Source organism: Protopterus annectens, chromosome 12.part0 (genome assembly GCF_019279795.1).
Source record: "Protopterus annectens isolate FY-2018-M chromosome 12.part0, PAN1.0, whole genome shotgun sequence".
In the NCBI taxonomy this organism is placed as follows: domain Eukaryota; kingdom Metazoa; phylum Chordata; order Ceratodontiformes; family Protopteridae; genus Protopterus; species Protopterus annectens.
In genome coordinates this window covers 471,626,744-471,698,832 of record NC_056746.1, presented here as the reverse complement: position 1 = coordinate 471,698,832, position 72,089 = coordinate 471,626,744, and positions in this window count along the sequence as shown.

Here is a 72,089-nt window from a genome sequence, read left to right as displayed (position 1 = left end):
ACCCAAAATTCTGTTGAAGCATGGCACAGGAGACTAAAATGTCTCCTGGGTGGCAGAGGTACAGAAGTGTGCTAATGGCAGCATTGGTACGGGAACAGGACCATGTGGATGAATTGAGGGTTAGGATGGCTACAGGATTTCCACCATCCCCAAAGAAAAGGAAACTGATTTTGTGCCACCAACAGTTTGAGTCAGTATTGTCCAATAAGGAGACATACTCATTACCCCAGTTCATTGCAGCCATAGCTAAGTTACTGAAAATGTAATAGAATGGGTATTCAACTCAGAGGATATTACCATGCAGGTGGGATCATATGTGTCACTGCCATTACATGTTATGGATGGGACTTCATAATATTTATTCACGCATCACAGGAATCTGCATATGGGATGCACATTTAGCAATCAGAAGATGTCATCATAGTATGACAGCTGTTGGTTTGGTAAATGTATTATTAACAGATCGTGAGGTGATACACTCTATGTATTTTATATTTATTGTGTTATATGGACAGCTGTCTGGAAAGTAGCAGTTGGTAAATGCGCAGGTAGTTGCTGTCTGGTGCACGTCAACACCTCTGTATTATCTTATGTAGTTTCTAAAGTGCAGTGCCAACAGTTGGCGTTTGAAGGTATGACAGTTTACTTTCTGGACTCTATTTGCTTTTACCCTGCCACTTGTGCTTTTGCTAACAGGACATTGTACTGCCGATAGTGTGGTATTCGGTGTTTTGCACTTCAGGATTGTGATTGTCGGTGTAGTGGGAGTCAGCATTGTAATTGTTGGTGTAGTGGAAGTCGGGCTTGTCATTGTAGATGTTGTGGGAGTCAGAATTGTAATTGCCGATGTTCTGAAAGTCAGTCTTATGGGTGTCGGTGTTCTGAACAGTCAGGCTTTTGGGGAGACAGCGTTTCAGGCTTGTATTTTGAATGTCGGTGTTTTGGGATTTCGGGTAAGTGAAGTAGACCTATATATATATATATATATATATATATATATATATATATATATATATAGATACACACACACACACACACACACACACACACACACAGACACGTACACACGCACACAGGCACACACACACGCACACACACACACACACACACACACACACACACACACACACAGACATATTGACATTAGTGGGCACACTTAATCTTATACAAAGATCGAGACTAGTGAAACTGGTATATAGTCTATATGCTTAATATCAGAGCTTTGGCCAACTAACATCTACCTGGAATCATCTGGACATATAAGTGAATTTAAGCGCACCTTTAACTGCTCTTTTGCCTATAGTATTGTATTTAATGTATTTATTTGTGTTTTTCACTGAATATTAACTCAACTGAAGTTATGGCTGTCTCTCTACAGAGTACTTTTTTAGAAATTCTGTGTAGCCATTGATAGCAGTGGGGGGTAGTTTCAGCTCATCACTAACATCCTGCCTTGCCTTATATAAGTGGTACATTTTGAGTTATCTCTGCTTAATATCAGAGCTTTGGCCTGCTAACATCTACCTGAAATCAGCTGGACATATAAGTGAATTTAAGTACACTTTTATCTGCTCTTTTGCATATAGTATTGTAGTTAATTTATTTATTTGTGGTTTTCACTGAATATTAATGCAACTGAAGATGTGACTGTCTCTCTACAGAGTACTTTTTAAAATTTCTGTGTAACCATTGATAGCAGTGGGGGGTAGTTTCAGCTCATCACTAACATCCTGTCTTGCCTTATATAAGTGGTACACTTTGAGTTATCTCTGCTTAATATCAGAGCTTTGGCCAGCTAAAATCTACCTGAAATCAGCTGGACATATAAGTGAATTTAAGTACACTTTTATCTGCTCTTTTGCATATAGTATTGCATTTAATTTATTTATTTGTGTTTTTCACTGAATATTAACTCAACTGAAGTTGTGGCTGTCTCTCTACAGAATACTTTTTAAAATTTCTGTGTAGCCATTGATAGCAGTGGGGGTAGTTCCAGCTCATCACTAACATCCTGTCTTGCCTTATATAAGTGGTACATTTTGAGTTATCTCTGCTTAATATCAGAGCTTTGGCCGGCTAACATCTACCTGAAATCAGCTGGATGTATAAGTGAATTTAAGTACACTTTTATCTGTTCTTTTGCATATAGTATTGTATTTAATTTATTTATTTGTGTTTTTCACTGAATATTAACTCAACTGAATGTGTGGCTGTCTCTCTACAGTTAGTTCCCCACCCACCGTCCTTGTTCTTGTTTTGGTATTAATGTTGGTGCTTTGAAATTGCCCACCCCTATTGTAGATTTGTATTTGGATTCTCCTTCTGGGCCCATCTCATTTGCTCATTCAGCTGAGTGCAGTGAGATCGTATTCTTATTTCAGGCACTCATACTGTTTACAAAGAGAGCAGTTGGGAAGGACAACCCCTGTAGCCTCCTAATCCTGTTCTGTTCCTTTCCTCAAAAAAAAAAAAAATAATAATAATATATATATATATATATATATATATATATATATATATATATATATATATATATATATCTTAGTCATCTGCTCTTACTGTAAGTGTCTTAGTTGCTCTTCTGTGTGCTGTTATCTGTTCAGTCGCTCTTACTCTGCACTTATTACTGCTTGTTTGTAGCCTTTTAATTTACTGCCTTCTGCACTTGGTTTTTAGTCATTTGTTAATTTAATTGCATTTATTTGAACTGTATTTGCCGTAGTGTTGCTACACGCTCAGGTGTGCTGGCCTGCATTACAATTTGAATTGTATTTACTGCTGTTTTAGCTACTTTTCTGTAACAAAAAAAAAATCTAAGCTTGTTTCCTGCCTTTCCTGTAACTAGTCAAGTCCAGATACAGACTTGCTGTATCCAGGACTGTTGGTAAGCTTCTGAGCCCCACAAGCCTTTCTGTGTTGGAGGAAAGCCTTCTAGCTTATTAGTGGGAGTGGTAAGCACTAGGTAGCCTGTCTACCATGAGAGGAGAGGTTCTTGACCCAGAAATTGTAGTTTATTGACCATTTGGACAGTTTGTCCATCTCTTTCAACTTTCTGGTTTAAAAGATCACATCTGCGCTTGTTTCCCATCATTCCTATAACTAACCTACTGGTAGCACTAGAAAGCCTTAAACTGATACAAGCCTTCTAGCTTAGGAGAGAAACTTTGGAGTGATTATCAGTTTTCTGTACTTTTTTGCTGTACTTAACTGTTTTCCACGTAAACACAGATTTTCCAGCATTTATTGTGATTTAAAAGCTTGTTTTTTTCACATATTGTACTTATTTGACTGCTTGCACCTTTAAAAAGTTGTTTTTTGTTTAAATAATTTGTTTTACTGTTGTAGGCTACACACTAAAGTGCGATAGCCTTTTCTGATCATTTGTAGTTGTTTAAAGCTGTTTTAAGTGTATTTTTTACTGTTTTTGCCTTATCTTAAAAAAAAAACAAAAAAAAAAATCCTTGTTTCCCACCATTCTAAGCTAGTATAGTCCACTTTTTAGGCTAGTGCTGAATTCAGGATTGTGATACTAGTTTCTGACTTGCCCATACCTTACTTGGATAGAAGGAAGTTTCTCTGTTCACCTGTGAGAGAGAGGGAAGCTTTGAGCAACCTATCTGTCCCTGGAGGAGTGGTTCCAGCCCAGAAGTTAGTAGTTTATTGGCCATTTTGGGCTAATTTATATTTCTTTCATTTCCCTACTATAAAAACCGCGTTTGCACAGTTTTGTGCGCCGGGCAGTGCTGGTTAGCTATGGTTAAATTATTCCTGGCTCCACTAAGTCTCCTTTTCAGTTTTTCCCTTAAAACTAGTCTAACTCTCAACCTAAGCACTCAAAAAGCATCTTACAGTCCAGCACTTGCTCAGACCTAATAGCAAGCACTAATATACCCTGACACTGATTGCCCAGCAGGGCAATGCTCCTTATTCACACCTCACCAACCAAGCGACTAAGCAGCTCACCCTACTATTCAGGCATGACCAAAGGGCAACTTCAGGTGCACTCTCCAGTCCAGCTGGTGAATCTGGGTGTCCTGAGGCAATGTTACAACTGCCTCTTGTACACAGACAGCCCTCTCCTCCTACCACAAAACACTAACATATGTGAGAGATGCAATTATACAGCCAAACTGGAAGCTAAGCTGTCTCCACCCAAGACTGGAACAGACAGTCAAGAGGAGAAGGTTAATACTTGCACCACAACTCCAGCCGCACACAGACGTACTAAAACAGCACTAGCAAAAAATACACATAAATACACAAAATCATACTCGGAGGCTCTAAATAAAAACCTGTAAAAGCATCAGAAATCTCCAAAGCAGACACCCAAACAACCTGCACTTCCCATCACAAACTGACAACACATAAAACACAAAATCAGTGTGGCGCACAAATCACAGCCCTTAAGGCGAAATAACATACCTAACGCACTAGTAATAGGTGACACTATAGTCAGGCACACTGATGTCCCACTCACTAGGCTGGACAAGGAGGTTACTGTTAACTGCCTTCGGGAGCCAGAATCCGCCACATAACACAAGCACTCAGGTCACTCCAGAACAAGTACAAATATGACTCTGTCATTGTTCATGTTGGTGTGAATGACCTGAGACGTACCTCCCTGGACTACATGAAAAGAGACATGGAAGAGCTCTCTGATCATGTAGCCCAGGCGGGTATGACCCTGACCCTGAGTAGCATCCTGCCCTCATCAAGAATGATACCGCAGTATAAAGAAAAAATGATCAATTTCAACAATTGGCTAAACTTCTGGTGTCATTCAAAGAGGATCCAGTGTCTGTCAGCCTGGGACGACATGCCCAACAAGCCTCATAGCTTCACAAGAGACAGCTTGCACCTGCCACCCCTAGGCTTTCGAATACTGGCCAAGGCTCTTGCTGCCCCTTAGTGCCTTTTTTAGGCAAGGCTCAAAAGTCACATCCACCTCTGTGAACAGCACAATTAACAAAAAACTGAGGGTTATGCTACTTAACACCAGGAGTTTAAATCTCAAAATGCATGCGCTTGAAGCACTCCTCAGTATGGAGAACGTCAACATCTGTGCAGTAAATGAAACCTGTTCAAGGCTCCAGAGAGCACCCCAGCACTACCGGGCTACAACTCATGCCACACGTTTCGGCCACAGAACTCAGACTGAAACACAAAATGAGGGGGTGTATCCATATTCATCAAGGATACCTACACCTCCAGGTTAGTGGTGCAGCATGATACCTCTGAGATCATCCATGTGCAACTAATATCGGGAAAATCTGCAATGCAAATTGTGGCCTGCTACACCCTCACCCTCCATGACCCAGGACCACCACTCCACCTTTCTGGAGACACTGAAAAACATGAAGGTCCTACCAAACACCCTGATATTGGGTAATTTCAATTACCCTACCATTCACTGGGGAAACTACTTGAGTACAAATTCCCAGGCCCAGCGCTTCCTGGAATTCATCAACTCAAATGCCCTGGATCAGCTGGTAAACTCCCCTACCAGAGGTGAAAACATATTGGACCTGGTCATCACCAACATGTGCAACAGGTGTTCCACACTGGAGGTTAACCCGTCACTGGTTAGATCAGACCATAAACTAATCACTCTGGATGTCCACACCCCACCACCACCCCCAACTAAGGAAACTACAGTAAAAAAACTTTTCTAAAGCAAACTTCACCTTATTTAAGACAGAGGTGGTAAGTTTCACAGCCCCCACGCTAAAGGATAATGCTGCCCAAGATGCAGAAACCTTTACAAATGCACCCTATGAGCACCTACAAGGAAGCATGGCTCATGCCATCTTTAGCAAAACCAAGACTCACTCCCCTAAGAGAAGGAAACCAGTTTGGTGGACCCCTGCAATAAACAGGTTATACAATAAAAGGAGGAAACTAGTTCAGAAAAAAAAGCAAATCCCAAGAAGGAAAGACATCCCTGATCAGTATCAGTAAGAAACTGAAGTCCCTCATAAAATCATCCAAGGTTAACTTCAAAATAAAAATAGGCAAGAATTCAAAAGATAACCACAAAGCCTTCTTTAGCTATGTTAAGAATCTAAGTGGAAACTCACAGATATGTACTGAACAAGTGCAAAATAGCACAAAATATACTGAACCTACTGATATTGCCAACATACTGGCAGATAGATTCAGTGCAAACTTCACCCTCCTCTCACCTCCAAAAGGGCCCACAACAATACCAGAAAAGTGTAGTGTCCCAAAAATCACAGACGCAAATGTGAAAACAACCCTTTCAAAAGCCAAAAACACAGCATCAATGGGACCAGATGGTGTCCCAGGCTGCGTCTTGCACGAACTACAGAACAAACTAACCCCCCCCCACCTAAACACACTGTTCAACCTCAGCCTCTCCACAGGCTACGTGCCCATAGAATGGGGCACAGCAACGGTTATTCCTCTCCACAAAGGAGGGGCCACAACTGACCCTGGTAACTATCTTCCCATAAGCCTGACTAGCCTAGTCTGCAAGGCTATGGAGCACATCATCATGGAAATCATTAACAAAGACATTGGGAACCTCCAAACACTTGACCTGACCCAGTTTGGCTTTGTTAAGGGCAGATCATGCCTACTAAACCTGGTTGTCTTCTTCGAGACAGTCACCAAGGAAATAGACGAGGGAAAGGTGGTTCACACAGCCTACCTTGACCTCGGCAAGGCTTTCGACACCATTCCCCACTCAGGTATTACAGAAAAACTCACCAGCCTGAACATAAACCCCTACATCATCATAACCTGCTACTAACCAAACTCTCAAGACTTAACCTATCTCCGTCCTCATTGAACTGGTTCTCCAACTACTTATCTAACAGATATCAAGCAGTAATATGGAAAAAGGCCACTTCCTCATTTCTAAATACCCCTACTGGGGTACCCCAAGGGTCCATACTGGGTCCCCTTCTCTTTAATATATTTATAAATGATTTACACAACTCTATTCCTTTCTCAGACATCATCCAATACGCAGATGATTCCACTATTATATGCTCTGCCTCTTCTATCCCCTCACTCTTAAAATTGACCCAAGAATCTTTCACAACCACTGAGCAGTGGATGAAAAGAAATCACCTTGCTCTCAATGCCTCCAAAACCAAATTAATGCTATTCTCCCCCTCTAAAGCTGTCTCCTTCAACACAAACACATTCTTCATCACTAGTCAAAATAATTTACCTCTGGAACTAGTGTCAGAGACCAAGCTACTTGGGGTCCAAATTGATAACCAACTCAAATTTAACTCTCACCTACAGCTAAATATCAAAAAAACCCACCAAAAACTTGGTATGCTGTACCGGCAAAATAAATACCTCACACCTGCTGCCAAAATCACTCTCTCTACTTCATTTCTTATCCCCTCCCTTCTCTACGGAGCCCCACTCCAAACTAATCTACAGTCCTCCCTAAAAACCCAACTTTCCTCTTGCTATAACAAAATCGCCAAGTTTGCTACCAACCACAAGTCCTCCTCACACCACTGTTCCTCTCTCCATATACTAAAATGGCTAGAGCTTCCTAACTATCTCACATACACTCAACTAACTCTTGCTCACAAACTCATTTTCAACTCCTCTCTGTCCCTCCCTTTCATCAGCTTTTAAAATGCACCTTCCTGATAGAATATTGAGGTCCAACAATCAAAATCTATTAGAAATCTATAAACCCACTCATCCCCCAGGGAAAAATCTTCTATCTTTTGTCCTTGCCAGCCTTTGGAACTCTCTACCATCATCCATCCGCACCACCCCCAACCACTTTATTTTTAAAAGATCTCTTCATTCCCACCTAGTATCCAAGTGGGAATGCTCTTGCTCCCACCCCACATAGCTAATTTACTTGCAATTGCCATCTTCCTTCTTTGCCTTGATTCCTCTTGCATTTTTCCTGATTATTTACTCATAACTAATATACATTATCACTTCATTTTATAGGGAAAACTGCACTAGGTCTCACCTCCTAAGTGCTTCCTTCATAAATTTCTCAGAAACTTGATTCAGTATTTTGAATATGATACAAACTCAAAATTTTTCATGCATTATTCTTTACTATCTATAATCTATTAATTTTATCTAATGTTCTTTCATAGTTATTTCTTCTGTGTTTACTTGAAATTGTTTTCTGGTGTCAAAATACTTTGTATTATTATATAATTTGTAATTTGTTATAGTTTTGTATAACTAGTATGAATCACTTTTTGTAACATACTTAGTTCTGGAGCTTTTCTCCCCAGGACTCCATTGAAAATGGGTTATTTGGCCCAATGGACTATCCTGGTAAACCAACTGCAAATAAATAATAAAAAATAAAAAAATGTGCTGCCAATTGGCTTACAGACAGAACTCGCACGGTAAGAATAGCTGGCTCCAGGTCCGAGTGTAAACCAGTCACAAGTGGTGTCCCGCAAGGCTCGGTCCTGGAACCCCTACTGTTTGGCATATACTTCTAGAAGTACAGGCAAACACAGGAGGACTATGGCTAAACAAGTTCACTGATGACTGCAAACTGGGAGCCATAATTGACTCTCTGGCTGACACAGACATCCTCCAAAAGGGCCTTACTGAGATGGACACCTGGTGTCAAAATCATGGCCTCAAGCTAAATGCCAAAAAATGCATAGTCATCCCATTTGGGAAAAACAAAACACCCACGAATTACCACATAGGTGGCAGCCCCCTTAATACAGAAGAGGTAATAAGAGATCTGGGGACCCAGGTAGATAGTAATCTCTCCTTTGACAATCATATTGCCAAAGTAGTTAGGAAATCCTTCTTTGTGGCCCATCTAACTACTAAAGGGTTCACATCTAGAAATAAAGAGATTATAGTGCCCCTCTACTCATCACTCATTAGACCCATCATAGAGTACAATGCTCCATTTAGGATGTACATCATAAGACACTTCCAACAGCTGGAAAGACCACAAAAGTACCTCACCAAGAGGATTACTGGTCTCAAACATATGTCCTATGCAGCCTGATTGAAAAAACTCCAGCTGTACTCAGTGGCATATCGCTTACTCAGAGGTGATCTCTGCCTGACTTACAAAGCCATGTCCAACTCAGAATTGATGGACATGCTCCACCTAAAGAAATCCAAGTCACTGCTAGCCACATGCTCTAGTGAGCTAAACCTCACCACAACAATAAATAGAACATGCTGGAGGGATAGATTCCTGTCACAGAGAGTCCCCATGCTTTGGAACAAAATTCCAAATTACATCAGGCAGAGCCCCTCACTAACACTCTTCAAGAGAAACCTTGACGAGTAGATGGGTAACAGAAAATACACCCCTGGGATCACTTCATTGGCTTTGCTTGACAGAGGATCAGTTAATCAATGGGGCGGCGAAAGCCGACACACTCGGGCTAAGCTTATAAATGCCCTCAGGCAGATAGCCTAGTACCTACCTATGAACCTATGAACCTATGTAACACGTGTGGGGACCAATGATTTAAAACACACATCCCCGAAGCATATGATGAACTCAATGTTGAGTATAATAGAATATTTAGAAAAGATTAATGTCCATAATATCCTTAGTGAGATTTTGGTTAAGAGAAACTTCACTGACGTTTAATGTACAATTACTAAAATATTGGGATGAGAGTCTTCATTATTATTGACTATTTGCTCAAGACAATTTCACCTAAGTACCTGTGCAGCAAGCTTCATGGCTAGTGAAATTGTTGACTAGTCGCATCTTTTTTTAGTATTAGTATTAGAACAAAAAGGGAATGTAAAGTTACGCAGGAGACAGTAAAATGTATTTTAAGTAATCCTAGAAGCTTAGGAAATAAGTTCAGTCAATTAAGTTGTTTAATAGCTGCAGAACAATATAAAATCATATCTGTAACAAAAGCTTGGGATTCTTCTTCAATTAAAAGATTTTGTTAAATATGAATACTTTTCAAGAAGTGGTGGATAATTGTATGGGTGCATAGCTCTATCAGATCATCCCTATTTAAGAAAATGCCTATGTATGAGACTGTTTTGATTCACATAGCCATAACAAGGCAATTATATATAGTACTGTCATGTTGTACACCAAATATGCTTTGCACAGGGAGTGTTTATGTAATTTAGGTGACTGCCTGAATTGTAAAGGTGACATACTATTATTGGGTGACTTTAATTAACCTGGAATATGTTGGTAGTCAATACGTACTAGCTCTTACTTTGCTAAAAAAATTGTTAATCATGTCTCATACTATGGATTGACTCAATCAGTAAAATTCAATACCAGAGGAAAAAAAATATCTGGGATATTAGACTGATTAATGTACTGGCTAAAGTTCAACCCAAAAAGAGTACCCCACCATTAGAATCATCAAAACATAACTGCCTCACATTTGTCATTGATAATTCATTGAGTGGAACTACACAACTGAAAAAATATGAATATGGAAAGTTAGATTTAAAAAATTCTGCTGAGCGTTCTGTGAGATTTGACTGGATGACTATAGTTGATAGAGGAGATAGTTGCTATGGGTATAACTACTAATATAAAACAAAAGAGAAATAATCCCACTTTCCCAGTTTGGTGGGACAAAGACATTTTGAGATTGTAAAGGAGTTAAAAGCAGAGCTTAAAAAACATTGTAAGGTTCCTTTCAAATATGACCAGAAAGAAATTCAATGTATCATGTAAGAACTTGAAAACGGGAATTACTAACTGTAAAATACCTTTTGGGAATAAGTTAATTGGTAATACCTAAAATAAAAAGGCTTTTTATAATAAATTAATTAAATTAATAGTAATACTTTCTCATTACTGATGCTGTTAATTAATGGTGAGGCAAATATTGAGCCTAGTAAATTTCCCAATGAATTTAATTTATTCTTCTCAAGCATTTGGTAAGATAGCATAGATTAGTATGATATCTACAGCTGTTTTGTAACAGGGACATGCCCATTGATAACAAGAATGAATATTAAGAGAGAACTTGGCAAGTTAAAATATACTACTTCTATGGACCCTGAACTGATCCCAAATTAGTTGTTGAATTCTCTAAAACATACTATTTTACCTACCTTAATTTTGATATATAATAAACTGTTGGAATCAGGAATTGTTCCAGAAGCCCAGAAACTGTCCTGTGTAACAGCAGTTCATCAAGGTAGCTGAAAAGATCATATGTTTAACATTAGACCCACCCTTATTGGGAAAATGTTTTGAGAGATGTCTATAACATCTTATTGAAAAATCAGAAGGAAACATAGAAGTCCTTGATATTAATCAACATTGTTTCGTAAAAGTGTGACCTACTCTTAGTAACTTGATCAGCTTTTATGAAAAGATAACTATAGCCTTGGATCTGTGCTTATATCCCAAAGTTACAAGAACATGCAGCCAATACATATATAATCTAAGGTGGATTGTGGTCTCTCCAGTTGCTGCAGGTGCACAGAAAGTTGTTACTAGCATATAAAATCTTCCAAGACCCTATATTGCAGATTATGTGTAGCACTGAGGTTAAGAGATGTATTAAAACATGCAAACATATGAATATTATGTTTGTACTTAAAAGGGAAATCTCAGAATCAGAGAGCAGTTTATTGCTGCTAAACTTATGAGACTTTGGAACACTCTCCCTGTAAACTCACATAATTGAAATAGTTTTGCTAGTTTTAAAAGGAACCTGAATATTTGGGCATATGATAAGATTTGTGTGCCATATATTGTGGAATCAGTGTTCTTGGATGGCAGAATTGCCTAGACACTGTATCTGAACATATGAACATATGAAAATTTACCAATAAAAAGTTGAACTTGTAGAATGATACAATAAAAGAACTAATAACAAGAGAAGTAGATATTAGATATCTAGTATGAAATGGAAAGTGCATACGGGGTGTGGTGGGTATGAGTTTCTATGCTGGAAAGGTTAGGATATTAAGCTGCTAAGGTTTTCTGAGACAGGTATGATAGTACAAAGGAGAAATAACTATCCCAGCAGAGTGTAGCCTCCCTAACATCTCAGATGCCCAGGTGAGAGCTGCCCTCTCTAAAGCTAAAAACACAGCATCAATGGGACCGGATAGTGTCCCGGGCTGTGTGCTATATGAACTCCAAGAGGAACTAAACCCACACATAAGGCTGCTGTTTAATCTTAGCCTTACTACAGGATACGTACCCAAAGAGTGGCCTATGGCAACAGTGGTCCCACTTCACAAAGGCGGTGCTTCTACGGACCCTGGAAATTACCGCCCCATAAGCTTGACAAGCCTGGTCTGCAAAGCTATGGCGAGGATCATTACGGAACTCATAAACAAAGACATTAGAGACCTACAGACATTGGATCCTACCCAATTTGGCTTTGTCAAGGGCAGATCCTGCCTTTTGAACTTGGTCGACATTTTTGAAACATTCACTAAGACCATTGATGAGGGTAAGGCAGTTCACACAGCCTACCTTGACCTTGCAAAAGCCTTTGACACAATACCCCACTCGGGCATCATAGACAAACTCACCAGCTTAAATGTAAACCGATATGTCACAAGATGGGTTGCAAACTGGCTCAAGGACAGAACCCACAGGGTCAGAGTTGCTGGAGCTATGTCAGACTCTAAGCCAGTCACAAGCGGTGTCCCACAGGGCTCAGTCCTGGGACCCCTCTTGTTCGGCATTTATTTTTCCGAGGTACAGGCAAACATAGGAGGATTGTGGCTGACAAAGTTCGCAGATGACTGCAAACTGGGCGCCATAATTGATACTCCAGCGGACACAAACATCCTTCAGAGAGGCCTCATAGAAACGGATAATTGGTGCCAGAGCCATGGCCATAAGCTGAACGCCAAAAAATGTATAGTCATACCCTTTGGGAAAAACAAGGTACCGACAAATTACCACATAGGCGGTAATCCATTAAGTACGGAAGAGGTAATCAGGGACCTAGGGATCCAGGTTGACAGTAACCTCTCATTTGACACTCACATTGCCAAAGTGGTTAGGAAGACCTTCTATATTGCCCACCTTATCATGAAGGGTTTCACATCTAGATCAAGAGAGGTCATTGTGCCCCTGTACTCTTCTCTTATCAGGCCAATGATTGAGTACAATGCCCCATTTGGGATGTATCTCACCCGACACCTGCAGCAGTTAGAAAGACCCCAAAAGTTCCTCACCAAGAGGATAAAGGGTCTTAAACATATGTCATATGCTGCCCGACTGAAAAAACTCCAGCTCTATTCAGTCGCATACCGCCTACTCAGAGGTGATCTGTGCCTGACGTACAAGGCCATGTCCAATCCTGAATTAATGGACATGCTCCACCTCAGAAAATCCAAATCCATCAGAGCCACGAGAACAAGTGACTTAAACCTCAACACAGAAATAAATAGGACGTGCTGGAGGGACAGATTCATAACCCAGAGGCTCCCTACACTCTGGAACAGAATCCCAGTCCATGTTAGGCAGAGCCCCTCACTGACTCTATTCAAGAGAAATCTTGACGAGTGGATGGGAGATCGTAGGTTTATCCCGGGGGTCATCTCTGTGTCACTACTAGACAGAGGCATAGTAAACTAAACCCTAAAAGGGCATAGTATTCTCATCCTAAGGGGTGGTGTAAGCCACATACACTCTGGCTAGGCTTATAAATGCCTTAGGGCAGATAGCCTAGTACGGACCTATGAACCTATGAACAACCAGAGGTTCTCGGAGAACCAGCAGGTTTTCTGTAGCACATGCCTTCCTGATATCAAAATAGCTCTATCAAAATTTGACTATGGATCCAACCATCAATTAACAACCCCTTTTTCCCATTTTTGCCCATCAAGTTGGGGTATCACTTCAGCAGTGACAATTATCTAAAGCCAATGTCCATACTACTGGGTAGCAAACATCTTTAAAAATGTAAGTAAGAAACATGCAATGGCTTATAACATTAAAGCCAAATTTCCTTAAAAGTCACCAGCTTCGTACCATACTACTACATTTGTAAAGCTGGGCTGGGTGAATCTTAATAACAGCATAATATACCATCAGCTGTCCTTTACTAATGTACTATTACACAGGCACCCCTGCCCAAGCATTACTAATAGGTTTGTAGTACCAGATGCCTTGTCAGCCAAGATCAGCTTTACTTACAAACTAAAAATTCTACATGCAATCACCACAACAGGTAAAACTTTGCCAGTCACATTTTCCAAGTATAGTCTCCTACTTACAGTAAGAAGTATAGTAAGATATGATATCTTAAGAAAAAAAGCAATCCAGTAGTACAATATTAATACATCTCTATGCCAAAATCGTAAAGTCATACAGGTAGTTAGTGATACTGTAATGTATGTTCATCAACCCACGCAGTATGAATAACTTGACAATTCTACTTTGCATTTAGATTAGTTTTCTAATCTAACAGATTAGTATCTTCAAATCTTGTTAAAAGTGAAGTCCTGAAGCCACATAAGCAAGCTGCCTCAAGGCTCCTGAGCTAACTTAGCTGATGTATGACCTGTTTAGGTGGTTCAGTTCTGATAATAAAAATTATTTAACATGATGCAATTATTAGACATAACATTTATAACATTGCTGTAAATTTTTAGTAAAACATATTTACGACTGTTTGCTATTTACTGCAGCTGTGAATCTCTAATTTTATTATTTCTACTGCATTCTGCAAAAATAGTACATTGGCATACAGCAGCATAATTAAAGTAATAATGAATTGTTTGTGTCTAGGAGCTGTTCCTTACAAACAGAGTTGATATACTGATAGATAACAGAGTAAGAATGTTCTGATTCCAGTATTTATGTTTTCCTCTGAAACTGTAGGCACTGTTAAAAGTGCTGTAAAATATATTTGTTTCTGGTAGTTTTTCTACTGGGGTCTGCTTAAAAAATGGGCTCTGCTCATTAGGACTAACCCATTATATAAGATACATAAGAAAAATAATCAACAGTCCACATGAAGGATATTTGCATTCACAATAGTGAACACTGTTTACACAGTAAGGAAGAGATTCAGATAAGCAGAACAGAAATGAAATACTGGTAACCCATGATAAAGATCTAATAAGATCATAGTTCAACAATGCTGTTTAACCAAAAGATGAAAAGTTAATACTGGCAGCCCAAGTTAGAGGTTTATATACTAGATGGCTTATAAACTCCTTAGAAAAGGTAAGAGATACAGACAAATATAGGTTTTGTGGCATCAAACTAGAAATGGTTACACATCTCTTGTAAGGTGTAATACAAGCATGGCAAAAGATTTGTATACTGAAATACATAACAATGTAGCAAGTTTGTTAACTGTATAAATTATAAACATTACAACACAGAGGAAGCTGAGGGACATAGGTTCATAGGTGTGTACTAGGCTAACGGCCCTGGAGCTTTTACAAGCCTAGCCCATAGAAGTGCCCTGACATTGTGCCGCCCGACGTCAGTTCCCAGTGCCTCTATCAAGTAGAGCCACTGGAGTGACCCCGGGGGTAAACTTTCTGTTTCCCATCCACTCATCAAGATTTCTCTTGAAGACAGCTATTGAGGTGCTCTGCTTGACATGTATGGGAAGTCTATTCCAGAGCATGAGCAGTCTCTAGGTTATGAACCTGTCCCTCCAGCAAGTTCTTTTGAATGTGGTAATGAAGTTGAGCTCTCTGGAGTGTGTGGTGTGGAGGTATTGGGGATTTATTTAGATGTAAGCATTTCTAACAAAGCTGGGTCAGACATGGCTTTGTAAGTCAGACAGAGATTGCCTCTTAGTAGACAATATGAGACAAAGAATAGATGGAGTTTTTTGAGTCTGTCCATGCAGGATGTGTTTAAGGCCTAGGATCCTCTTCGTGAGGTACTTTGTGGCCTCTCCAGCTGTTGCAGGTGTCTAGTGAGGTACATGCCAAATGGGCCATTATACTCTATGATTGGTATAATGAGGGAAGAGTAGAGAGAAATGATGACCTCTTTCTTTCTGGATGCAAAACCTTTGGTAATGAGATGTGCCACATAGTAGAACTTTCTGACCACAGTGGCAATGTGGTGGTCGAAGGAGAGGTTGCTATCAACCTGTGTCCCCAGATCTCTTATAATGTCTTCAGAGTTCAGTGGGCTACCATCAATGTGGTAATTAGTGGGAACTGGGTTTTTCCAAAAGGGGATGACGACACATTTTTTGGATTTAAGCTTAAGGCCATGGTTTCGACACCTGTCATTGGTCTCAGTGAGGCCTTTCTGTAGGATGTCTGCATCACTTGGGGAGTTAATAATGGCTTCCAGCTTGCAGTCATCTGTGAACTTGATCAGCCACAGTCCCCCTTTGTTAGCCTGGACTTCTGAGAAGTAGATGCCAAACAGGAGTGGACCCAGGACCGATCCCTGTGGGACTCCACACGTGACTGGTCGGCAGTCTGACTTGGAGTCCGCTACTTTCACACTGTGGGGTCTATCTGTGAACCAGCTTGCAACCCACCTAATGATATAGGAGTTGATTCCTAGTTTGGCGAGTTTATCAATAATTCCTCAGTCAGGAATGGTATCAAAGGCCTTGGCCAGATCAAGGTAGGCTGTATGAACTGCCTTACCTTCATCCACAGCTCTGGTGACTGACTAAAAGAAGTCACTCAGGTTGAGCAGGCATGATCTACCTTTCACAAAACCAAATTATGTGGGATCTGGAGTTTGGAGATTCCCTATATCCTTGTTGATTAGGTCCATGATGATGGGCTCCATAGACTTACATACATTGGAAACAAGAGCCACAAAGAATTGTTGAAAATGCAGTGGTGGCTCGTGATATCAAACTGCAGGACTGCAGCCCCCAGCTGAGTACCACAGTGGTACAATCCAATAACTTCCCATAGAAAGTGGATCCAGACTGTTACTTTGCCAGTACGGATTCAAGAAGAAGGCAGCAGACTCCTGATGCCCCAAAAGTCTATGCATAGACTGGAAGGGGATCAGACTGCAAGGTCAGCAGTCTTGGAATGGAACATTCACAAACAGGAAACGGGAAGTGTGCATTCTGGCATGCACAGATGATGGCTTTTGCAGAGCCAGCATTGTTTTGCAGAGCCTAGCAGCAGCTATTTGCAGAGCTGACGAAATTGGTAGCAGTGAGCAGCAATTTGCAGTCTGGATATTGTGCAGAACAGCTTTTGGAGTTTATCTGCAGAGAGGGAGCGATAATGATGAAACCATCCATTTGGACTGTATTGGCACAGTGGGTAGGGTGTGTGTGTGGGAGCGAGGACGATGAAACCATCCGTTTGGACTGTATTTACACAGCAGGTAGGGTGTGTGTGTGTGTGTGTGTGTGTGTGTGTGTGTGTGTGTGTGTGTGTGTGTGTGTGTGTGTGTGTGTGTGTGTGTGTTTGCAGTGAGTGAGCGATGGTGATGAAACTATCCATTTGGACCGTATTTGGACAGCAGATAGGGTGTGTGTGTGTGTGTGTGTGTATGTGTGTGTGTGTGTGTGTGTGTGTGTGTGTGTGTGTGTGTGTGTGTGTGTGTGTGTGTGTGTGTGTGTGTGTGTGTGTATACCATGTAGTTCAGTGTTTTGTATGAGGTCTCCTGTACAAACTACTGTGGTTAGACAGCAGGCATACTTTAAAGAAAACAGCCTTATGCAGTGATCGTGGTTTTAGGATTGGGACATTTCCTGTCTCTGAGAGGCTGCTAATTCTGTCTTTCCAGGCCTAGTGATTTGGGTAAGTTGAAGGAAAGTTCCCTCATGACATGACTGGTGCTGCTGACTTTGTAGAATGGAGTAAGACGTTTCATTTTTGGAGGGTATTTGTTTAGGCTGTGCAGGTTCATAGATAAGTACTAGGCTAAGTGCCTTTGTGGTCCATTTTAAGCTTAGCAAGTTTTCCTGGGAAAGAATCAAATCATGCACCATTTTTCTGTGAGGTAAAGATCTTAACCATTATGCTAAGCCCAGGTACATGCAAGCTTTAAGGGATCAGTCCTGTAAGAGTAGGCTTTTTGACAAAGGATGTATTCAGTTCTCAGGTGAAAATGGGGGCTGTAAGTCTGTGAAGTCACCAGTCTTCTCTTCTGCTGTTGATAATGCAACTAAGCATGGCTTTTTCTTGGGAGTTTTTGGGGAGTCTTTCAGGTTTTGGGCCAGTTATGTTTTTTTTCTTTTGTGGGGGGAGGTACATTTTTCGTAAGTGTCTAGCAATCCCTGCTACCTGTTTCTTTTTGAAATTCATGGTTTGTTTATTCATACACAACTTATTGTCAAGAAGCACAAGTGAAGCCTGGTTATTTATGTATTTATTTGTATTTTTTTACTGGGAAAGTTCAACTGGAATGGAAACCCTTTTCAGTGGAGGCACCCATGAAAGTAACAATCAGTGCACAGTTAACTAAATGTAAGATACAAATATATAACATATAGCTGAACATATATTCATATACAATCTGTAGACATAAAGCACTGCATAATGCTTTCTCAAAAGGTAATGTTTGATTGCATAAAGTTAGGAAAATAGTGGAATATTACATAAGCATAGCTGTTATACCATTTATGAGAGCAGTATCAGCATCTTACATGATATAGTTTTAATGCAAATGGCAGTGTGGCATATCACATTCTGGAAACAAAGATAGCAATTGTTTTGTTTGAAGCATGAGGTTTGTATTAGAGGACATACTGAGTGGAGTTAAGGGAGATTAAGCTAGGGGTATACTACAGTAAGCAGAATTAGATCTGATTAAATTAACTGAGGGTATAGAAATTGAATGGGTGTGATACAGAGATTAACTAGAGAATTAAATGATACCAATTTTCTTTGAAAATCAATATCTTTCACTAAGGTCATGTGACCACTGGTAAGTTAGGGAGTGCAATGAGCAAAGCCTGCTGCATGACAGTTGTGGAGGCCTTGCCCCCACATCATCTACGGCCATAGTTTCTGGAGTTTCTTTTTGCAGTTTCATTGATTCTGGATGCTGTTGTAGTAGGTCTCACATTTGCTTACTGTAACCAGAGCTGTAAGGCGCCATTTGTAAGCTGCATTCTTTTGATTCTGTGTGATAAGTGATATGCATTTCCCTCATTTTGTGGTTAACATTGAGGTTGTGGAATCTCTGCAATTTCTCTTTTTCCCAACATATAGTAATCTCAGAGACAGTCTGCATATGTCTGTGTGTGTGTGTCTGTGTGTGTCTAAATTTCAGACTTTGTATTCTTCAGAAAGTACATAGTAACACAAAACCTTTTATTCTAGTAATTTTCTAAGTTTATAAGATGAATATTTGAAATGTGTCCCTATTTTGGGGACTGTATTCCTCAATTATTGGCTTCGTCCAGGTTTTTTGTGCTAAGGTTGAGAGCTATGATGAGAACTGAATTCACTGAATATGTTTGAGGGCTGTATTCCCCCATTACTGGATTTGTCCAGGTGTTTTGTGCTACGAGGTTGACAGCTATGGTAAGAACTGAATTCACTAAATGGTAACCATTTAAGTTTCAGTCTTCCTCTCTTTCCTAAAACAGCTGATTTGGCATAGTGGTTGCTCTGACTGTTTTGCACAAGGTCCTGGGTTCAAGACTTGACAGTGAAATGTATGGTAGTAACACAGCATTTTATATTAGCAAATTTCCAAGATTATACAAGCAATGTTTAAAATGTGCCCCTGTTTTTTGGGCTTTTGTCCTGCTCCAGTAAATTTTGGCTTTTTCCAGACTTCTTGTGCTGTGAAGTTGAGAGATACAGTTGAATCTCAAGTAGATTTTACAAGGAGCTGAGAGCTGCAGGGGGAAGAGAAGTTTAGTGTTGCTTATGCTAAGTCTGCTTGCATTGTTAATAGTACAACAGGTAGCTTATTTGCTTTTGATGCAGAAGGCTGTGGGTTCTACTCCCACAGGGGGTGGATGCTGCTGTACTGAGAATGTCCTCTGTGGCGAAGATGCAGGCACTTTATTTGTAGATGAAACAATGAAATATAAAGTTGTTTGCTAGCAGCAACCTCTTCATTAGTTACAGATCTCTTTAATGTGGAATTTTATAAATGACTTTTACTTCTACAGAGATTGTGCATATTTACTGATACTGGTGGATTGTAGAAGTCTGAGTAGACTTTTATGATGGAAATGTTCTCAATTGGGCAGTTTTGCCATTATTGGTGCATGCATTTTGTTTCATTGTTTACTGGAAAAAATGTTCAAAACAATAAATTTAAAACACTCTCTAACAACTGTACTGTATTATACAAGGAATATAATTTAATACAATCAGGAAGGTGTATCACACAATGCATGCATGTCTTTTGTGCAAGGGGCCTATCATTTGAAAACAGACCAAATGAAATCTTTATACTAGCCAAATATATTTTCTTTGAATGTGGATTTCAACGCTGTTTCAATGAATGTGAGTTTCAAGGGCAGAGAAGTTTTAATGCTAAGTCTGTTTTCATTGTGAGACTACATTGCATTGTTTAGCAGATGTCTTAGTGTTTGTGCTGTAAAATGCAAAATAAAACTTTCAAATTAAATCCAAATCAGTGTAGAAGTAAAGCAGTATGCACATTACAGTGTTTATGGTAAATGGAGTGGCATAGCCAAGTAATGGGACATTGGAATGGCTGCAGGGTGGAGGCTCCATTTGACCATGATTTTGTCAGGGGAAAGGGCAGCAAACTCAAAGACAGCCCCAGCTGAACTATACCTTTCAACTGTCCATATTTTCACAGAATTAATAGATTTTTGCTTCTTATTTTTGGTTTGTTCCTCATAAAACTTGTGGTTTTCTGGCAAATCATTTAGGAATTAAGTCACTAAATAATGACAGACATTGAGTTTTAGACTTCATAACCTTCAAAAAATTCATGCTAATTCAAGACCTACTATTCTATTAAAATGGTTATAAAAGCAATATTTAAATATTGTCCTTATCTTTGGGCCTTTGTCCCACTTCTATGTATGGCTTTGTCCAGATTTCTTGCTCTGAGGTTGAGAGGTATGACAAATGTGTCAGGGCCATCACCGTCAGCCAGAAACATTTCAAATTGTGACACACTTGTTGCACCCCAGTCCCCCATGTAGTGGCTCTGGATTTGTCAAGCAAGGCAAAGAGCAGTTCTGCAGGGTAAGTGTGCAGAGTATCCCACCATCCAAGGGAGACCATTACTACAGTGGCTTTTCATCTGTTCTTGCTTGATTTTGCAGAATGTTCTGGTTTTCTGTCATATTTTTATACTGTTGATTTATGCTTCTTATTATTCAGAAAGTGTCCGTTGCTCTGTGTTTAAGTAGCAATGCTTTCATGACCATCAGGTAAGCTTGTCTGAGATTGTAAGATGCAAGTAAGCTTCAATAAGCATACTATTAAAGAATTACCAACAGTGAAAGCCTTTTTGTTGTTGCCATGTAGAGAATACTTACATAACTAGATAACGTGTAAGCCTTGGGTATTGAAATGCATATGACAGTATTTGTAATAAAAGACAGGATTATAGTATTTTAAGAAGTTCATTACCTTTGTTGAAGACTTGCAGTCATCTTTGCAGGCTTTACCCATAAACTGAACAGAATGTCAATCTATCATGTGTGGTCCATAACCTGTGCAGTAATCCTTTAATCAATTTATCTTGAGCTTGTTTCTTGTTTGCTGTTCATTTTTTACTTTGATCATGTTTTCCCCATGAAACAAGCAGATAGTCATTGTCAGGCAGCAGGTCTTTTTTGGATAAGAAACATTTTTACAAGTGGGGATATCACAGAGATTGCTACTTTCAGCATGCTATTTGGTACTTTTATAAAGCTGAATATAAATTATAATTAGAACTGCAGTGCAAGGAGAAGTGGTTTGAGTTGAGTGCTGCTTGTTTTTCTTATACTTGACTTTGACTGGCATTCCAGTAATGTATTTAAAAAGTAATTTATTTTATGCCTTGCAACCTTTTTGTTTCCATCTAGATATTAAGTGAGCTGTCATGCAGCTGATGCATTGAAATATTTTTTTCTTCTACACTTCATTTTGTCTTGAATGGACTCTGATAATGACGGTTTGGCACGCAGGGCAGCATATTTAATTAAAGTTCCAATTTTTGTGGTTTTGAGTATAGCCACTCCCCTTTCTTGTTGACAACACCCCTTCCCATTGGCTCCACCCATTCAGCTGTCTCCTGCAGCCCCCTTTTAATTTGAAGTCACCAGCTGCCACTGTGAAAATGATGAAGCAATGATTACATGGGATTAGCCCATACATGCAGCTGGGAAGGTAGAAACAAACTGGCCAGGTATTGTAGTTCAAGAGAAAAAGACATAACTAGGCCTTGATCATTGAAGATGTTACACCCAGTGACTACAGTGTCTTAAGAACTGAAAGACATACATTTGTAAAATATCAGAACTTGCAAGCAGAAACTTGAGGACAGTGGAATAAGGATATACAGACAAATCCAGTTGTAGCAGGAGCAACTGGGTTAATTAAATAGAATCTTCAAACATATCTAAATATGTTACCAATAAAAGTAACTCCTTATGAACTTTAAAAAAGAGCCAATTCTGGCTACACTGTTGGTGCTGAAAAGTGTACTTGTATCAGATGTCAAAGACTGGAGCCAAACTGATTTTGAGAACTTTAGTTACACCCTGACTTAGGAATGGGGACCATTCCCATCAAGGTATGTAAAACATAAGCATTTGGATAAATTAAACCAAGGCAGGCAAGAGTCAGTCTTGTTATTCATGAATCCAGGTCACATATTATGTTTCAAGGTTATGATAAAGTCTTACTGAGCTGTTGAGATCTCTGTGTTCAAATGTGTTAGCTCAGAATGCATGTTAAGACTGTGTATAGTATAATTCTGTGACATTTAGCTGAAATATCTAAACAGGCCCCATCTTACACAGCTGTAAATTTAATCTAAAGCACCAGCTGTATAATGCAAGAAATGGCATTCAGTTCTTTTAACCTGCAGTCAGGATGATAAATTATAATATTTTTGTATAAAGCATTGCTGCTTCTCTTAGTCAGTTATAAACAATGTTATTTTGTTTAAGCTTCTATTTGTTTTTCCATCATAGGACATGACGGATATACAGGAAACCATATAAATAATGCATAAGTAACCATTTAAAATGTCAGAACTTGCAATGCTGATTCCTGGAAAGTGGACACTTAATGGCCATATAGCCAGACTTATATATACTAAGGCTGGGATTCAGAAAGGGCTACCACCACCCATAAGCCCGAGCACTGCGGGTGGTAACCTTGCTGATTCATTTACGGGCGCACTGCTGTGATTCTACACAGTCTGTGCAATGACCACTGTGGGCTGTCTCCACAACCATGCTGAATACTAATGAAGAATTATGGGAAATGGGCTATGCTAATTAGACATGTGCTCACCCCCCAAGAAATGCCCGTGTAAATTAGCACAGCCAGCCATATCAATGAATAAGGACAAGGCGCTGTGCTTCCTCATTGCAGTCAATTGGATAGACTCTGTAAAAGGTTGGATCAGGTAAGTGCCTGTGGAGATGAGGATGAGTGGAGTGTGAGTATGTGTATATGTGTGTGGTAACATGTTTCACATTTACATGGGGTATGAATGGCCTCCGTGTGTGTGTGTGTGTGTGTGTGTGTGTGTGTGTGTGTGTGTGTGTGTGTGTGTGTGTGTGTGTGTGTGTGTGTGTCTGAATCTGTACATATCTGTGGGGATGTAGTGTCAAGGAACACTAGACACCAGAGAAACTCTAAATGTTATTCCAAGTTACTTAAAAAGTTAATAGAAGAGCAGATTTTGTAGCACTAAGCATATTCTGAAGAATAAAAAAAGTATAAAGCTCTACACATAAATCTGATATTATTGACTCACTGCATTCATCTGTAAGGTATGATGGGTGGTGCATATATAAGAGGCAAAATGCTGTTAAAATGAGGGACTATTGAGAGGTGTGTGTGTGTGTGTGCGTGTGTGTGTGTGTGTGTGTGTGTGTGTGTGTGTGTGTGTGTGTGTGTGTGCGCGTGGATTTGTATATTTGAATACATGCATATGTATGGCAGCATGCAAGAGGGAGGTGCCTGTGCCAATGCAATGCATTGCATGGACTGCCAGTGGTGATTAACACAGGAAAGCACTGATTAGCACTAGTGATAACTTCACACAATTCAGACACATACAAATTAGCCAATAATTAGTTATTTATTCACTACAACTAAACATATCTCTGCATTGCATTTTCTGCAATCACAGAAACTGCCCTTTTCGGCTTAAGTCCAAGACAGGAGGAGAATTCTGAGATTAGGAGTATAAACGAAGTTTTGAAAGCTCCCTAACCATAATTCTCCCATTTTCTCCCTAAGCATAAATTTCATGATCACTCTCTAACCTGAAAACTCCTGTCCGTAATCCTAAATTCCTTGATTGCTCCTTAATCCTATGACTCTCATCCCACTCTCTAAACCTAAATTTCTGAATCACTCCCTAACAGCTAACACTCCCCTTCCTAAACCTACATTCCCAGATCACTCACTAAGTCCAAAACTTCAGTTCTGTTCCCTGACCTCAGCACTGCCCTCCCACTCCCCAAATTAAAACATTGCTCCAACTGCCTGGTCCAAGGCCTAAACCCCCTAGTTCTCAAGTGAATGACAAATACTCATTCTCTTGCACTGTTAATGGAATTCCACAGGAACAGAGTGTGTGTATGTGTGTGTGTGTGTGTGTGTGTGTGTGTGTGTGTGTGTGTGTGTGTGTGTGTGTGTGTATGAGTTGGCAACATATTCATGGTTCTGTCTTGCCAATGCTTCATCAGAGCAGCTGATACATCATTGATTTATGTAACACTTCTCATCTAGCTGGACACAACCACAGACATGGGCAAACCCACAGTCCTTCCCCACCCTTGTGCATCAATGATGTCATGGTGGTTTCTCTGGGATGTATGATGCATGGCTCCTACAGATGCTGTTATAAACACAGTAGTTAAATGGTACACATTGGATATATATGGCATACTATACTTTCTCAATATGTGGTACATAGCAAGGGTTACTACAATAACATACAACATATCATAAGCCAAAGTCTACTCATAAATGATAAACTCGCTCTTCAGCATATCTGCTAAGGATTGCTAGAGGTACCAAACTTTGGTTGTTTTATAGACCACATTCATGAATCTTCCTTCTACAATAAACATAATACAAAATACTAAGCACTATGAATATACTATACTGCATATGCAAGTGAATTAATGTAGCTATTATTATCAGAGAAATATTTGCATATTTTTAAAACAGTGCAGATAGAGATGTTTTTAATTAAAGGCATATTTACATTTTTGAATATTTAAACTATGCATAAATATTTTTTTATATTTGCTAGCAGCTTGACAGAGAAGAACATAAATTAGAATTCAGTTTCTGTAATTTCTGTTTGGCACAGGATGAAAAAATTAGAACAGATACTGTGTAAACAGAAAAAAAACATTAAGTTTTGCCCATTTCCTTGCTATAAAATTCTTAACACAAAATGACATGCAAAGCAATAGAATGTATAGAAAAATTAACATTAGTGGAGTTATGATGTTACTTTCAGCAAAATAAAAATCAGGAGCATCATGTTGTTAATGAGGTGAGACCAGTTGTGGAGAGAACATTAATTTCTGTATATTTTTTCCACAGGGGCACATCAGTGGCGGCTGGTGACTTCAAATCAAAGGAGGCCGCAGTAGACAGCTGAATGTGTGTGACCAATGGGAAGGGGTGTGGCCAACTTGAAAGGGGAGAAGATATGGTACAGTGGGATCAATGCTGGCCATGCTATTTAATTTACATTAAATAAATGCTCAGTCACTATGGCACATGCTGAATACTCTACACAGCACATTGTTACATCATGTATATACAGGTCAGTTTGAAGACTTACCTCTGCAGTATGCTGCAAACAGTACTTTGTAATCTGTTTCTGCACCTGATGAGAAGATGTGTTTGGCAGATGTATCCTGAAGCTAGCATGATTCACTGGAGTATATTAAACCATTGCAGTGTATAGTTAATTATTAATTTGTTCATCTCAAGAAAATAGCTTAAAACACTATAAAACCTTCTATATATGCCATTTACTACTCACTGTCATGAGGCTGAAACTGAAAATTGAGCAGCTGGTCTCAGTGAATAATGTCCCTCAACAATTTACATTACATTTTGCTACTATAGGTGCAGAAACCAAGACTGCAAAATATGTAAACATCTATTCTTAGAGGATAGAGGAAAAAAAAGGAAAGTACATTTGCTAGCATACTTTCACTGGAATTATAAAACAGGTTCAAAGTGGTAATTTTATGTATGCTCAGTAAAAACCACAACTGGGACTTTAATTAAAGACACTGGCTGTCAGTGATTATGTCATCTTAACCGATTTTCATTGCTTAAAAAAAAATCATCTAGAAAAACCATCAGATTACTTATCCTAAATGCATTCTCACCCAATACGATTATCTTGGGCTTTTGACCTAGATGCACAGTCATACTGGCAAGCAAGTCTAGGCAATGATGGCTATCTATGAACCAAGCTGCTAATTTGGGAAAATATCTGTTATTGGTAGGCTAGAAGGGCATTACTGCCTGTGCCTATACTATTTGAATATATGTATGTGTAACGTGTGCCTAGAGTACATGCATTCTCTTCAAGTGTTCTTTCTCAAAATAGTAATATTTGGATTGTATATTATGTTCTGGATATATGAATGGCAAAAGTCTAAAGGAATGAGATAGCATTTGCTGTTTATTCACCATTCTTATGAGTCATATTTAACAAGGATGAGTTACTAAGAAAAATATTAGCTCTATCATTCAATGAGTGGAACTTCTTAGAATGTAACATCCCTGATTCCAGCACCCAGAACTGACAAGTCCCTCATTGTTTTTTACATCTTTTTGGCTTTGCAGTGAGATCACAGTTGCATAAGTTGTTTTTTTCCCAGTCCTGCAGGGCATATCTCTGTGGAGCAGCTCAGAAAAAGCTGCCTGATTAATTCCACCATAGGAACAACAGTGCAACCTGAGCTAATTTTCAGAAAATCCTTTTGTAATGCCATACAGAACACAAATGTTCATAACTCTTTAACTATAAGAGCTAGACTAAAAATGTAAATGCGAAAGTTGTTCAGCAGACACTGACCTTTCCAACAGTATAAATGTTGATAGTGTGTATCAAAGTCATTATTAAATATTTGGCTAGGAATGCTGATAATGTGCATATTTTTTACCTTTTTGGAAAAGCAAAAGCACAATATCTTGGTCAATGTACCATGTAGACCCATACAATTTGTATTTAATTTGTTTGTATTAATGTCAGCTTTAAAATCATACCTTAACCATTACTGTGTGATGGACATATTCACAGAAATATGATTAATATAATATTTCTCATAACCGATAAATAAACAAAGCATATTATCTCATCACCTGTATCAGACAGAGACTACATATTAGTGTACAAGTTGTGTGCTCAGGGTCAGCTTCAAAATGATGTATCATTTGTGTCATCACCATGCTGCCTTGCAAAGATATGGGCATAATAATGAGAAGTATTGGAAATGTATAATTTTCATAATCCTACAAGACTAAACAAATTGTGATATCTGTACATGTGTACAGTACACAGACACAGTTCTTTTACTATGTTGTAAGGAGTAACACTGCCTTCAAAATGAGGTATTACTTGGCTCACTGACATGTTCCCTTGCAACGTTATTTACCAATAATTTCATAGTTATCATAACCAAAGTCCAATACAAACTTTGATATATGTACATGTGTACACCATACAGGCACAGTTCATTTACTATGTTGGACCTATCAATACTGTCTTCAAATGAGGTATTACTTAAAAGCATTCAGATGCTCCCTTGCAAAGTTATTTACCAAAATATGAAAAAAATCATAATTTCCATAATCTAAGTCTGAATAACATACAAACATCATTTAAAAACAAAACAGCTAATCATCCTTTGCACAGCAGTGCAGCAACAGACTTCCTTAAGGTACAGAGAAATCTGCTATGACAAGCACACATCCCACACTCAACTTCTGCATCTGACATATTCATTTAATATCTGTACAATGTATTATTATTTGTACCTTGCAGAATTAAATATGGCATGTTATCAGACACTGGAAAACACAATTGCAGAATTAAGATGAGAAAAAATAATCATCTGTACAAGTAAACTAGAAAATAAACACAGAAGCCAGTATACATACCCCATAAAGAATTGCAGTTAAATATAAAACATCCTTAAACTAGTCATAGCAAATATTGTTCTATTACAGCTGAACCTCTCACTTATCTGTTACCTGCATAACATTTTGTTGCAAAATCTCGTGGAATTTAAGAACTGTAAAAAACCTTTTACATAATTGAAATAGCCCAGCAGGCACCTACCAAAAGTGAATAACCCTAAGACTGTATACCAGAAGGGATGAAGCTCTGTTACTTCTCTCCAGTTTGGTGCAAACTGCTGTTCAATTGTCTATTCAAATAAAGAGGCTCTCAAGTTTCATCTCCAGGCCTATGAGGCTCATAACCCAGCACTGTATAAAAGACAATACAGATGCTTTTCATAGGTTCATAGGTAGGTACTAGGCTACCTGCCTGAGGGCATTTATAAGCCTAGCCAGAGTGTGTCAACTTTTGCTGCCCCATTGATTAACTAAGCCTCTGTCAAGAAGAGCCAATGAAGTGATCCCAGGGGTGTATTTTCTGTTACCCATCCACTCGTCAAGGTTTTTCTTGAAGAGTGTTAGTGAGGTGCTCTGCCTAATGAAATTAGAAATTTTTGTTCCAAAGCATGGGGAGTCTCTGTGACAGGAATCTATCCCTCCAGCATGTTCTATTTATTGTTGTGGCGAGGTTTAGCTCACTAGAGCGAGTGGCTTGCAGTGACTTGGATTTCTTTAGGTGGAACATGTCCATCAATTCTGAGTTGGACATGGCTTTGTAAGTCAGGTAGAGATCACCTCTGAGTAAGCGATATGTGACTGAGTACAGCTGGAGTTTTTCCAGTCAGACTGCATAGGACATATGTTTGAGGCCAGTAATCCTCTTGGTGAGGTACTTCTTTGGTCTTTCCAGCAGTTGAAAGTGTCTTGTGAGGTACATCCCAAATGGGGCATTGTTCTCTATGATGGGTCTGATGAATGATGAGTAGAGGGGTACTATAACCTCTTTATTTCTAGATGCGAACCCTTTAGTAATTAGATGGGCTATATAGAATGATTTCCTTACTACTTTGGCAATATGATTGTCAAAGGAGAGATTACTATCTACCTGGGTCCCCAGATCTCTTATTACCTCTTCTGTATTAAGGGGGCTGCCACCTATGTGGTAATTCATGGGTGTATTGTTTTTCCCAAATGGGATGACTATGCATTTTTTGGCATTAAGCTTGAGACCATGACTTTGACACCAGGTGTCTGTCTCAGTAAAGCTCTTTTGGAGAATGTCCATGTCAGCTGGAGAGTCAATTATGGCTCCCAGTTTGCAGTCATCTGCAAACTTGGTTAGCCATAGTCCTCATGTGTTTGCCTGTACTTCTGAGAAGTACATGCCGAACAGTAGGGGTCCTAGGATTGAGCCTTGTGGCTGGTTTAGAGTCGGACCTGGAGCCCACTATTCTTACCGTGTGAGTTCTCTCTGTAAGTCAGTTGGCAACCCATCTCATGACGTAGGGGTTTATGTTCAGGCTGGTGAGTTTTTCTATAATTTTAGAGTGTGGAATGGTGTCAAAAGCCTTGGCGAGGTCAAGGTAGGCTGTGTGAACTACCTTCCCCTCATCTATGGCCTTGGTGACTGTCTTGAAGAAGTCAATCAGGTTTAGTAGGCATGATCTGCCCTTATCAAAGCTGAACTGGATTGGGTCAAGTGTTTGGAGGTTCCCAATGTCTTTGTTAATGAGTTCCATGATGATGCGCTCTACAGTCTTGCAGACCAGGCTAGTCAGGCATTTGGGGTGATAGTTACCAGGGTCCGTTGTGGCCCCTCCTTTGTGGAGCGGAATAACCGTTGCTGCGCACCATTCTATGGGCACATAGCCTGTGGAGTCTAAGGTTAAACAGTGTGTTTAGGTGAGGGGTTAGTTCATTTTGTAGTTCATGCAAGATGCAGCCTGGGACACCATCTGGCCCCACTGACTCTGTGCTTTTGGCTTTTGAAAGGGCTGTTTTCACCTGTGCATCTGTCATTTCCAGGGCACTACACTTTTCCGGTATTGTTGTGGGCCCTTTTGGGGGTGAAAGAGAGGTAAAGTTTGCACTGAATCTATATGCTAGGATGTTGGCATCATCAGTGGGTTCAATCTATTTTGTGCTATTTTGTACTAGCTAAGAGCATGTCTGCTTGTTGCCAATTAGATTCTTGACATAGCTAAAGAAGGCTTTGTGTTTATCTTTCAAATCCTTGGCTATTTTTCTTTCAAAGTTAGCCTTGGAGGATTTTATGAGGGACCTTAGTTTCTTACTGTTACTGATCAGGGATGTCTTTCCTTCTTGGGATTTGTTTTTTTTCTGAACTAGTTTCCTGCTTCTATTGTATAGCCTGTTTATGGCAGGGGTCTACCAAACTGGTTTCCTTCTCTTAGGAGAGTGAGTCTTGGTTTTTCTAGGGATGGCATGATCCTTGCATCCTTGTAGGTGCTCATAGAGTGCATTTGTAAAGGTTCCTGCATCTTGGACACTGTTATCCTTTAGTGTGGGGGCTGTGAAACTTACCACCTCTGTCTTAAGTAAGGTGAAGTTTGCTTTAGAAAAGTTTTTCACTGTGGTTTCCTTGGTTGGCGGTGGTGGTGTGGGCATCCAGAGTGATTAGTTTATGGTCTGATCTAACCAGTGACGGGTTGACCTCCGGTGTGGAACACCTGTTGCCCATGTTAGTGATGACAAGGTCCAATATGTTTTCACCTCTGGTAGGGGAGTTTACCAGCTGATCCAGGGCATTTGAGTTGATAAATCCCAGGAAGCGCTGGACTTGGAAGTTTGTACTTGAGTAGATTTCCCAGTTAATGGTAGTGCAATTGAAATCGCCCAATATCAGGGTGTTCGGTAGGACCTTCATGTTTTCCAGTGTCTCCAGAGGCAGAGTGGTGGCCCTGGGTCATGGAGGGTGATCTGTAGCAGGTCACAATTTGTGTTGCAGATTTGCCTGATGTTAGTTAGTTAGTTGCACATGGATGATCTCGGAGGCATCATGCTGTGCCACTAACCTGGAGGTGTAGGTATCCTTGATGAATATGGATACACCCCCTCCTTTTTTGTTTCAGTCCATGTTCTGTGGCCGAAATGTGTGGTAAGAGTTGTAGCCCGGTAGTGCTGGGGTGCTCTGTGGAGCCTTGAACCAGGTTTCAGTTACTGCACAGATGTCGACATTCTCCATACTGATGAGTGCTTCAAGCACGTGCATTTTGAGATTTTAAACTCCTGGCATTGAGTAGCATAACCATCATTTTTTTATTTGTGCTGTGTATGAAGGTGGGTTTGTCTTTTGAGCCTTGCCTAAAAAAGGCACTATGGGGGCAGCAAGAGCCTTGGCCAGTATTTGAAAGCCTAGGGGTGACAGGTGCAAGCCGTCTCTTGCAAAGCAATTGGGCTTGTCAAGCATGCTGTCCCAGGCTGACAGACACTGGATCCCCTTTGAATGACACCAGAAGCTTAGCCAATTATTGAAATTTATCATTTTTTCCTTATACTGCGGTATCATTCTTGGTGAGGCCAGGATGCTACTCAGGGTCGGGGTCATACCCGCCTGGGCTACATGATCAGAGAGCTCTTCCATGTCTCTTTTCATGTAGTCCAGGGAGGTACGTCTGAGGTCATTCACACCAATATGAACAATGGCAGAGTCATATTTGTACTTGTTCTGGAGTAACCTGAGTGCTTGTGTTATGTGGCGGATTCTGGCTCTCGAAAGGCAGCTAACAGTAACCTTCTCCTTGTCCAGCCTAGTGAGTGGGACACCATTATGCCTGACTGTAGAATCACCCATTACTAGTGTGTTAGGTATGTTATTTCGCCTTAAGGGCTGCAATTGTGCTGCACACTGATTTTATGTTTTATGTGTTGTCTGGTTTGTGACGGGAGGTGCAGGTTTTTTGGGTGTCTATATAATTGCATCTCTCGCATATGTTAATGTTTTGTGGTAGGAGGAGAGGGTTGTCTGTGTACATGAGGCAGTTGTAACATTGCCTCAGGATACCCAGGTTCACCAGCTGGACTGGAGAGTATACCTGAAATTGCCCTTTGGTCATGCCTGAATAGTAGGGTGAGCTGCTTAGTCGCTTAGTTGATGAGGGGTGAATAATGAGCCTTGCCCTGCTGGGCAATCAAGTGTCAGGGTATATTAGTGCTTGCTATTAGGTCTGAGCAAGTGCTGGACTGTAGGATGCTTTTTAAGTGCTTAGGTTGAGAGTTAGACTACTTTCAAGGAAAAAACTGAAGAGGAGACTTGGTTGAGCCGGGATAAATTTAGCCCTATCTAACCGGCACTGCCCAGATGTGCAAAACCATGCAAACATGGTTTGTACAGCAGGGAAATGAAAGAGATAGAAATTAGCCCAAAATGGCCTATAAACTACTAACTTCTGGGCTGGAACCACTCCTCCAGGGATAGATGGCTGCCATACCTCTCAACCTCTTAGAGCAAAAAATCTGGACAGAGCCTAAACTGATGGGGGAACAAATAAGGACTGGTTTTAAATATCGCTCTTAGAAACTTAGAATGTTGATAGAATAATAGGTTTTGCATTGGCATGAATTTTCTGAAGGGTGTGGAATCTTAAACTCAAATGTTTGTCATTATTTAATGACTTCAATACTCAACTACTTGCCAGAAAAATACAGATTTTAGGAGGAACACACCAAAAATATGAGGCAAAAATCTGGACGTAATGCGAAAATCTGTACAGTTGAGAGGTATGATGGCTGCTCAAAGCTCCCTCTCTCACAGGTGAACAGAGAAACCTCCCTCTATCCAAGTAAGGTATGGGCAACTCAGAAAATAGTAACACACCCCTGAATTCAGCATTAGCCTGAAAACTGGACTATACTAGCTTAGAAAGATGGGAAACAAGGAAAACATTTTTTTTTAGAAAATAAGGCAAAAACAGTAAAAAGTACACTTAAAACAGCTTTAAACAACTACAATGAGTAAAAAATGCACTTAAAACAGCTTTAGATGACTACAAGCAATCAGCAAAGGCTTTTAAACAAATTACCCAATTAACCAGTAAAAAAATCTCAAAACTGAGCCCTGTTCCTGTAGTCTTCAAACAGACAAGTTCTAACTGCACACTCCTGCCACTGGGGTGCAGGGGAACCTTCTCCAAAACATAAAGGCCTGGATCAGTGCTCAAGTTATAAAAACAAAGCTAGATTCAGCAGGCCTGGATATAGTCTATGCTACAGCAAACAAGGTGCTCCAATTTCAGTAAGAAACAGTTCAAATATGCAGGCACTATAAGCTTTTAACCAGAAATTCCCAGCTTAGAAGGGTAGAGTCCAGCGTCTCCTCCCACAAGAGTGCAGATCACTCTTTCAGTTCAGAAACTATAATCTGGGGAAAAGGGCACCAGAAAGAAGTATGCTGACTGTCCACCCACATATACACAGAATACAGAAAATGTTGCTTTACTACAAAACAAGATGATGAACTCCACTTTTCGAAAACCCTCAACCAGTCAGTAGTTCAATATGCAGAACAGCATCATGTACTTAAAAATGTCAGAAAGCATCTCTCAGCACATATCCTTTAGCTCAATCTATTGGAAATCTTTGGAAAGACAGAGATAAATATAATCATGTGATCAAAATAAACATATTATGTTTCTTATTGTTTACCAAAAATCGGGCGGCCACGGTGGTGCAGCAGTTAGCATTGTCACCTCACAGCAAGAGGTTCTCTAGTTCGATCCTTGGCTGGGGTGCCTTCTGTGTGGAGTCTGCATGCCCTGTCTGTGGTTGTGTGGGTTTCCTCCAGGTGCTCTGGTTTCCTCCCACACCCCAAAGACATGCAGTAGGTGGATTGGACACTCTAAATTGGCCCTAGGTGTGAGTGTGTGCATGTGTGTGCATTCTTTGGCAGGTTGGGCTCTGGGCTGGCAACTCAACACCTTAAAACTCTGCTGCCAATCATGAGCAGACAGGTGATCTGCTGTGGCAACCCCTAACTGGGAAAAGCCGAAAGAAGAAGAAGAAGAAGAAGATTGTTTACCAAAAATCATACAGTTATCTTTCACTGTCTGCTGGAATGCCTGAGCAAGAAAAAGTTCAATTTTCAGAGCCATGTGTTTGTACCATAGAACCTTGTTTTAAGGAAATATGTGCAAATGGTCCATGACGGTGTACAGTCATCATTGACAGAACCATTACTTAATTTGGTCATTTGATTCTTTCACTTCTGAATGCCCTGCTGTTAGCATGCAATTATCCATGTGCCATACCTATTCTTCAACGGTGTCTTAATTTGCTGACAGTTTTCTTTGTGATACAGCATCCTGCAATCTTCAGTATTTGTGTATTTGAGCCACATTCCTAATACCAACCCCCTCCAATCTACAGAAAAGTTTATCCCATCCAATATCTTTGAATCCCTCCTCCCAATAAATCTATTATAAATCTTTATGTTCCTGGCCTGCCTCATAACTTAATTTCCCAATGAATACTAGTTAAAATGTAATTAAAAGTAGGGCTTCCTTTCTCTTCTACCTCTAATAATCTTCAGTGACTAACTGTCCGTCTCTGTCACGATCACAAACAACAATGAAATGAAGTAGCTACATCCAGAGGATTTAGGAATTCTATTCTCAATTTTTGGATTTATTTAGCCCAAAAAAGCTGTTGGCAATGGTAGCACCACCACCATAGACTAATGAAAAGTACTGTGCACTACCTGTATTGATTATTTTTCACTCTCTTTTTTTGGAAAGAGAGCGAGAACCAATCAGTAGCCATCCTGCCGTCCACGTCACGTACGTGACTGCAGATGTGGCAGTCCAACCCCCTTCCACTTTACTGTGTGGTTAACTGCACAGACTTCTGGGCATCACCAACTGATGCAGTACTCTCTATTCTAGACTGCTGTTACAACAGTCCAAGTCCAGATTTACACAAACAAACAAAACAAAAAAAAAAAAAAATGGAACTCGCCGAGCATGCACAGCTTGAGTTCTGGGACTTTGCGAGTCAGTCGGACTCGCTTAGAGCAGTAAGTTTAACCAGACAGTTTAATTTATAATTTTTATTTTACAAAATTAAATATATGTTCTTTTCTTTTCTTCACATAGCTGGGGTCGCTACAGTTCTGCAGTCCAATGCCACAAGCCGTCACTGGGGCACATTAGATGTAGTAAATAAGAGGTCTTTTACAATGTTCGATGCATTAAAGATTTGATAAAATCTGTTATCTGCTCGTTCACTTTTTCCTTTGAAATCCAGTCAGCTTAATGTGTTAATTTTTAACTCCTTTTATGCCATGAAGAAATATTGTAACATAATTTATTTAAAATGTGTATTTGTTTGTAGCAAAGATAATGTTTTATTTAAGCCCAGATTCCATTTCTTACATCCCTCTATATGCATGCTTTGTGACATGATCAGATATTAATGCTTTGCATATGTAATGTTTTTAGTTCTTCAGAAAAAATGTGTTGCAAATATTGTTTGAATTCAGTAAATTGAATACAAATTAATCTTTAGCATGGGGCTCACTCTAAAGCAGTAGTGTCCAACCCGCGACCCATGGGCCGCATGCGGCCCTCAGAGCTCTTCCATGCGGCCCGCGACCCTCAAGTTAAAATTTTACTTTTTTTCCCATTTCTTTTCATGTCTGCATCGTTCAGCTGTTGTGCGCATGCGCCAAATTACTTTTTTCCTGTTTTTTTCATGCCAGCGTCTTTCAGCTGGTGTGCGCATGTGCCAAAGCACCATTCCATAGTTTTTTGCGTCGGTAGATGCATTCGCGCTAAAGAGCTGAAGGAAGAGGATTTGGAGATCGCGGCAGAAAGAATTGAGTGAGGGGGATTTACTGCACATCTTCTGCATTAACAGGTAAGCTTATAGTTATAGTAGACTGAACATTGTGAATGATACAAGATATGCTAAGAGCATTTTGGTGATTCATACAACATTCAGACACTTTTTTTATGAATGGGGATATGATGTAATAACAGTCTTACTGTTCAAATTCTGAACATTGTTCTAGGAACCAAGATCAAATTTTTAGTCCTTTCTGATTGTAAAGATTTAGATGTGTAGTGATGTTGGGACGTCAGAATAGTATTAGCTTTGATGTAGATATGTTGCATTTAGCATTGTTTTGAATCACGATCGAGAATTCATATTAAAACAAACAAAAAAAAAAAGATGAGTATAATGCATTTAAGGTTCATCAGTTAAGGTATGCTGAAAAGGTAGTCATACACCAGATATTTTTAAGACTGTTACATGTAGCAGTTGTGAGACTGTTAAATTTAACTGTATTGTAGTAGTCTGAAGGGGTTACTAAATATCATGGCGTTGTCAGTTAGGTCGTTTCCTACAGTGTTTCTCTGCTTCGTTCCTGTGTACTGTAACTAGTTGAGTAGTGAAAGAAAGAATTTTTGCCAGTAATTTGACTATAGTAAGAATTCAGGTCAAGTATATCTGAAGAAATTTAAATTTTGGTAAGAGAAGTGAAGAACAAAATGTGCTGTTAGCTTTGAGTGGAAGGGTCTCCTGGCCTTATCCAAACTTGCTGCTTTTTGGGAGTTTTTGAAGTTCGCAACAAATAGAAAGCAGAAAATGGATACGTAAGATAATGAGACATTTGGTAGTGTCCGATTTAAAGTAAACTGGTGGTGGGAAATGGGATTAGATGGGCTTACTTAAGAGCGAATAAGGTGTTGTAGGAGTCTACATGCAAGTAGGAGATTTTGTGACCAGATGTAACATTTATTAAGTTTTTCTTGAGGTGAAAAGTGGTGAATGTAGTTTAAGAAGCTGATTAACTTTAACTTTACCTAAGCAGCTCTGCTAATATTGAGTTCTTAAGAACTGCTACATCCTTTATTTTAAATATTTGGAAAAGTAACCTGTGGAATCTTAATCTGTGACTACTCATAATAGAAGCAAATGTCCCCAGGCAGATGCATAGAGGTCCCAGACATAAACTTTATTTTCTTGTGTGAGACCTTCACTCTTGGGCATTTGGAAATGTATATTTCTTGCAAGCTATATGTTTTAGAGCAGAAACCAAGCTCCACTTTAGGTTTAGTAATCGTATGCTTTAACAATGAAAATACAAACCTACGTGTAGTGAAGTCTGACTTTTTTGTCTGTTGTCATTATTAAAACTTTTCATTGCACATTGTTCAACTATGGTGAAACATTTTGACTTTCAAAGGTAATTTGCATATGAACTACTGTGGTGAGACATGTTAATCTTCAGGGGTAATTACAAATATCATATGGTACTGTGTTGACATTTTTTTGCGCAGTCATGATGATTCTACTTGTACTTGAATCATACTCCATTGGCCACTGTTTACTGAAGTGACACCTCACTGAAATCTTCACTCATCCACATGCTGCCTAACAACTTAAAATATCTCCAGTCACATGCATACTTGTCAAATGTGTAGAAAATTGCTTTTGCAAGGCTGCTATCTCACTGCAACCCCCCAACTCTGCCTACTGGTATATCATCAGAAGTTATAATGATTTAGTTGAGGTCCTGTGATGTCAGGTGTCACTTTAAGTTGGGTTATGTAAGAGCACAAGGGGATCTTCCATTACTCCTTGTAAAAAAAAATGTGTTAACAGTTGTGCTGTGTCCTTTCAGGGTCTTGTTCGATGACCAGGGACTTTATTGCTATATCACTTCAGTAAGTAGTGCTCAGCCAAGTGGGCTGTAACAAGCTGGACTTCATATAATTCAAGTAGACCTATTAGAATCGAAATTGTGGTTGATATAAGTATTGACAGCTGCATTTGTTTTCTTTTTCTACTGCTGATCGTTTGTGCTCATGTAGAGATAGCTAATTATGAATAATTATTAATTTTGTTTTAATTAATATGTATTTCTCTGCATACACTTAATATCATCAGTTGAATGATCCTTCAGTTTTGAGTTATACAATTGGTGGAAATATTTAAAAATATTCAGAAAAAGTGTTTTTACTTTTCTGGTCTTGAAATAAGAGCTTAAAAAAAAAAAAAAAAGTTTTTAATGACCACTATGTTCAAGACCAAATATGATTCTTTTTGTCAGCATTTAATAAAAATGAAACAGGAGCAAGATGTAAACAGCGACTGACATTACACTGTTTCTTGTTTTGAGTCTGTATGCTAAATGTAGTATGCGCAAGCATTTCCAAGATGTTTTGCTGATGAATTGTAGACATTTATGCAATAGCTTTATGGCATTTTGTAGCTAGCTGTCTGGAGGTGGGTCCTGAGGATAAAGATTGGCCTTTATAGTTCAGATTGAGGATGTGGCTGTTCTTTAAGGGTGATATGGGAGTTATTTCTATTTAAGTGCAGGAGAGGCTGTGGGACTCACAGCCTGATCCCAGCAGTTAAAAAATTAAGTTTTAGTTTATTGAATGACCAAACCGTTTGTTTTTATTTTCCTGGTATTGGCAGACAATTACTTCTGTCTCCAGTCATCAGAGGCATTGATGAAGCTTGACACAGTAAAATGATCATCTTATGGAAAGTTTGTGACGGAGAACATAATGTGGCACCTTTTGTTCATTTTCTATTTGTATTGCTGCTGCTGTTTAATATAATGCTGTGCCATATTATCGAGCTAGTCATATCTGTTGCTAAAGTGATAGTAATACTGATTGCAATGAGGAGTACTTTTAAGGGAAAACCGCTTGCATGATTTTAATTTTAGGGATACTTTGATTTCCTTTAATTCCTAGTGTACAAGTTGATTGTTGCTTTTACGTTATGCATAAACTCCTCCCTTGCCCCACTGCCTGAGGGAGTATTTAGGTTAACTGGAAAAATCTTTTCTGCTATGCTAGTAGTTGACTGTGTTGTTGTGATGACTGGCTACTCACCACCTTGAAACTTAAACTTTGTTTGTATATAAATGTGTGTGCACATATATTAGTTGCAGATAGCTTTGTTTGCATGAACAGATTTCAGGGTCAGCTTTAAAAATGGAAAAGCTTAAAGTTTAGCACATCTTGGGGGAGTTGTAACAAAATAGATTTCTTAAAATGTTTGCTGCTTGGTCAATGTGCTGTTTCTGAAGACTTAATCAGAATCACTGCTTTTGTATAATGAGACGTTCTTACCTCAGTCTTTCTACTTCTGTAAGTATGTGCGCATGCAGATCTGAGCCTATTTTTCAGGTAAATATGAATTGATCATGTTGTCGAAGTTCTAGGAAGGTTCCATATGTTCAGACAGTTTTTCACGGTCATATTCCTTTATGCCTGTGTTACTGCACAATGTATGGGAAAATTATTTCATTAACTTGCTGGCACCAACAATTGTGTTGTACTGCTAGCAGTGATAGTGGAGTGGAGGTAGTGTTTTTTTTTTTTTTTTTTGCTCTTCAGTTTACGTGAGAGACCTTTTTTTTTTTGGTCCTCACATGCTGTCTACATGATATATTTTACATGCAGCCACCAGACCATTTCTGTTGACTCAATGCGGCCCCTGCAACTGAAAAGGTTGGACACCCCTGCTCTAAAGACTCCTCATAATTAAACAGAAATTAATCTTCAGTATTGGTTATCTCTAAAGACTCGAATCCCTATATTTTATTTCTAATTTGCAGCTATTGATAAATGTCCTTTGACTAAAAATGATATGATTTCTGTAAATTAGCCTAGGGTTTAAGAGTTTAAGATATATGCATTGTTCTTAGAGTAAAAAGTAGAGGATTATGGATTTGGTGTGTTAACAAGTTTATTCATCTCATTTAGGGTAGATGGTTTGATTCATTCAATGTCCTGAGGAATTCATTCAGCCAAACAGTGTACCCAGGCTGTCCTGAAAAGGAACTGTTGTGTCCAGTAGGCTTATTCAGTTAACAAATTACTTGTAAAAAGTTTGTATACCCATCTGTAACTTATGTGGGGATGCCAAAGATAGGTTTATTACCGCTGCTTAGGTTAATTTCATGAAGACTATGTATATTTTATGCTAACAGTCCAATCCATATTTACACAATTCTTATGTTTGACTAAGTATAGTGAAAAGAGATGAAAATCTATCCATATCAGTTTTCATTTTCAAACATTCAGTAACATGTGATAATTTGTTAATGATGTTTGGAGTAGCTGTACAGTGATAAATGTTTGCTAAGTCAATAGACAACTTTATGTGCAGTGAAACACTTTAGTGCTTATTTGACTAGTGGCACGCTCACTTACTCAAAGTATTGTCAGACTCCCCTCCCCCTTCCCCTGAACTTTCTCCCTCCATTGCTCTTCTCTTTTTTTAGCAACTGTTAACACTACGATCTGTAAAACTGTACACAAATAATAAGCAGCAAGTGGTAGGTTGCTATTACATGAATAAGTTTCTTACCTCAAGGAACTTCCTACTCTTAACTGTTCCACTGTCTTGCGGCATACATTGCTAACTGATTGTTTCTACTGTTGTCAGGCAAGCTTCCTCAAAGTTTCTGGCCGCTCCATTCACCCTCGCTTCACTCGGGCTCACTCCACACCCCATACCCTGCCCCCATTCTCACCCACCTCCACATTAATTACCTTTGTAACTAACAAACTTAATCCTGCCCTCCCTGATCCCCAACTTTCTGTACTCCCCACTTCCTGCATTCTCACCTCCTATGCATATCTGCCATAATTAACCCTCCTCCTCCTTTCATCCAACTGAACTCATTATTGCCAACTGCAAACTCAACAATCATAAAACTCTAACCATAGTCGCCATCTTTATATGCCCTGGAGAGAACACACCCTATTAGAACAAATCCTCCAGTGGAAGTCTGACAATATACATAATGAAACAATAATACTAGCCGATGTTAACATCAACTGGCTCACTCTTATCTCTAACTCTCCCACCGCCAGCATAAACCAGTACGGATACACCCAACTTATCTCTTCACCTACTTTTCTTCATAAACCCACAAATACTTGCTCTATCTTGTACTGGATACTTGTCTCTAAGCCTGACCTCTATCACTACCCTGAATCCCTATCAGACTCAATCAGTGACCACTACCCTATATATTTCCAAAGATTCTCACCCTACCTTTTTAGACCTCATAAATTTAAAGAGCGCCAAATGCTAGCCAACTTCAACCTGGATACATTCAATAATTCTCTCCCTGCCATTCACTGGTCTTTCCTCTCTCCCCTCCCTCTAGATGAAGCTGGCCTTCAATTCAGCTACATCTTCCTAAACATTCTGAACTCCCTTGCCCATCCCAGAACTGTCAGAGTTAAACCATGGTGTTCCCTTTGACTGTCTAATTCTACTCAATCTCTTATCCATGACAAAGATTGTGCCTGGAAACTCTGGACTAAGACCAAATCTCCCACACACTACCAACAATATAAGGAACTCTGAAATTTAATCATAAAACATAAACTCTAACAAAAAGAACTACTACCTCTCACCCCCAAGATACTGAACCCAGAAACCCTAATGACAAAAAGAACTACTACCTCTCACCCCCAAGATACTGAACCCAGAAACCCTAAAATATTTTGGAATGCTGTCAATAAAATTCTCCACTCTGGAAATCCTTAAACTCCCAAACCCTGCCCCAATAACCCACCCCTTGAAACTGCTTCAATTTTCAATTCATACTTCATAGATACCATCAGCAAATTTATGAAAACTGTCCACCCAACCAGCCCCACACCCCTTACCACCCACAACTGCAAAACAGTTCTTTCTCCCTAAAGCCCATTCCAACCAGCTACATCAAAAAACTTCTTATCAAACTTAAAACAGGTTCTCCTTCAGCTGACAACCTGCCACCTATCTTCCTAAAAGCTGCTGCTTACTCCAAACATATCCTGTCTCCATACTCATAAACTGTTCAATTAGGGAATCTACTGTTCCTGCCCTCTGGAAAAAGCCCCACACTGTACCAATCCACAAAGGTGGAAATTCTGTTGAGCTCTCTAATTATTGGCATAATGCCATACTCTCTCCCCTCTCCAAAATTCTTGAGCACTGTGTTTACAAACAAATATCAGCGTATCTTACTCATGAAAACTTAATTAATGGCTTAAGCCCCCACCACAGCACCACAACTGCACTTATTTCCTTTTCTAACTCCATCTCCCTAGCTAGAGACAATGCTAAACTAGTGTCCTGCATCTTTTTAGATCTCTCCAAAGCCTTTCGCACTGTCTTTCACCCCATCCTCCTCTCCAAACTATTTCAACTCAACCTCTCCTCAGCAACTATCTCCTGGGTCAATAGCTACCTCACAGGCAGACTGCAGTCTGTAAAATGACTGTCTGCTCTTTTTCCTTTTCTCCCCATCAAAATGGGCATCCCTCAAGGCTCTGTTTTAAGCCTTCTCCTTTTTGACATTTTTACTAACCAACTTCACACATTCTGTCCTCAGTCTTTCCTCATATAGTACGCAGATGACTCTACCATCATTTCTATTGCTTACAGTCCCACTGACCTACTAACCCTGACATGAACATCTTTCAACCTCACTTAAACATGGCTTACTAACAACCAACTCATACTAAACCCTAAAAAGACAAAACTACATCTCTTCCTCCCAAAATCACTATGCCATCTTAAATCCTCATTCACAATCTCTTCCCTCAACAACACTACGATCATAGATGAATTACACACTACACTGCTTGGAGTAATAGTGGACAATCAACTAAAATTTGACCTTCGTGTGCTAAACTGCATCAAGAAAACCCACCAAAAGCTTGGTTTACTCTATAGAAATAAAAGGTTCCTCACACCCAACTCCAGGATCTCACTAGCCCAAGCTTACCTTCTCCCCAACCTATTTTACAGCTCTCAAGTTTTAACCAACTTACAGTCTTCACTACTTTCCAAACTTGAAACCACCTACAACAAAGTTGCTAGATTTGCAGCCAATTTGCTCTCAGGATCACACCACTTTCATCCTCTCCAGACACTCAGCTGGCTAGTGTTTCCTAACCAACTCTTATTTACTCAACTTCTCATTATCCATACTATTTTGAATAAGTCTTCCTATTGCCCTAGCATTTCCTCACTTGTCTCAATTTATAAGCCCACTCAATCCATCAAAAGCTCTGATCAATGTCTCTTACAAATTCACAAATCTAAAAAATCCTCAGAAGCTCCGGCCAATATCTCTTACAAATTCACAAACCTAAAAAAATCTATTGGACAGAATCTCTACAGTTACTTACCTGCCCTTGCATGGAACAAGCTCCCCATGAACCTTAGAACCATTTCCTACATCCACAAATTCAAGAAAACTCTCAAAAGGTACCTTAATAGTACATGGATGTGCCTCTATAATCATCCCACATGAACCCACCCCTTTCTCTATCACTGTCCTCTCTATTCCTCCCTTCCCTACTACCATAACAAACTTAACTGCTCTGTATTGTACAATTAACCTTTGAAGATAACCCAACGTGTTTTGTAAATTCTTTCAAATGTGTTATTGTACATTTCTTTGCTATGTTTTTTCTTAAATGTTATAATGCCTCTTGCTGTATTGTACTGTGGAGCTTTATCTACATGTTTTGTTGTAAATGTTTCACTGTATTCATCTTCAGTTTTGTGAATTTCCTTGTTTACTTGTACTGTGGAGCTTTTCTCCCCGGGCCTCCACTGAAAAAAATGTTTTGCTCAGATGGACTATCCTGGTTAACAAATATCAAATAAATAAATAAGAAAATAAATAAAGATATCACAGTTAAGTGTTTCCATGAACTTTCTGTTGTGAGATTGTATGCATTTGCCTTTCCATAATAGGAAATTAAGCACTTCTTTTAGTTTTTCAGACATTTATGGTATTAAAGAATTACTATCTTAAAAATAAAAGCAATTATTGATAAAAACAGCATAACCAGTCTATAATAATTGATTGTGGTTCCAATTATAAGCATTCGGATCAATTATTTGGGCAAAGGCATCAACAATAGGAATGAGAAGATATTTAATTGAACATTTGCTGCTTAGAAACGGGTAAGCATCATCCCTGCTATGCTTTATGGGAAGATTTCTGTTTTTGCAAAGCTGGTTTTGAGACCAGATGCCCCTGCAAAGTAATTTAATGATATTTCCATGGTATATAAATATCTGTTTAATTGGTGTCTAAGGATGAGGCAATCTTCAAAAAATTATCTTGATTTTTGTGGGAATGAGACTGTATTGTTGGTCAACATAGAAGTAGACAGTTAGATTACATGATCCTTACACCACTGATATAGACATGATGATATTTTTTCCATTATTTTTCATTTACAAGGCTACTGGGCAGTATTAAAAGCTTTCCCAAAGTTTACTATGTTAGTCAGTCACGGTGCAAAAGAATGTTACAGATTTAAGACCAATTAAGAGGGTTGTAATGTGTTCTCTGATATCTCTGCCCTGTATGAAGCCAGCTTGGTCTTTATGTGTATTTTTCAAATTAAATATTTATGACTTTTATCCAAGATCTTAGTATAAAATTGCATGGTTGCAGAAATAAAGGTAAGTCTAAAGCTTGTAGGAATGTCAGGTGATTTATTATGTTTAGGTAGAAGGATGCATTACACCTCTTGCAAAAATATGTTACCTTTACTTCTTTATTGATGAGATGGTTGGAATGGTCAGCCAAGGCTCATTTTCAGCCACGGTCTTTTACATATTAGCAATAATAAGAACCTGTTATAGGCAATCAATAACTTAATCACAGGTGCTGTCATTATACAATAGTACAGCGGTTTAGAGGCAACGAGAAGAACGTATTGTGATCGGATACTAACTTTAAATCACCACTAATTAGATACAGTATAATTGCAGTTAAGTTATACATAGAAAAGTGAGTACCTATTTAAGGGAAGACCATCTGGATTTTCCTGATCCTTCTGTTTATGGCACCTCATCATAAAAGGGTTCTCATCCAGGAAAAAAGAGGTCATTGTCCCCCCCTACTCATCACTCATTAGACCCAGAGTACATCGCCCCTTTTGGAATGTACCTCACAAGACATCTGCAGCAGCTGGAAAGGCCACAGAAGTACCTCACAAAGAGGATTACTGGCCTCAAACAAATGCCCTACACTGACTGCCTCAAAAAACTCCAGCTTTACTCCGTAGCATATCACCTACTCCGAGGTGATCTCTGCCTAACATATAAAACTATGTCAAACCCAGAGCTGTTGGACATGCTACACCTAAAGAAATCCCAATCCCTCCGAGCTACATGCTCTAGGGACCTAAACCTTGTCACCACAATAAACAGGACATGCTGGAGGGATATATTCCTATCCCAGAGACTTCCTATACTTTGGAACAAGCTACCCATCTACGTCAAGCAAAGTTCTTCATTAGCACTCTTCAAGAAAAATCTTGATGAGTGGATGGGAAATAGGAAATACACCCTGGGGATCACTTCTGTGTCTCTGCTTGACTGTGGCACAGGAAAATAACTTTCTTGGGTGGCGTAAGCCATGGAAACTTGCTGAGTTGGCTTACGTAGGCCCTTGGGCTGATATCCTAGTGCCTACCTATGAACCTATGAACCTATGAAGAAGAGGTATTCAGGAAGATTTAATGGATTATTTAAGTATTGTGAAAGAGTAAGGTGAGTGATATTTGGGTATTTGTACTCTTGGCATGTACTGGCATGAGAAGTAAAGCACATCCAGTGAGCTGATTTAAGGAGTTTATGTTTCAGTGGCATTTCAAAGGTTATGAAGGGAAGAATGTTTGGAATGTGGTGGTAAGTTCTATAGTGTGGGTCTGAAACAGAAAATTAATGGGATCTACAGGATGGATGGCTAAGAGATGTTGGACTGAGATAAGGTAAAGGTCCATATCAGTTTTGTGGCCAGTGAAGGAGAGCAATGATTAAAGTTCAGGAATCTATTGAGAGTATTGAATCTGGAACAACATCTTGCCTTCATTTAGTGGGATATAATGATGCTCAAGAGTGGCACAGTGACACAGCAGATAGTGCTGTTGCCTCACAGTAAGAGGTTCTGCATTGGATTCTCGGCTGGGGTGCCTTCTGTGTGGAGTCTGCCTCTACTTCCTGTATTCACGTGGGTTTGCTCATGGTGCTCCAGTTTCAACTCACATTCCAAAGACATGCAGTAGGTGGATTGGATGCTTAAAACTGTCCATAGGTATGAGTATGTGTGTGAGCTGCGGCAGAACTACTGCAGCAGAACTAGCAACTTGTAAGTGTCAGTTATTCTTGCCTGTTTCCTTTTAGACTTTAGATAAATCTGTGTTCCAATCTTCTTTGTGCCTATATGCTAATACCTTCCACACATTTGCTCCTGTGCCAAAGCAGTTGTGTGACCTTTCTTTCAATAATGATCTGATTTGTAAAGGAAATTATTTAGATTTGTATTTGTGTGTTGGACAGCATAATGCACTCTGTGGGACTAATTCAGAAAGGTTAATTCAAAGTGTAGACAAGGAATACACCCTCTGGTAACCATTTCAAATTCAGGCACAGCCCTACCACTGTGCTTTAGCAAGGAGACATGCTGTGCCACAGTGGGCTGTCAGCGCATCCATGCTAAATGCTAATAAGGCATTTCAGTGGCTGGGCATATGCTACCTAGTCTTGTGCTCTCTCTTGGAACTTCATGCAGTAAAGCAGCAACTGTGAAATTCAGAGAATTGCATGGCTTTGAAAATCAACATGGCCAGTCATGGCTACTCATGTTAATGAAAATGGCCAAAAGCTCATGTTTACCCATTACAGTAGCAGTAAGTGCTGGTGAGTATTGCAGACAGGTAATGCCAGGGTGTATGTGTGCTTGTGTGTACATGTTTGTGTGGGGCTGCATATGTGACTGTATGCTGAGTGTGTGTCTGCTTGGGAGGTCATAATAGAGTGATTAGTTAGGGGATTAGACTGGTGTGCGTGTGTGTGTGTGTGTGTGTGTGTGTGTGTGTGTGTGTGTGTGTGTGTGTGTGTGTGTGTGTGTGTCTGTAAGTATATGTGCACTTGTGTGTGTTTGCATGGGTGAGTGTGTCTGTCACTGTGATCAGGTTGGGGGACTGTATGTGTGGGTGTGTGTGTGTTTATGTTTCTGTGCATTTGTATGCATGTGTGTTTGTATAGGTGGATGGATGAGTGTGCAGGTGAGTGTGATCAGGTAGGGTGCTGTGTGCATGTGTGTGTATGTGTGTGCATTTGGGGGAATAACAAGCAAATTCTGCAACATTAGGGGGAACCCTAGATACCCCTGAGGCACCTCTTTAACATAATGCCTACATGATATTTAAAGAAGAACTGCACCCACAGACTGAAAAGACATGTTTATTGCATCAAGTCTTGATGTTTCCTACATTTTAACACTACTTTTGGACTCGGTATATTTTTATTTTTTAATATTTTTAAATGCAATTCCAAAAACTGCCCACATGGGGTCTAACGTCTTGATTTTTTTCAGTCAGTGCTGATTGCATTGCAATGCAGTGTTTGGCTTTAAAATATTACATCATAGCCCCTAAGCCCCTGTAAGTGTATTTAATGACTTTACATGTGTTTTCACGTATATCCTGCTTACTTTTAGTCAGTCAGGTTTAATTACTATTTCTTGCTTTTCAATGACTACTTAAAAGGTAAACATGGATAATCACACAGAACAGTATTCTCAGCACATGAATTTTGTCTCCTGCTGTGATCTATCAGTCACAACAGCAAACAGCTCAAATTTGCCAATTTAACAGATATGAAGGTTAGGTGTCTGAGGGAGGGGATAACTCAGGCATAACAAAAGAATGAAAACTGACCACTTTAGAAAGAAAAAGAAGTAACAGGCTCTGAGAATACTGTTCTGTGTGATTATCCTTGTCTGACTTTTAAGAAGTCAATGAAAAACAAAAAATGGTAATTAAACCTGACTGACTAAAACAAAGCAGTGTATATGTGAAAACACATGTAAAGCCAATGCACTGAACATAAGTTAGGGGCTATGATGTAATATTTTAAAGCCAATCACTGCTTTGTGGGATACCTAAAAGTAGACTAAAAAAGCAAGATGCTGGACTCCATGTGGGCAGACTCTGGAATTAGATTTAAAAATATTTAAAAAAGTATATAGGGTCCAAAAATGGTATTAAAATGTAGGAAACATCAAGACATGATGAAATAAGCATGTTTGTTTTTTTTTAGAATGTGGGCGCAGCTTTCCTTTAAAATATACATGACTGTGAGGGGACATTAGTCACCAGAAAGAAGTTTTTAACATTGTGCCTTAAAAAAAAACAGGAAAAAAAAAAGAAAGAAAGATGAAGTGGCACACTAGCCATGAGGGCTACTGTACATAGTGTGCCCCCAAACAGATTCAAGCCCTGTACCATCCCACCTCACACAGAGCATATTAGTCCTCTGCATCACTACTTGACACCAGGGATGGATGAAAAGATTACCTAAGTGTTAAAAAGGGAAGATATGTAAAGTAAAATGGAGAAAAGATTTCAAATCTTCCATACAGAAAGTCTGCAGCATTAACCCACTATGCTTACTAATCAGTACTGCCAGGGTTATTTTAGATAAAAATAAGTGTGAAACTCTAATGTTTAGGTCATAGGTTCATAGGTAGGTACTAGGCTGTTGGCCCTAGGGCCTATATAAGCCTAGGCATTTGGTACCATGACTTTTGCCACCCAAGAAAATTATTTTCCTATTCCCCTGTCAAGCAGAGCCACAGAAGTGATCACCAGGGTAAATTTCCTATCTCCCATCCAATCATCAAGATTTTTCTTGAAGAGATGTTAAATATAAATAGGTAGTTTGCTCCACAGTATGGGAAATCTCTGGGACATGAATCCATCCCTCCAGCATGTTCTGTTTATTGTGGTGACAAGGTTTAGGTCCCTAGAGTGTGTAGCTCAGAGAGATTGGGATTTCTTTAAGTGGAGCATGTCCAACAGCTCTCGGTTTGACATAGCTTTGTATGTTAGGCAGAGATCGCCTCTAAGTAGGTGATATGCGACTGAGTAAAGCTGGAGTGTTTTGAGACGGTCTGCGTAGGGCATCTGTGTGAGGCCGGTAATCCTCTTTGTGAGGTATTTCTGCAGCCTTTCCAGTTGTTGTAGATGTCTTGTGAGGTACATACCAAAAGGGGTTTGTACTCTATAATGGGTCTAATAAGTGATGGGTAGAGGGGAACAATGACCTCTTTTTTCCTGGATGAGAAACCTTTTGTGATGAGGTGTGCCACGTAGAAGGATTTCCTGACTACTGTGGCAATGTGATTATCAATGGAGAGACTACTGTCCACCTGTGTCCCAAGGTCTTTTATCACACTTTCAGTGTTAAATAGACTACCGCCAATGTGGTAGTTCATGAGTACAGAGTTTTTACCAAAAGGGATGACAATGCACTTTTTGGCATTGAGCTTGAGGCCATGGCTTTGACACCAGGTATCTGTCTTAGTAAGGCTCTTTTGTAGGATGTCCACATCATTAGGAATTTTGATTATGGCTCCTAGTTTGCAGTCATTTGCGAACTTTGTTAGCCAAAGACCTTCTGTGCTAGCCTGTACTTCAGAGAAGTAGATACAAAACAGGAGAGGACCTAGGACTGAACCCTGTGGTACTCCACTTGTTACTGGTCTGAAGTTGGATTTAGAGTCTGCTACTTTCACAGTGTGGGTTCTGTCAGAGAGCCAGTTGGCAACCCATCTTGTGACATAGGAATTTATACCTAGTTTAGTGAGTTTATCTATAACTCCAGAGTGGGGGATGGTGTCAAAAGCCTTGGCGAGATCTAGATAGGCTGTGTGAATCACCTTACCCTCATCTACGGCTTTGGTGACCACTTCAATGAAGTCTATCAGGTTTAGGAGACATGATCTGCCTTTTACAAACCCAAACTGGATAGGGTCCAGATTTTGGAGGTTACCAATGTCATTGTTTATAAGTTCCATGATGATATGTTCCATAGCCTTGCAGACCAGGCTTATCAGGCTAATGGGGCAGTAGTTCCCGGGGTCCGTGGTGGCTCCCCCTTTGTGGAGTGGGATAACCGTTGCTGTGCACCATTCAGTGGGCACAGAGCCTGAGGTGAGGCTATGATTGAACATGGTACTTAGGTGGGGTGCCAGTTCGTTCTGTAGTTCATGTAGAATGAAGCCTGGGATGTGGTCAGGTCTCATGGATAATGTGTTCTTGGCTTTGGTGAGTGTGTTTTTTACCTGTGCAGCCATGATTACAGGAACTTTGCATTCTTCCGGTATAGAGATGGGCCCTTTAGGGCGTGAGAGAGGGGTAAAGTTAGCACTGTACCCATCTACCAGGATGTTGGCAATATCAGTTGGTTCTGTATATTTAGTGCCATTGTGCTGTAACTCAGAACAGATCTGAGTGTTGCCATTGAGATTCTTGACATAGCTATAGAATGCTTTGTGGTTGTCTTTAGAATCAGTGGCAATTTTGTTTTTATAACTAGCTTTGGAGGATTTTATGAGGGATCTCAGCTTTTTACTGAGGCTGACCACGGAGTTCCTCCAATCATGGGATTTTACTCTATTTTGCAACAGTTTCTTTCTTCTGTTGTAGAGTTTGTTTATGGCAGGGGACCACCAGATTGGCTTCCTTTTTTTGGAGGATAGCATCATGGTTCTGTTAGGGATTGCACGATCCATGCACTCATGTAAGTGCTTATAAAGTGCATTTGTATAGGATTCAGCAGTTGTACCTCTATTGTCCATCAGCATGGCTGTTGTGAAATTTGCCACTTCTGTCTTAAGAAGCGTGAAGTTGGCTTTAGAGAATTTTTTTACGGTGGTTTCCCTAATGGGGGTGGGGGTGGGATGTGGATGTCTAAGGTGATTTGCTTGTGGTCGGATCTGACCAACGAGGAATTGACCTCTGGTGTGGAACACCGTTTGCCCATGTTGGTAATGACCAGGTCTAGGATATTGCTGCCCCTTAGTGGGGGTGTGGATAAGTTGATCCAAGGCGTTGGAATTTATGAATTCCAGAAAACATTGAGCACAAGAGTTGGTATGAGTAGTTTTCCCAGTTAATGGTGGGGTAGTTGAAATCTCCCATTATTAAGGTGTTAGGTTGTACCCTAATATTTTCCAGTGTATCAAGAAATGAGGAGTGAGAATCCTGGGGCATGGAGGAGGTTCTGTAGCAAGCTACAATTTGGATTGCAGTCTTGCCCAGAGTTAGTTGCACTTGGATAATCTCGGATGCATTATGCTGAGCAACTAGCCTGGAGGTGTGGATATCCTTAATGAATATGGACACACCTCCGCCTTCAGTGTTTCGGTCCAGGTTAGGTGGCTGAAAGGTGTGGTGTGAATTATAGCCTGGTAATGCAGGGGTGCTCTCTGGAGCTTTGAACCAGGTCTCTGTCACTGCACAGATGTTGATGTTCTCCATTTTAAGGAGTGCCTCGAGTAAGTGCATTTTGAGGTTTATACTTCTAGCTTTAAATAACATTACCCTCATATTTTGCTTGCTTGTACCTGTTACGGTGGTGAATTTGTCATTTGAACCTTGCCTAAAAAAGGCACTATAGGGGTGGCAAGAGCCTTAGCCAGAATCCCAAGGGAGACAGGTGCAGGCCATCTCTGGCAAAGCATCGTGGTTTACTATTTGTTTGATATGATTCAGTGATTACAGCACTCTGTGACTGTGATGTACAAGGGGTGAGGTACAAGACAACAGCTGGAGTGTCTGTATGTTGCGGGAGGTTTCATCATGAAACTGGGCGGAGCACTAGATGACACCTAGGAAAAGTTTTACTGTAGGACTCATTAAAAAGCCAACAGAGTGCCAGCAGTAGCAGCACAATGCATATTACATACAATAGGAATGAAGTGCTAACACCTGGCATTGTTGGCTGACTGTAAGGATCTGTGATTAATGAGGGCAGGGGCAAAAAAAATAAAAAGAGATGGCAGGAGCATTCTGACAACTCTGGGGCAGAGAAGAGAAATGTGTGCACCAATTCAGTGCATGGGCTGCCATTTTTAACTACTACAAGAAGCTCATAGTTTAGTACTAGGACACCTGCCCTTTCAGGCTATCTTAAGCCTAGCCAGTTACGCCATGTGGGGATCAAACTCTGCACCTTTTGTCTGCAAGGCAAACACCTTAACCATTAGGCCAATCTCCCACCTCACACTGAAAGTGCTGACTTGCACTTGTGGTAGTTAAGAATGACTATGAATCACAAATCTATGTATTGATTAAACAGACCCTTTTTACCACAGCTCTTACTGCCAGCTCTGGCAAACTTTGTATATATTTATTTTTTTAAGTTTTGTATTTTGTTATATGTACTTTGTGTAAGTTTATTAACTTCAGATTCAAATTATTTTATCTATTTTATACATTTTCCATTTTAGCACACCAGCTATTTGTTTGTAAAATGTTTGTAAAAAGCCTTTTAAAAAGTTCTAAGATATCTGTGGTGACATATTTCCAAAAAACTGTACTGCAAATTAGCTTTTAGGATTTTTTAATAACTGTTAAAGTATCTGACGTTTCCAGAAGGACTATATTATTTCTCTAACTAGTTGAGGCAAAAGACTCTTGCACAATTTATTTTCTTAGGTACAGTACTATAATCATAGAAAGAATTATATCACGCTAGTCTATATGATTTTTTTTATTATTTTCTAATTAAAAGTAATTTTCTGACTAAAATTAAAAAGTCTATTATCTTGAAAAGAATGAGGAGTGAAGTAAGTGCATTCAATTTATGTCAGAATGCCTTGCAGCCTTCAGAGTGTTTTCCATGTTGATAGTAATCCAACATTTTTCATATATATGCACACAAAATATGTTTCTTGTGCTTTTTTAGTTGGTAGATTATATTTGTATACTGAGGGGTTCATAGCTATTATTACAATAACCTTAGTATGTAGATAGTTGATCAATATAAAAATTAGCTGCTAATTTTAATAGAGGGCCCACTATTAGTATTCAATGCATATACATTCATTAATGTAATCATTTCAGTTCCAGTGTTAATTATTTGGGAACTGTAGCTGCCATTTCAAGTGTTGATTGAGTCATCTATTGACCATGTTTTAAGCTTTATTAAAAACAATGGCTATTTCTTTTTAATTTCATTTATTATTTATTTTCTTTTGTTTTGTTTACCCTGAAAGTCCATCTGGGCACAAGGCTTGTTTGCAGTGGTGGCCCAAAGAGTGAAAATCTCTCCCCAGGATTCAGCAAGCTCTGCACGTTATGCAAGAATAGTGCAAGAGCTGCTGCAGGTAATATGGCCGATGTGCGATCAAGGAATGAGCACCCGGGACGTGCATGAGTGCTCCTGCACTATTACTGCACGGACACAGCCCCTGTATGCTAATTACCTCATTTGCTGGTGAAAACCATGCAAATGGGGTGAATTAGCAATCCAGGAAGCAGACAGACGTCCGTGCAGGAATAGTATAGATTGCAGAAATGTATTGAGCCAGTAGCTGAATACATTTCTGCAAACTACAAAACTGAGGCATGACAGCTCATAAAAATAGCAAAAAAACATGTATTACAAGGGTTAGGCATGCCAACAGCCAAATATATGGTCATAGGCATGAAAAATAGTTTCAAAATGATAAAAAATAACTTTTTTGTCCGATTTTGGCCGTTTAAGCATAGGGCAGTGGTGCGCAAATGGGATCGGCCCGAAAATAAGAAAAAAAGCTGGAAATAAGCTTTTAAACCAGAGTCATCATTTTGCCATAATAGTCAATGGCATGCATAACACAACAAGACCGTGGAATAGTTGTTGTTAAGGGGGAAGGCTGAGTGTCAGTTTTGTAACCATGCATTAGCAGTCAGTTCTATGCAAATGAGGGGAATGATACTGAATCACAAAATCTCCCTCATTGCTAGCTTGCACCCAAAAACAAATGAGTGGTAAACATTGATGTAAAGTCCAAACTGAAACCAAAAATTCACCAGCAGGGCAAATGGAAAACACACCTTTATTCACAATATGACAGTTTGAGCACTTTCATCACAAAAAAATTGACTTCATCAATGCAATAGGTACAGGCAGCCAAATTCTTAAATACACATAAACCTAAACTGATAGGTCAAAACCAAACCAATCACTTCAAACTTTAGGAATAAATAAAGTAATTATTAAATAATGCTAATTTTACTAAAAACTGTTCTTGTTTAAAGTGAAAAGAATTTTTTAAGAAACTTTCTTTAAAAAGTACTTCTTTAAAAATTGTTTTTATACTGACAATCTTGAGAACAACAAAAATATGAAAATGAATCCACTTTTTACCCAATACATTGCTGTTCATATCTTTCCAGCCTTTTCTTTCAAGGCTGGTACAATAGCTTGCACTCAACCATGTAGGTGCAATAACACCATGGTCTAAGCCCAAGAGCTAGATGACCTCATGAGGGGGTGTGTCATGACTGCTGTGAGCTCAATGGAGCACAGTGATCCATGTTTGCCCTTAACTAAGCACAGCTAAGGAAAGGGGTGTGTCTTAAGCTTCCTAGCAGTATTTACATTACCTAAACAGGTGTATGCATGGCACACAGGGTTTTAAACAAACAAAAAAAAAACACAGGAAATAGCAGCTCCGTTCATATCTGGGGAATGGGTATGCGCGGCAAACCTTGGGGCTTAAACAAGAAGGCAATGGGAAGGGAAAACAGTAGTAGGAAAGTAATCCAGGAGAACTAGCATAGCTGACAGGTGAAATGTATCAGAATCAGTTAATTACACAGGCAGATGCCCAGCCCAGCACACTACTATAAACTATGCAAACACCTTTCACTCTGATTTTTCCCCACAAACTCTACATCACTGGTGTACACAAATGGGGAAATTTTACCTAACAAAACCAACAAAATGATACAGGCTGCCATCGCTTTCATAAATCAATATGTGGAAGAGGCTGAGGGTGGTGAGGATGAGAATGCTGATGACCAACCCACAGTGAGGAGGAGAAGAAGAGTGTACAGACCCAGGGTAAACAACCAGGGGCTACATGAGCTGGAAATAGTGGAGCACTATAGGGTGGTTAGGGACCTCCTACAGCAAATTGTTGAGCTGTGCCGGCCACCCCTCACACACAGAACCAACAGAGGGGAACCCATCCCAGTGGATACCAAGGTCTGTGTAGGCTTAAGAATATTAGCCATAGATACCTTCCAAAGGCCAACTGGGGATATCATGGGGATCTCACAGGCATCAGCATTCAGGGTTCTCCACCAGTTCCTGGATGCCATGTCAGCACATGCTGGTGAGCACATATATTTCCACAACACCCATGAGGCATTGACCAGCAATATGCATCTCTTCCACCAAATAGCAGTATACCCTGAGGTAGTGGGCGTTATAGACTGCATGCACATACACATCAAAGCACCACCTAGTGAGCGGGGTAGGGTCTACATAAACTGCAAGGGCTTCCCCTCCATCAACTGCCAGGTCGTCTGCGATGCCCAGGGAATTATAATGAATGTGTGTGCTGTCAGCCCTGGAAGCTATCTTGACTCCCACATCTGGCATATGACACAGCTGTACCAGAGATTTTGCTAGTGGGGGCATCCCATATGGTCACCTAGTGGGGAATGCTGGTTACTCACTGGAGCCGTGGCTGATAACACCCCTCAGAAATGCACACACACCCGAACAAGAACTTCATAATGAGGCACATGCACAAACCAGAATCATAATAGAGCATGTGTTTGGGATGCTCAAATCATGGTTCCAGTGCCTGGACATATCCGGTGAAGCCTTGCAGTACTCTCCAGCTACATGTACCCAAATTATCATTGTATGTGCCATGCTACATAATATGATCTTGCAGAAACAGCTGCAGCAAGAATAGCATGGGATAGGGCCACACAGCCCCCCACCATTGCGAAGGCCAGCACAGGCACAGACTGACTTGGAGGAGGAACAACCTGAGCCTGCCCCTTTAGGCAGAATGAGGCATGCCCAGTATGCCCAGGCTTTAGCAAAGAGGCAAGGCAGAGCACTTACACTGACACAGTAGGAACCCAGGGAATGACACCTCTCTCTGACTCACACATACAGTAAAAGGGATGCCAAACATGACACTACCTGTACTTTACTATGTATAGAGAGTGTACTATGTCCGTCTGACATAGTCAGCCCTCCAGCACCATCCTCAATGCTGGCACAGCCACAAGGTAAGTCACTCTCCCTATCAATTGCTGAATGGAGTAGTTTGCTCTGCTACTTGTATCTATGGTACGGATGTGAGCATGCAAGGGAATTGGGTGGCTGAATGGGATGGCAACAGACAGAAGATACCTATATGGGCAGCATGAAATCCATAACAAATACAGGAGACAACATACTAGGCAGTACTGGACAACATGACAAATCCCACTGCAGGACATGTGGTGGGCCAAATATGTGTCCATAGGACACACACATGCATATCAGTGAGGCTCACATACCCAACAACAGTCTCAGGCCTCCGATTGATCGCAATGGAGAACAGCCCCCCTCCAGACAGACAGACTACAACAGGTTAGGCAGTTGAATGTTAGTTCTGAAGTCTGTAACTGAAATGAAGGTCAATAAAACCTAGGATCTGTACTCCACTGATATACCTCTAGTCTGCATGAAATGTCAGAATACAGAATGAAATGGAAGCCAACAGAGTACCTAAAATACCAGTACAGTCATAGCAAATATTTACATTTGTCAGGTGTGCCCCCCAGCCACAATCCTACATAGAAATGTAGTAACATGTACGTGTGGGTTTAATAGTGGAGCACAGATTACCTGAGCTGGCCAAATTAGCAGGATAGATTGTTGAACGTGTACAATATGCAGGGCTCTGTGTGTTAGGTTGTCATGTGTTGTATATTGTGTGGAAGTGGTCAGCATGTAGGCATGGAGAGTTGTCTCACAGTGGCCTATGGCCAGTACTGTTGTCGACAGGGCCATGTTCTGACAACTGCGGTGCTAAACACAATCCATCCCACAAGACCCAATCCAGCAGTAATCCATACTCATTATTCGGATGTAATATCTGCCACCATCTGAAAGATGGACATGCCATGAATGTGGGCCCAGATTTACACAGAGTACACAGGTGGAAGTACCCTAGACAGAGTATATAAAATGTAACTATCAAAGGCACACATCTTTGGAATTGTACATACAGGTTAGCAGCACATTAGTTGTCCATGTAGTATGGAATACTGATGTAGTCTAGCCAATCACTGGCAGACCACAAAAGGCATATTTATGAAGTACTGAGGAACTGCTGATGTCCTCACACATGCCAGCATACAGGCAATGTCCCAGGTATATCTATGAGTCAGCTGCAAGAAGCTTCCATAGCACACATGCATTCAGCTCACCCCACCATCAGCCACAGGTTCATCACAGTTCATAGCCCTGCTGTTGGAAATGAGTACAGTATGATCCCCACTTCTGTATGGGAATACCCACAGAATGCAGCATGCTGAAGAGATGTCCCATGCAGGTGTGTCCCTAGCTGTAAGCAGCAACCTGCCAGCATCCACACCAATGGATTAATAAGGACAGGAATTATTGCCATTAACACCTTGCGCACCTACCCTGTCACCCCAGGGGAATCCAGTGGCTTGAAGCCTGGGACTGTAGGAGTGACAGAATGCACTGGCTTCTACAGATGGCCAAATGTCCTACAGTCCTCTGTCCAAGGCCTGTGCCTCACCCATACTGCCACTGTATGTTATTTCATGGAGTCCCAAATAACAACATAACACAGTCCACAGAACACAAATGCAAGGCCATGTTGACAAATCCCAGTAGCATGCCCACCATGTCCTACTGCATGAACTGTGGATCAATCCCTAAATACTGCTGCGATGAAGGGATAACTATAGGGATAATTATCAGATATTGCTCACATTATGTTAAGAAGAAGATAGAATAACAGGAGGGGAGGGTGTAGAAGCATGGACCCCATGAACTGTGTGAAGTCTGAAACTCTGATGTGTGTCCATACTATCTCTGCCTGCAAATCCAGTAATGGATGGCTACAAACCTGCTCGTACACCACAATGTGAAGGGGAACTGACCAGATATATGAGCCCTGCCTCTGGTTAACCTGTGTGAATCTGTATAGCTGAGAGGTATGGCCACAGCAGAATATGGCCATTCTGTCCCATCAATAGATGCACAAGCAGGGGATCCTCAGCCACCACAGTACCAAGGTGCTGGACCATTTACACAGACCCATCAGCAAGTGTCTGCAGCTCCCCCTCCAGAATGGCATGAGTATGCAAGAATATGTAGGCTGCAGACCACAATACTGGACACAGCTTCATTCATCTTGTATTCCCCAGGAAATTACTGTGAGCAAATAAGTATATCTGTCAGTAATTGATGGCATAATGCATCACAGTTTAAAACAGTACATATGTTTGAATATCTCTGCTAACACCAAAACAATGTAGCACAAGCAGCACAAACACAATTAGTTACAGTATCCCACTATCCTTTGCCCATTGTGACTCCATATTGTCACCCTATCTACAGATATCCTGCAGAAACAGGTTGCTAGCTGTAGGTGTAGAACACAAATGCCTGCACTGGAGTACAACCTACCTGTAATGGATTCACACGTTCAATACAGAATGTCATACTGGGCATGCTCCCACACTTAGAGAAATGAAGCCTATGTCTGACAACAATAGTGGACTATACATATCTGTCAGTCACAGATTTCTGTGCACACACACCACATTGCACACCATTCATGCTTTGCACACACATTGGATAGGAATACACACATATATCCAAGGACAATACACTATAATAGGTCAAAGATTCACAAACAGAGATGTGAGGAAGAGAGAAACAGACAGTGGCAAAGAGCTTCCTATCATGAGGCCTGTCCCACCCACCACACATCTAATTGGCCAGTATCACATGATGTGTCCATGTCTATCACTGTAGACATTTGCTTCTGGTAGCGCTCAGCACTATAGTGTCTGTGGTGCTTGTGATAACTGTGTAACATGACAGTACAAGTAATTATTCATCTAGTAGTCACATACCCAGTCCTGTCAAATGTAAAGTTGTGTGTGACTGAGTGTTGTGTGTGTGTGTTTCCATTGGAATGGTTTATGGCCCATTCACACACATTGCACTCCCTATTGCCCTAGTTTAGCTAGCCTGCTGATGCCACTCACCTTGAAATACCCCTTTGGATAAAGCACATCTCTCTAAGCTCTGTGGTGTGTGCAATAACTGTGTAATGCTGTAGTGTGACATACTTGTTAGGTAGGAGGTCTAATCCCAGACATGGAAACTGTGTGTTTGTGTGTGTGTGTGTGTGTGTGTGTGTGTGTGTGTGTGTGTGTGTGTGTGTGTGTGTGTGTGTGTGTGTGTGTGTGTGTAGGGATCAATGATTTTGAGGCCATTTACAGACACTATACCTTACATTGCCCTACTTTAGCAAGCCTGCAGATGTCATTCACCTTGAAATACACCTTTGGACAAAAGCTGGCCCCATAAGCTCTGTGGTGCATGTGATAACTGTGTAATGCTATAGTGTAACAAACTAGTTAGGTAGGAGTTTTAATCCCAGACATGGCAACTGTTAAACTCTGTGAGTGTGTGTAGTGATCAATGGTTTTGACACCATTTACAGTCACTACACATCCCTTTGCTCTATTTCAGCAAGCTTGCTGATATCAGTCATCTTGAAATACCTCCTTGGAGAACATTCAGTCCTGTAAGCTCTGGCATGTGCAATAATTGCATGATGTTATATTATAACATACCTAGTTAAGTAGGAGTTCTAATCCCAGACATGGCAACTGTGAAACTATGTGTTTGTGTGTGTATGGATCAATGGTTTTGAGGCCATTCACAGTCACTACACCTCCTATTGCCCTGCATTAGCAAGCCTGCTGATGTCTTGAAATACCTCCTTGGTGAAGGGTCAGCTCTGTGGCGCATGTGATAACTGTGTAATACTATAGTATAACATGTTAGGTAGGAGTTCTAATCTCAGACATGGCAACTGTGAAACTCTGTTTGTGTGTAGGGATCAACAGTTTTGAGGCCATTCACCATCACTACACCTCTCATTGCTCTACTTTAGCAAGCCTGCTGATGTCAGTCACCTCGAAATACCTCCTTGGACAATGTTTAGCCCCATAAGTTCTGTGGTGTGTGCAATAACTGCATAATGATGTAGTATAACATACTAGTTAAATAGGAGTTCTAATCCCAGACATGACAACTGTGAAACTCTGGGTGCGTGTATAGAGTAATGCTTTTGAAGCCATTCACATACACTACATCTCCCATTGCCCTACTTTAGCAAGCCTGCTGTCATCTACCTTGAAATACACCTTTGGAGAAAGGCAAACTATATAAGCTCTGTGGTGCATGCCATAAATGCAGAATAATGTAGTAGTAGTAACTACACAGCTATGGGTTTGAATCTCATCTGTGGCAAGTGTTTGTGTGTATACATATGTATGTGTGTATCTCAAAGATTTTGGCCCCATTTACAGCCAGTACACATCTCAGAGCCTAACTTTACCAGTCCTGCAGATATCATCCACCTTACAATTATCTGTTGTGAAGTCTAAGCCATGTCAGGTCTGTGGTGCATGTGGTAAATGTGTAACATAATGGTCCATAAAGGTTGTTAGGTAGAGGTTTGAACCTCACTCCTGGCAAATGTAAATGTGTGGTTAGGGCAAAATTATTTTAGGATCTCTCACCCACTACATCACCCAATGCCAGTATTTACAAGGGCTAGTGATGTTCCTCACCTTAGAAGTACATTGGGACAACATTCATCCAATAAGCTATGTGGCATGTGTGGTAAATACGGTACATTATAATAGCAATACATAGCTAGATGGGGTTTGAATCTCAGTACTGGCAAGTGTGTGTGTGTGTGTTTGTCATCAGTATCCTGTGGGGAGGTTGATGTGATTGTGTAATGACAGGATGCATTGTAGGCTGGGTTTTGCTAAAATATTATATTGAGGAGCTACTATATGTCACAATGTCCATCTTACAAGGACAACAGATGTGAAACAGCAGAGAGACTGGTGTAGACAATCCATAGCCCTATGTGTGACATTATGGATTGGTGAACAATATAGGCAACCCTTGTATTATTCAGAGAACACTCTCCTCCCATGTCTCATGCACAAACACACTTGGCTAGGCAGCAACCACTATACTGATAGTTCCCTGCATATTGCCCACAGATAGTAACCACAGTGTGATTGCAGTGGACTACATGCCTGTTAACCACAACAGTGCCACTGACATCATAATGTATTGTGATGTGTAACATCTCCTGACTGTGTGCTACCCAACAAGTAAAAGGACATGGCACCCTGTTCCATCCCTACAATAGGCAAATAAATGCTTACAGTGGCCCTTTGCTATGTTCCCCACTGGACACCTGCAACAACTTTAGAGTTTGCAAATGTAACCCACAAAGGAATTACCATGCCTTATACACATGCCCTGTATGGACAGATGCCATTAACTCCACTGAATACCTGTATCATGCTGTCAATGTAGGTGCAGGCACGCCCTCAGTTCCATAGCCATGTCTCACCAAATGAGATCAGGAATGCCACATCAGATGATAACAATCTGTCCACACACATGCTCCAGAGACCACATGTAAGCTTCCACATGTCACAGAACATGCATGTGGGACATGTGCACACCCCAGATACTGTCCATGTTATGAAACATAGATCACATACATGGCAAGCATTGCACAGCACTGGCCACCACAATAGTAATCCAGATGAGTGGATGGTGAATACAATAACTACCTGTGTGGACCAAACCAGGGACTACACCCCGGAGCCACACTGGAGACAATTGTCATGTGGCCTGATGCCAAGGTATTCCCATTGCCTAACCTTGCACAGCCTTCAGGCACAGTCAACTACTACACACCTGTGAAGCAATGAACCCATGCATCTCAGTACTGGCAAGTGTGTGTGTGTGTATGTGTGTGTTTGTGTGTGTGTGTGTGTGTGTGTGTGTGTGTGTGTGTGTGTGTGTGTGTGTGTGTGTGTGTGTGTGTGTGTGTGGAGATTAATGATTTTGAAGCCATTCACACTCACTACACCTCCCATTGCCCTACTGTAGCATGCCTGCTGATGTCAGTCACCTTGAAATAATCCTTTGGCTATATATCAGCCTGATAAGATCTGTGGCGTGTGTGATAACTGTGTAATACTGTAATGTAGCAAACTAGTTAGGTAGGAGTTCTAATCCTGATTCTGCCAACTGTGATAATGTGTGTAGTGAGTGTGAATGGCTTCAAAATCATTAATCTCCACACACACACACACACAGACACACACACATATATATATAGATATAGATACAGATATATATATTTTATATATATATATATATATATATATATATATATATATATATATATATACATGTATATATATATATATATATATATATATATATATATATATATTTATATATATATATATATATATATATATTTATATATATATATATATATTTATATATATGGGTCTACTTCATATGATCAACAGCTCATTTGATTGACAGACTGTTCACAGTGACCAAAACACCGAAAGCTCAAAACACCGACAACCCATTCGGTCGAAATTCATAACACTGGCACATGCAATTCAAAGCATTATGCCCTCTTCCCCACTGTAGCACGATCCTAAACTTAGAATATGTAGTTAGGGGGAGTGTGTGCCCCACATTGAGAGGTGGGGGGTGGATCCCCCCACAATGTTGAGATAAATAGTGTTGTCTGCAAACAGTTATTGACTGCAGTTATAAGTATCCATGTGTATATCTGGAGCATTTTTCCCTGGGCCTCTGCTGAAAACAGGCTCTGTGGAACCTAGTCGGACTTTCCCGGTCAACAAATGATAAATAAATAAAAATAAAAAATAAAAAAAATGTTTAAAATGTATGACATATGTAGGGGGCTACGCCTCCCCACCCCCCCTAACTATATATTCCAACTCCAGCATCGCACTACAGTGGGGAAGTGGGCATAATGATTTGAATTGCATGTGTCAGTGTTGAGTTGAGACCAAATGGGTTGTCAGTGTTTTGAGCTTTCGGTGTTTTGGTGTCGGTGAAATGGGTGTCGATCATATGAAATTTAGGTCATATGAAGTAGACTCATGTATATATATATATATATATATATATATATATATATATATATATATATATATATATATATATATATACACATATAAAGCACTACACAGATGTATATAAATATATATATATATATATATATATATATATATATATATATATATATATATATATATATATATATATATATAGCTTAAACTCTGAGCTTTGGCGGGCTAAGACCTACCTGCAATCAACTGGATGCATAAGTGAATTTAAGTTAATCCTTATCTGCACTTTTTTTCAAATAATGCAGCATTTAAATTGATTTATTTGTGTTGCATTGAATACTATCTAGCTGGAAGTTGTGGCTCTGTTTTTTCAGTTAATGCTTGTTAAAATTTAGTGCTAGCTAGAATTCCTGCATAGCCAGTGTTAAGTGGAGGAAGTTTCACTTCATTGATATTTGGTTTCTGCCTTATATAAGTGGTACATTTTGGATTATTTTCTGCTTAAACTCTGAGATTTGACCGGCTAAGACCCACCTGCAATCAACTAGATGTATAAGTGAATTTAAGTAAATCTTTATCTGCACTTTTTTCAAATAATACAGCATTTAAATTGAATTATTTGTGTTGCATTGAACACTATCTAGCTGGAAGTTGTGGCTCTGTTTTTTCAGTTAATGCTTGTTAGAATTTAGTGTTAGCTAGAATTCCTGCATAGCCAGTGGTAAGTGGGGGAAGTTTCACTTCATTGATATTTGGTTTCTGCATTATATAAGTGGTACATTTTGGATTATTTTCTGCTTAAACTCTGAGCTTTGGCTGGCTAAGACCTACCTGCAATCAACTGGATGTATTAATGAATTTAAGTAAATCTTTATCTGCACTTTTTTCAAATAATACAGCATTTAAATTGATTTGTTTGTGTTGCATTGAATACTATCGAGCTGGAAGTTATGGCTTTGTTTTTTTCAGTTAGTTCCCCACCCACCTTCCCTGCTTTTGTTTTGGTGTTAATCTTGGTGGCTTTGAAACTGCCCACCCTTCTTGCAAAATTGCATTTGGATACTCATCCTGGGCCCATCTCATTTGCTCACTCACAAAAAATGCACTTTATTCAGTTGCTTTCACTTTATTTGTGTTTCTTCCTAATTTATTACTTTATTTTGCTTTTGCGTCATCTTAAAAGTACTCAATTATATTTATTACTCCTTGGTGTAACTATCATTCTAAACTTTTTGGTTTAAACACTTGGGCTTCAGACCAGTTGTTTTACATTAATAAGGTTTATGGTCTGCACTGTTGTGGCAGGACAGGTAGCTTATATCCTTCTAAGTTGGGAACTGCTGATTGAAGGCTCAGTGTCTGTTATTGTAAAAGTGTATTAGTTCCGGTTTTAAGCACTTGGGCTTCAGGCTAGTTATTTTACATTAAGAAGGTGTGTGGTCTGCACTTTTGTGGGAGGAGAGGCTGGACTCTGCCCTTCTGAGCTGGGAATTTCTGGTTAAAGGCTAATAGTGTCTGCATATTTTAACTGTTCTTAATGAAATTGATGCTCCTTGTTTGCTGTAGCATAGACTAGATCCAGGCCTGCTGAATCTAGCTTTGTTTGTATAACTTGAGCACTAATTCAGGCCTTCTTAAAAGTATTCAATTGTATTTATTACTGCCTGGTAGTAACCTGATTAAAGTGTAGCTATCATTCTAAGCCTTTAGGTTTAAGCACTTGGGCTTCAGACCAGTTGTTTTACATTAAGAAGGTTTGTGGTCTGCACTGCTGTGGCAGGACAGGTAGCTTACATCCTTCTAAATTGGCAACTGCTGATTGAAGTCTCAGTGTCTGTTGTCCTAAAAGTGTATTAGTTCTGGTTTAAGTACTTGGGCTTCAGGCCAGTCATTTTACATTAAGAAGGTTTGTGGTCTACACTCTTGTGGGAGGAGAGGCTGGACTCTGTCCTTATGAGCCTGGAATTTCTGGTTAGAGACTTATAGTGCCTGCATATTTGAATTGTATCTTATTGAAATTGGTGTGCTTTGTTTGCTGTCGCATAAACTAGATTCAGGCCTGCTGAATCAAGCTTTGTTTATATAACTTGAGCACTAATCCAGGCCTTCTTTTTTTGGAGAAGGTTCCCCTGCACCCCAGTGGCAGGAGTGTGCAGTTAGAACTTGTCTGATTGAAGACTACAGGAACAGGGCTCAGTTTTGAGAATTTTTTACTGGTTAATTGGGTAATTTGTTTAAAAGCCTTTTCTGATTGCTGTAGTCATCTAAAGCTGTTTTAAGTGTATTTTTACTGGTTGTAGTAATTTAAAGTTGTTTAAGTGTATTTTTTACTGTTTTTGCCTTATCTTTTCAAAAAAAATTTCCTTGTTTCCCACCTAAGTTAGTATAGTCCAATTTTCAGGCTAGTGCTGAATTCAGGGCTGTGATGCAAGTTTCTGAGTTGCCCATATCTTACTTGGATAGAAGGAGGTTTCTCTGTTCACCTGTGAGAGAGGGAGCTTTGAGCAGCCATCTGTCCCTGGAAGAGTGGTTCCAGCCCAGAAGTTAGTAGTTTATAGGCCATTTTTGGCTAATTTCTAGCTCTTTCATTTCCCTGCTGTAAAAACCGTGTTTGCACGGTTTTGCACATCAGGGCAGTTACCGGTTAGCTAGGGCTAAATTATTCCCGGCTCCACCAGGTCTCCTCTTCAGTTTTTCCCTTGAAAGTAGTCTAAATCTCAATCTAAGCACTTAAAAGCATCCTACAGTCCAGCACTTGCTCAGACCTAATAGCAAGCACTAAGATACCCCAACACTTAATTGCCCAGCAGGGCAAGGCTCATTATTTACCCCTGAGCAACTAAGTGACTAAGCAGCACACCCTACTATTCAGGCATGACTGAAGGGCAATTTCAGGTATACTCTCCAGTCCAGCTGGTGAGCCTGGGTATTCTGAGTCAATGTTACAACTGCGTCATGTACACAGACAACCCTCTCCTCCTACCACAAAACATTAACATATGTGAGAGATGCAATAATATAGCTAATATGGAGGCTAAGCTCTCTCCACCCAAGACTAGAACAGGCAGTCATGAGGAGAAGGTTAACACTTGCACCAAACCTCCAGCCTCACATAGACATACTAAACCAGCACTGACAAAAATTACACATAAATATACAAAATTATACACGGAGGCTCTAAATAAAAACCTGCAAAAGCATCAGAGACCTCCAAAGCAGGCACCCAAAAAAACTACACCTCCCATCACAAACCAGAACACAAAAAGCAGTGTGCCACACAATCACAGTCCTTAAGGCGAAATAACATACCTAACACATTAGTAATAGGTGACCCTGTAGTCAGGCACCCTGACTTCCCACTCACTACACTGGACAAGGAGAAGGTTACTGTTAGCTGCCTGTCGGGAGCCAGAATCCGCCACATAACACAAGCACTCAGGTCACCCCAGAACAAGTACAAATATGACTCAGTCATTGTTCATGTTGGTGTGAATGACCTGAGATGTACCTCCCTGGACTACATGAAAAGAGACATGTAAGAGCTCTCTGATCATGTAGCACAGGCGGGTATGACCCTGACCCTGAGTAGCATCCTGCCCTCACCAAGAATGATACCGCAGTATAAGGAAAAAATTATCAGTTTCAACAATTGCTAAGCTTATGGTGTCATTCAAAGGGGATCCAGTGTCTGTCAGCCAGGGACGACATGCTCGACAAGCCTCGTTGCTTTGCAAGAGGTGGCTTGCACCTGTCACCTCGAGGCTTTCGAATACTGGCCAAAGCTTTTGCTGCCCCCATAGTGCCTTTTTTAGGCAATGCTCAAAAGTCAAACCCACCACCATAAACAGCACAAATAAAAACATGAGGGTTATGCTACTCAACGCCAGCAGTTTAAATCTCAAAATGCATGCACTCGAAGCACTCCTCAGTATGGAGAACGTCGACATCTGTGCAGTAACTGAAACCTGGTTCAAGGCTCCACAGAGTATCCCAGCACTACCAGGCTAAAACTCATACTGTACATTTTGGCCACAGAATATGGACCGAAACACAAAAGGAAAGGGTGTATCCATATTCATCAAGGATACCTACACCTCCAGGTTAGTGGTGCAGCATGATACCTCTGAGATCATCCATGTGCAACTAACATCAGGCAAATCTGCAATGCAAATTTTGACCTGCTACAGATCACTCTTCATGACTGAGGGCTAACACTCCGCCTTTCTGGAGACACTGGGAAACATGAAGGCTGAACTGAGCACCCTGATATTGGGCAATTTCAATTACCCTACCGTTAACTGGGAAAACTACTCAAGTACAAACTCCCAGGTCCAGCGTTTTCTAGAATTTATCAACTCAAATGCCCTGGATCAGCTGGTAAACTCCCCTACCAGGGGTGAAAACATATTAGACCTGGTCATCACCAATATGAGCAACAGGTGTTCCGCACAGGAGGTCAACCCGTCACTGGTTAGATCAGATCATAAGCTAATCACTCTGGATGTCCACACCACACCACTACCCCCAACCAAGGAAACCACAGTGAAAAACTTTTCTATAGCAAACATTACCTTACTTAAGACAGAGGTAGTAAGTTTCACAGCCCCCACGCTAAAGGATAACAGTGTCCAAGATGCAGGAACCTTTACAAATGCACTCTGTGAGCACCTACAAGGATGCATGGATCGTGCCATCCCTAGCAAAACCAAGACTCACTCCTCTAAGAGAAGGAAACCAGTCTGGTGTACACCTGCCATAAACAGGCTATACAATAGAAGGAGGAAACTAGTTCAGAAAAAAATCAAATCCCAAGAAGGAAAGACATCCCTGATCAGTATCAGTAAGAAACAAAGGTCCCTCATAAAATAATCCAAGGCTAACTTTGAAAGAAAAATAGCCAAGGATTCAAAAGATAACCACAAAGCCTTCTTTAGCTATGCCAAGAATCTAAGTGGCAACATGCAGATATGCTCTGAGCTAGTACAAAATAGCACAAAACATACTGAACCTACTTATATTGACAACATCCTGGCAAATAGATTCACTGCAAACTTCACCCCCCTTTCACCCCCAAAAGGGCCCACAACAATACCGGAAAAGTGTAGTGTCCCAGAAATCACAGATGCACAGGTGAAAACAGCCCTTTCAAAAGCCAGAAGTACAGCATCAATTGGGGTCAGATGGTGTCCCAGGCTGCATCTTGCATGAACTACAGAATGAACTAACCCTCACCTAAACACACTGTTCAACTCCAGCCTCTCCACAGACTACATTCCCATAGAATGGTGCACAGCAATGGTTATTCTGCTCCACAAAGGAGGGGCCACAACTGACCCCCGTAACTATCGCCCCATAAGCCTGACTAGCCTGGTCTGCAAGGCTATGTAGCGCATCATCATGGAACTCATTAACAAAAACATTGGGAACCTCCAAACACTTGACCCGACCCAGTTCAGCTTTGTTAAGGGCAGATCATGCCTACTAAACCTGGTTGACTTCTTCAAGACAGTCACCAAGGCCATAGATGAGGGGAAGGTGGTTCACACAGCCTACCTTGACTTCACCAAGGCTTTTGACACCATTCCCCACTCAATAATTATAGAAAAACTCACCAGCCTGAACATAAACCCCTACGTCATGAGATGGGTTGTTAACTGGCTTACAGACAGAACTCACATGGTAAGAATAGCAGGCTCCAGGTCCGACTCTAAACCAGTCAAAAGTGGTGTCCCACAAGGCTCGGTCCTGTGACACCTATTGTTCAGCATATACTTCTCAGAAGTGCAGGCAAACACAGGAGGACTATGGCTAACCAAGTTTGCCAATGACTGCAAACTGTGAGCCATAATTGACTCTCCGGCTGACATGGGCATTCTCCAAAAGGGCCTTACTGAGACAGACACCTGGTGTCAAAGTCATGGTCTCAAGCTAAATGCCAAAACATACATAGTCATCCCATTTGGGAAAAACAAAACACCCATGAATTACCACATAGGGGGCAGGCCCCCTTAATACAGAAGAGCTAATAAGAGATCTGGGGACCCAGGTAGATAGTAATCTCTCCATTGACAATCATATTGCCAAAGTAGTTAGGAAATCATTCTATGTAGCCCATTTAATTACTAACGGGTTTGCATCTAGAAATAAGGAGGTTATAGTGTCCCTCTACTCATCACTCATCAGACCCATCATAGAGTACAATGCCCCATTTGGGATGTACCTCACAAGACACTTCCAACAGCTGGAAAGACCACAAAAGTACCTCACCAAGAGGATTACTGGCCTCAAACATATGTTCTATGCAGCCCGACTGGAAAAACACCGGCTATACTCAGTGGCATATCGCTTACTTGGAGGTCATCTTTGCGTGACTTACAAAGCCATGTCCAACTCAGAATTGATGGACATGCTCCACCTAAAGAAATCCAAGTCACTGTCAGCCACTCTATCTAGTGAGCTAAACCTCGCCACAACAATAACAGAAAATACACCCCTGGGATCACTTCATTGGCTCTTCTTGACAGAGGTTCAGTTAATTAATCAATGGGGCAGCAAAAGCTGACACACTCTGGCTAGGCTTATGAATATCCTCGGGCAGATAAACTAGTACTTACCTATGAACCTATGAACCTATATATATATGTTTATGTACATGTATACATATATCTACTTATATATATCCTTGTTATGTGTAAACATGAGTGTTGTTCACAGGTTCATAGTTTCATAGGTTGATACTAGGTTATTAGCCCTATGGCCTGTAGAAGCCTAGCCATAACAATTTTCTGGCTATTTCTTCCCACAGTATTTACTTCCCTGGACCACTGTCTAGCAGGGTGACTGCCATGATCCCCAGTGTGAATTTCCTATTTCCTATCCAATCATCAAGGTTCCTTTTGAACAGGATCAAATATTTACCTTCTCAGATGTATCCCACCATATTTATCTGATGTGTTTATATAGATATAAAAACATACTGATTCAACAATATTTTCACTAACAAGTACTATACAATTGTAGAAGTCAAAGCAGTTGTTCACTACTATTCAGGATGTGTACTGACAAATATACTGGAAAAAAACAACAGATGTTTTCATAGCTGTGATGGCTCAGTGGTTAACTGCTCTGACTATAGTTTACCTGGTCCTTGATTCAAGGGAGGTATATTTTGTTGCTAGGCAGAACAAGGACTTTTGGATACAGAGTGGTTAAGGCCATTTTGAGCAGCTTTAAGTTAGTTTGCATGGGTTTGCCTGACAGTAAGTGGTGCTAGCATACGGTTAAACGAAAAGGCGCCTACACCGTGTAGGCTTCACTTAACACTGCGCAAATCTGCTTAACATTTATATTGCAGCAATGCTGAAACCTGCTAAGCATGGATCAGCCCTGGTAACCAGTGATCACATTCCAGTCTGATAAAATAGCAGGGTAATGACATCTTTAATAAGTGTATTTAATTCAATGTACTTAGCATGCTTCTATGTGCTGTCATTACAGTAGCAAGGAGATGTGAGTCTACTGTCTGGGACTCGAGTATATATGGCTTGTACAACACTCTTTTCTGTTTGAATGTGTTTCATACATGGGTAGTATCCCAGGTTATATGCAGTCACACTAGCATGTAGTGTATCATTACATCACTACTGTTAACAGTGCTTTCCTAAGTAAGACTAGATTGCAGATTGTAGTACTGGAGCTAAACACCCCTGCATGCAAAGATGGATTCTGAGTCCTGACTATTGGATTCTTGGTGTGTGAGCTGTGTGTCATTAACTATTTGCTACTGGATATTGATCTGACATGTGGATATTAACTGTAGACTACTGTGTGTATAGAACATGTCATTGAATGCTGCTGTCATGTAGTAATGGCATACCTATCAGTGTCAGACATCTGTCTGTCAAAATATTCATCCTAATGCATAACCAGTTGGCTAGCTGATGTCTGTCTGTCCTCTGTACAGATGTGCATATGTCAGGTCTCCATCTTGGCTGCTTACAGGCAATCTATGCTTGACTGACACTGACATGTTTGTCCAGCTGTGTTATGAATGCCACAGCTAAGAATCCCCACCCTGTATGCACCACATGCCATGGATACCTCAACTACACTACCACAGTCAACAGAACATGCTTGGGTACAGGTCTCCAAGACAGACACTGACCATGTTATGTAATATATGTTGCATATGTCAATCGGAGCACCTCACTGGCCCTCTGTAAGAGGCAACCAGATGACTGGATGTTGCATTTAACTCTTACCATGAGGATCACTCATGTGGCATCAGTTGATAGATGGCCTGCTGACAAATGACAGGTGGCATGATACCACTGTACTCACATCCCCTACTCTTCTCATCTCTCCATGGACAATATCCTGGTACACACCTAGGAACACCTGCACCTATGGATCCCAGTACTGACAAATGTGTCAGTGTGCATTACTGAGAATAACAGTGTCTGTGTATTTGTAAACCTGTAGTTGATAATACCCTGAGGGCCTTCTTACCCACTACATCCCCATTGTCATAGTTAGAAATGGCTGTTGCTGTAGTGGACATTACATGTACCTTGTTACACTCTTCAGCTTATGGATTACCTGGAGCTTGCAGTACCAGCACAACACTGTTGTACAAATAGGCAGATAGGCATGGGTTACACTCTGAGTCCTGACAAGTGTGTGTATGTGTGCAAGTGTGTATATTTGTAGATTACAGCATTCTGAGGCTACATTCTCCTAATATAATACACCTTGCCATACAGTATAAGGAATATTGGTGTTACTCACCATAGGAGAGCCATGACAAACCATCAAACTACTATCCCTGTGGCATGTGCAATAGATGCATAT